General features: G+C 36.4%; 1 long non-coding RNA gene and 2 pseudogenes across 1 annotated transcript; 1 reads left to right on the forward strand and 2 right to left on the reverse strand.

The window, feature by feature from the left end:
• The first annotated feature begins 31016 nt into the window (after positions 1-31016).
• Positions 31017-31724, forward strand: LOC6045904 (annotated as a pseudogene).
• A 7693-nt stretch (positions 31725-39417) lies between these two features.
• LOC6045905 lies at positions 39418-40400 on the reverse strand (annotated as a pseudogene).
• Positions 40401-66277: 25877 nt separating this feature from the next.
• On the reverse strand, positions 66278-68036 carry LOC119766631. The gene is made up of 4 exons (XR_005277019.1): positions 67845-68036; positions 66993-67127; positions 66777-66925; positions 66278-66452 (listed from the first exon to the last, which is right to left on the reverse strand). It is a non-coding gene; the product is annotated as an uncharacterized LOC119766631 (long non-coding RNA).
• Positions 68037-72089: the final 4053 nt, after the last annotated feature.

Here is a 72089-nt window from a genome sequence, read left to right on the forward strand (position 1 = left end):
TTTCCGCCATTTAATATTCTGCCATTTGACCTATTCTGCTATTTGTCCTTTCTGCCATGTAATTTTCTGCCATTTGGCATTCTGCCATTCGGCATTCTGCCGATCGATTTTCTGCCGATTGACCCGACCCCCGTTAACTGGGCTGAACACAAAAATAACGAGGGGACCACCGATGCATAATATTTTCCAGATGAAATATAAAAATAAAAGTTATTCAAATTTATTTACAATGCTTACTTTTCATGTTTCTTTAATTGTAACTTGAAATTAAACAAAAGTTTGAAAAAAGTTTTATTATTTATTGAATATGATTATTGCATCCATTAACCCCTCGGTCATTTTGGTTTGTTTTGATTTTTTGACGTTTGTCTGCTTTTTAACTGGGCTAAAAAGCAGCCCAGTTAAATAACGCCCAGTTACCGAACAACTACTATTAAGTGTAATTTTATTTAAATATTTAATGAACCTCTTTAAATATTTTTTACATTTAAAAATATTGTTGACTTTCAGTACACAGAAAAAAAATGATTAACCATTTTTATGGTTGTAGTACCTGAACTCAAAAAATCGTATGAAAAGTGGGATATTGAACTCAGAAAATCATGATTTTGGTAAGGGTGTAAGCCCAATGCACTGTTTACAAAAAAATAGTCAGAAGAAGTTTTTTTCATGTCAAAAACTGTCATCTGAAAACATAAAAGAACTATGAAAACAAGTGATATATTGGTGTTTTTTCTGAAAATATATAAATGTACTAGAGTCTAACTTATTTACATAAAATCATACTTATTGAACTCAGAAAATCATGTTTTTTTAGTAAGGGTGTACTCAGTTCAGATAGCGCGATGCACTTTTGCTTAAAAAATAAGCCCTTTTAAGTTTTCTGTCGAAAAATACCATCTGAAAATAAAAATGTATCATGGGAAGTTGCGAATAATGGATTTGTAAGATTTCTTCACAAATCACAACTTTTCATGATACATTAATGTTTCTGGATGATATTTTTACGAACAGTTTTTTTCAGGCAAAAACCTGAACCTGTCATGATTTTTTTATGTTTCTGGATGATATTTTTTCGCACCAATTTTTTCAGGAAAAAGCAGAATTGGCCATGATTATTTCATGTTCCTGGATGATATTTGTCGGTACCATGACATGATATTTTTAAGTTCAAAATGTCAACTTAACCCGGGCAGAAAGTTACATCTTCCTGCAAACTTGTCATGTTCGCAAAAACACAAACATGTCAAGTACCTGTTAACTTCCAGTTAAGAGTTAATCAAACATAAACGCGAACAAAATTTACTCTACGCATATCAAAAAATTATCAACTTAAGTTCGTGTTGGAAACTTCAAATTATCATGCTATGGTGCGGAAAAATATCATCCATAAACATAAAATTATCCCGACCAGTTCATTTTTTTCCTGGAAAAATATGGGGCGAAAAATATCATACAAAAACATAAAAGTATCATAACAAGTTGTGATGTTTCCAGATATTTTTTTTCTGTAATAATTTTGTTGCTTTAGAAAGCGTAATACACAGTAAGAAGATATAAGTTTCATATAGACTGTTTTTCAATTGTATTTTAATAAAACAATATAATGTGATGTGATTTTCTAGTAAAATTTATTTTCATTAAATAAGCCTGAAATTAAAAAACTATAGCAAACAATCTGCTGCAAGACTAAACATAATGACAATCTTAATTTTTTTTTAAATATTTGTATACAGTCATCCCTCATATTAGGAACAGTTTACAGATCGACCAATATTCAAAAAATCATAGAAAATCGATAATTGAACATAATGATTCGCTTTTACCTTCATTTGACAGCTGTTTTTGCGATCTTTCGAATGCTGTATCGAACAACTGCAAATTTTATCGTTTTATATCAAGTTTTTGAAGAAAAACTTCGACCCTTGAAATCTACAAATTCGGAACACTTTTTTCTAACGATGTAAACAATCTTTTTTATCGCTCCAGGGGTACATATTTTTATAAAAATAATGACTTCACATTCGGAAACAAGTAAAATGTTTTATGAATGGTCTGCTAACTTTTTTTGTGAAAATATCAGTTAAATTCAGGTGTTCCACAATTGTGGGAGGCACAATAACATCCCACAATTATGGAACAGGCAATTTGGAAGCAGCGATTTGCTGCTCTGAATAAAATAGTCTCGAAATGCAGTTTTTTTGTTTTAAAAGTACTGCTTATATTAATGAAATAGCAAAAGAATGTCCAAATAAAGGTCCTAAAAATACAGAAAAGATGCATTTGGCATGCTTTTGACAAATTATCACAAAAGTGTTCCGAATATGTGGAATGACTGTATCATTTGCCGTATAATTCGAATTAATTCAAAGTTTAGTGTGAATAAGTAAGGCTGGTAAAAATTTTATTTAAAGTTTTTGTCACTCCTCCCTTCAAAGTTTGCCCGAAAAATCAGGGGGCAACAAAAAATTACATCCAAAATTGCATACTACTAACAATATTAAAACAAATCAAACTTTTTGTAAAGCCAAGTCAAAGAAAAAGCTACGAAAATCTGTACAATTGAACTAAACAAATCAATATTGCACTAATTTATTTGCATTGGCCGCTGAAAATTTTCCTGAAATTCTAGCAAACCTATTTGAAAGTGTAGAAATTTGTAAATATTGTCAAGGCGGAAGCGTTACAACTGGGCAACGTGGCTCGGTCTTATACAAACATTTAAATTTATAAAATTCCCAAACAAAAAAAAATAAACAAAAATATGGTCTTTAAAGGAAAGAATCAAAAAATATATGCAATCCTTATCAATAAATAATTTATTTTCAGAATTTTATATCAATCTGTCAAAAGTCAATAATGTGTATTCAAAATCAGCATAAATAACAAAATGAAAAACTGAACTTTGCTAAACAAACATTGAAATGTTTGAAAGAATTTCTAAACTGAAGTGATAGGTTCACTTTGAAATAATAATTCTCGTACATACCTTGTTGCAGCACAATCCATTTTTGCAGCTGATTGGTCAAAGTAAACAAAATTCTAGAAGCCGAATGTCCAGAAAATGCCCGTTAGTAGATCTGTAAGAGAAAATAAAACACAAAGCATCAATTCTCAAACAAAATTTATGGAATAATTAAAAATTGAATAGTAAACAAAGAAAAAGAAAACAAGCAATACTTATCTGAGTTTTAAAAATCGTCGAAAAATATTTGTCGGTTGACTAGTAGAACCAACATATGTAGCCACTTCAGGTGGACTCATCTTCCTCCGTGAAACTGCTTGCGAGCCACACAATTTAATCATCTCCTCCGGAATCACAAGAGGAAGGTTCAGAAACGTAAACAATCACACGCACACTCGCGAAAACACACGGACCAAATACGGTTCCTCCACAAATCGCGATTCTGATGACACGACGACAAAAACCAAAACAAATCGAAACTGCTGTTTTCCTCCACCGAGAACTGTCAAATTCGCCAAAATCATTCCGACGTTGATCCGCGTCTTGATAGCATCTGCTGGAGGAGGAGGAGGATGACCAGCGACATGCAGGCAGGAGGATTTCGATTCTGCGAACTGCGGCTTTGTCATGCACGCGCTAACGTAACTTTTTCTTCTCCAACGAGCCACCAAAACATCAACTTTCACATAAATAACAACATTTCGCTAATCTCACATAAAATGACACCAACGAACGCACATTCCCACGGCCAAAATACGCACTTACAACCCGCGGCGATTCGTGGACTGTTGTTAATCAGTGGAAAACTACTGCACCAAAAACGTAAACAAACCCTTGTCCCTTGTCCTGGCGAATCCGCCAAAATCCTTTCCACGTTAATCCACAGCAGCATCTTGGGCAAGGGAATTACTTTTCTGGTGCAGCGGCTTGAAACTTTCCTTGCACCCGTCAACACGGAGCGAAACTTTTCTTCGCCCCCAGCCACAATAACACAAACAATCACTTAAACACAACATATCACGGCTCCCGAACGCCACGGAACGGACGAACACACACTCCCTCGGCCACAGAACGTACTCACAACCCGCGGCGATTCGCGGACTACAATTTATCCGTGGAAAACTACTGCGCGAAAACGTAAACAAACCAGCCCGCCACGAACGCAAAAGCTGTCTGTCTGCCGATTGCCGATTCCTGTCACGACATGCCGCGCGCGTTGCGTGCGAGCATGAACGAAAGATGAGAGAAAAGAGAGAGTGAGCGAGCGCGTGGGCTCATTTTTGCGTTTTGCGATGAAATTTTATATGCGGTAAAATACTTTTTAATGTGATTAGTTTAACTAGTGTATTTAAAGTAAATTAAAGTGGAAAAAAAGTCAATAAAAATGTCCATTAACAAAACTGCCATTTTAGCTAAGTCCGGCTTGAAAAAAAATTAACCTTGTAAATCATCTCATAATCCCGGGTTTTCAAAAATATTCTAAGTGTAGGAAAAGTGAAATTTTGTCGAGGAGTGAAAATTTTGCTAAGTCCAGCAAAAACAAGATAAAACTAGAAAATATCATCTCATGATAAAGAGGTCGAAATTTTTTCTAAGTCCCAAAATAATTTGGCTTTCGAAATTCTGCTAAGTCCAGCAAAAACAAGATAAAACAAAATAATATCATCTCATGATAAAGATTTCGAAATTTTTTCTAAGTCCCAAAATAATTTGGCTTTCGAAATTTTGCTAAGTCCAGTGAAAACATGATAAAACAAAATTATATCATCTCATGATAAAGAGGTCAATTTTTTTTTCTAAGTCCCAAAATAATTCGGCCTTCGATTTTTTTCTAAGTCCGGTAATATCATGAGAAAATGAAAATTTATCAACTGATGATAAAAAGTCTACAAACATAGAAAGGAACATAGATTTCGGCGCGCATTTTAAGAGTTTTTGGAACAAATATCAAACATGCCATGATATCAAAAACAACTCAAGTTATTTTTTTGTTCGTCCCATGATGCGACTTTCTGCCCGGGTTCCCGATCAGAAAATTACATCTTACGGTAAACTTGTCATGTTGCCAAAAACATGAAGATGACATGTTTCCAGAACGCTTGACTTAAGAGATGTAGAAACATAAAATGTAACATGAGTTACTCTACGAAACATCAAAAAAATATCAAACCAAGTTGACATTTTGAACTTAAAAATATCATGTCATGGTACCGAAAAATATCATCCAGGAACATGAAATAATCATGGCCAATTCTGCTTTTTCCTGAAAAAATTGGTGCGAAAAAATATCATCCAGAAACATAAAAAAATTAAGACAGGTTCAGGTTTTTGCCTGAGAAAAACTGTTCGTAAAAATATCATCCAGAAACATTAATGTATCATGAAAACTTGTGATTTGTGAAGAAATCTTACCAATCCATATTTCGCAACTTCCCATGATACATTTTTATATTCAAATGGTATTTTTCGACAGAAAACTTAAAAGGACTTATTTTTTAAGTAAAAGTGCTTCGCGCTATCTGAACTGAGTAAGCCCAATGCACTGTTTACAAAAAGAAATAGTCACAAGAAGTTTTTTTAATGTCGAAAACTGTCATATGAAAACATAATAGAACTATGAAAACAAGTGGTATATCTGTTTTTTTTTTTTAAATATATAAGTGTTCAAGAGTCTAATTAATTTATATGAAATGAATTGTTTTGTTTGATTTGGGGCTAACATTAATAAGCATGGGTACCATAAACCAGATGACTTTGATTGAAGATGATTTTGCAAAACGAAAAAAGCGTTAATCATACAGCTGGTGTAATCATCTATTTGATATGCTAAATTGCATATTTTTAAATTCCTTTTTATTTTGGCCAATTCTACATTACTTTTTCAGAACCACCAATGCGCCATGGGTTTCCTATGTACAAAGGACAATTGAAAAACAATGCGAGAATTACAATTTGCGTGAAGTTTTTCTAAATGGTAGTTTTAAGGTTAATATCTCAAAAATTAACACCATGAATGTTTTCAATTAAGACCCATTATCTTTAAAAAAAAACGGGAATTGACATGTTTTGAATATCCAATTGATAAAAAGTGATATGTTCACATAACAATATTGTTTAACATACCTTGTAAATGATCTCTAAACCCATCCAATCAATTCCCTATGATGAATACTATGATATGATGATGGTTGTCCAGAAATTGCTATCCTGTGAAGGAGAAGAGAACACAAAATATCAATTCTAAAATGAAAATGTAAATCATTTTTGTAAAGATACTCCACCTTTACAATAATTATTAAATGTAACTTCTACAAAATTAAAGCAAACAATACTTATCTGAATAAAAACGAGAATTCCGTTGTCGAAATGACCGGATTTGTCCAATGCAAATGATGGCTACCGGAACGATGGAGGTCCCAAAATCTTCCGGTGGAAGATGGTGCTGGTAGGTCCCGCCCGCTGGAGACAGTTACAAAACGCAGCTGCTTATTAGATTGCACCGTTTTGCCTCCTCCTCCTCCTTCAGAGGTTGAAAAAAATTGATCCGGGCTTTTGACGGTGGGGACAAGCTGCAGCAGAACAAAAACTTTGGGGGCTAAGATAAATAAATAATACCTTGCGACTGCAAAGCTCCTCTTCCGTGAGATGCATCTGTCAACAGGCAAAACTAGCACCGTCTGCCACAGGAAGAATCTGGAGATTGTAGAGCTTCCGTAGAGCTGAATGATGGTGACCATACCGGCAACGAGGATTCTTCTTCTGACTTCTTCTGTGACATGTGCAAAAGTCGATCGCGAAAAACCTCTCCAAATTCTTTTGCAAACCACATCCACATAAACAAACTAATACACACGCAATTACCGACATAAAACACATAAACAAAAACAGCACAGCCTGCCGGGTTCACTCCGCACCGAATTGAAGCCTCAGTTTCCATCGGTGGCCCACTCTGGCGGTGGTGAATCTACTTAGTTTTCCTTCTTCTAATGCACCAAAATGGTGACGCAAAAACACACAAGATTCTCGCTACAAATCGTTCTTTTCCGCGGTAAAACGACAACCTCCACTTTCCCCTCACTCACTACACATAAACAAACACAAATACATACGACTATCGACACATAATGCACCAAAATCTTTCGTTCAGATTCAGAAGCACAGCACCGGTTTGTTTTGTTTCCTGTTTTGACATTTCGCCGTGTGTTCGAGCGTAAGCAGCAAGAGCGAAAAGAGAGCGAGCGTGCGCGCACAGTGAAAGCGTACTGTGAAAAACATTGCGTATAAATTGAATTAATTATCAAAATAGATTTTTAAATTAAATCGATTAATGTATTGAGTTTTTGCCATTAATATTCATTTTATATGCATGCCACAAAACTCAGATACAATGTGTATATTTTAAGGGATACCAGTCTTATCTATTTTTTGAAGGTTTTGTTAATAACTTTCAATCAATCTGTTATTATTGTATATCATCACAGAAGAAAAAAAAGTTGAATTTTGGAATGTTGAAAATTTGGTAGGTTGAATATTACCTTTTTTTACTAATACTTCATAAAAAATGTTTAAAAATGTGAACCTGATGAATATTCATCAAAAACTGATTAAAATTCATCATTTTCTGGGGTAAAATTAATCATTTATTTTGCCACAAAATCTGTCACCATTTCCTGATGAATATTACCATAATTTTTTTTCTGTGAACTGAAAGTCAACAATATTTTTAAATGTAAAAAATATTTAAAGAAATTCATTAAATATTTAAATAAAATTTCACTTTATTTGATATTGCAAGTTACATAAATCATCAGTTTTTCAATGTAATATTAACAACTTTTTTGTTGAAAAAAATTACATTGACTTTAACATAATCTACTTCTAAAAAAATCAATTTATAAACTTCAAAACGATTCATGCCCAAATTCTTTAAAACACTGAAATAATAAAAGCAAATCAAATATTGAAGAAAGGTGATGTTCTTTCTTCAGTTGAATTATTCGCACAAAACCCAAATCTTTCTTTGAATAAAACAGTTTCTAAAGGTACTCCTCATCTCAGTTTAGGACAACTACTATACCAATAAAATACTGCAACAACGTGAAATTAAAAAAAAAACTCTTTACGAGAACGTCTTTAAAAAATATTAAAACAATAATTCGCACAAAATATTCTAGAAAAAGATTTTCGAAGCCATCTGTGATCAATATATCTTGGTGTTTCAATTCAATTAATATAAAATTTATGACTACATTGATTTGGTTTGAAAAAAAAAAATATATATATGTGCGCAAAAGTAACAAAATGAAGTTCGAACAGTGATAGGTTCACTTTAAAATAATATTTTTCTTACATACCTGGTTAGTCCTCTTCAAATCCATTCAACCAAAGCACGGTTGCATCGCCGCTAATTTGCCTAATTAAACAAAACGCCAGATGCTGAATGTCCCAAAACATGCCCAGGTTGTGGTCCTGTTGAAGAAAACAAAACACAAAGTATCAATTCTCAAACAGAATTTCCAGGGTTATTTTTTATCAAATAATTCAACATGATATTATATAAAAAAGGAACAGGAAAACAAATAATACTTATCTGAGTCAAAAAATCGTTGAAATACTTCTTCCTGCTAAGTATATAGAACCAGCATGTACCATCGATTCAAATGGACTCAACTCTCCACCTTCACCGGGAAACTTCCCGCGAGTCGCTCAATAGGTTACCTCCTCTGAAATAACCAGAGAAAGGTTCTTCCTTCTGTCACGGACACCCCTAAAGGATAGAAGCAATGTCACATTGTCACGTCCCTGCCCCTGCCACACACTCACAATAATCAATTAAAAACGTAAACAAACCCCAAAGCACAGTCACATGAACAATCGCAGGCCGCAGCCAGCACCAACGCGGATTTGTCAGTTTTTCTCTCGCTCACCCCCTCCGGAAACACCAAGAAAGTTTCATCCAGTTGTAATCACCCGTTCACCATGAATACGTAAAACGTAAGCAAACACACACGCACACAATCGCGCATTCGCGAAAACAATGTTCCCCCACAAATCAGGATTCCAATCACGCGACACAAAAACCAAAACAAACTTAACCAGCGGTGTTTTCCTTCACCGAGAACTCCCGTGTCCTGTCAAATTCACCGAAATCGTTCCGGCTTTGATCCGTGTCAAGACAGCACCTGCAGGAGGAGAAGGAGGAAGGAGGCCAAGTGACATTAAGGGCAATAGGATTCCTTTTCTGGGTGCAGCTGCTTGGCCTGAACATTCCTTGCATCCGCCTACACTGAGCGGAACTTTTTCTTCACCCCAGCCACCAAAACAGAAGCAATCACTTAACCACAATATATCGCGGCTCCCGAACGCCACGGACCGAACGAACACACACTCCCTCGGCCACAGAACGTACTCACAACCCTCGGCGATTCGCGGACTACAATTTATCCACGGAAAACTACTGCGCGAAACGTAAACAAACCAGCCCGCCACGAACGCAAAAGCTGTCTGTCTGCCGATTGCCGATTCCTGTCACGACATGTCTTGCGCGTTGCGTGCGAGCAGTGAACGAAAGAAGAGAGAAGAGAGAGAGCGAGCGCGTGGGCTCATTTTTGCACTTTTCGATGACATTTTATGTGCGGTAAAATACTATTTAATGTGATTAGTTTAACTAGTGTATTTAAAGTAAATTAAAGTGCAAAAAAACTCAATAAAATTTTCCATTAACAAAACTGGCATTTTGTGGAGGAGTGAAAATTTTGCTAAGTCCAACGAAAACATGATGAAAAATAATTGTATCATCTCATAATTGACAGGTCGGTTTTTTTTCTAAGTCCCAAAATAATTGGGCATTCGAAATTCTGCTAAGTCCAGCGAAAACAAGATAAAACTAGAAAATATCATCTCTTGATGGAGAGGTTGAATTTTTTCTAAGTCCCAAAATAATTTGGCTTTCGAAATTTTCCTAAGTCCAGCGAAAACTTGATCAAACATCAAAATATCATCTTATGATAGACGGGTCGAAATTTTGTCAAAGTCCCAAATAAATTAATTTTCGAAATTCTGCTAAGTCCAAAAATATCAAATAGAAATGAAAATAAAACATTTGATGATCCACTGTCTAGGAACATAAAAAGTATCATGAAATTCGGCGGCAATTTTTTTAGTTTTTGGAACAAACAAAAATCATGCCATGATATCAAAAACAATTCAAGTTATTTTTCTGTTCGTCCCATGATGCGACTTTCTGCCCGGGCGACTTGAGTTTTCGAAATTTCGAATTTCGAAAGCCAAATTATTTTGGGACTTAGAAAAAAATCGACCTCTCCATCATGAGATGATATTTTCTAGTTTTATCTTGTTTTCGCTGGACTTAGCAGAATTTCGAATGCCCAATTATTTTGGGACTTAGAAAAAAAACCGACCTGTCAATTATGAGATGATACAATTATTTTTCATCATGTTTTCGTTGGACTTAGCAAAACTTTCACTCCTCCACAAAATGCCATTTTTGTTAATGGAAATTTTGATTGAGTTTTTTGCACTTTAATTTACTTTAAATACACTAGTTAAACTAATCACATTAAACTGTATTTTACCGCACATAAAATTTCATCGAAAAGTGCAAAAATGAACCCACGCGCTCGCTCTCTCTCTCTCTTCTCTCTTCTTTCGTTCACTGCTCGCACGCAACGCGCGAGACATGTCGTGACAGGAATCGGCAATCGGCAGACAGACAGCTTTTGCGTTCGTGGCGGGCTGGTTTGTTTACGTTTCGCGCAGTAGTTTTCCGCGGATAAATTGTAGTCCGCGAATCGCCGCGGGTTGTGAGTACGTTCTGTGGCCGAGGGAGTGTGTGTTCGTTCGGTCCGTGGCGTTCGGGAGCCGCGATATATTGTGGTTAAGTGATTGCTTCTGTTTTGGTGGCTGGGGTGAAGAAAAAGTTCCGCTCAGTGTAGGCGGATGCAAGGAATGTTCAGGCCAAGCAGCTGCACCCAGAAGAGGAATCCTCTTGCCCTTAATGTCACTTGGCCTCCTTCCTCCTTCTCCTCCTGCAGGTGCTGTCTTGACGGTCTTGACACGGATCAACGCCGGAACGATTTCGGTGGATTTGACAGGACACGGGAGTTCTCGGTGAAGGAAAACACCGCTGGTTAAGTTTGTTTTGGTTTTGGTGTCGCGTGATTGGAATCCTGATTTGTGGGGGAACATTGTTTTCGCGAATGCGCGATTGTGTGCGTGTGTTTGTTTACGTTTGACGTATTCATGGTAAACGGGTGATTACAACTGGATGAAACTTTCTTGGTGTTTCCGGAGGGGGTGAGCGAGAGAAAAACTGACAAATCCGCGTTGGTGCTGGTTGCGGCCTGCGTTTGTTTATGTGACTGTGCTTTGGGGTTTGTTTACGTTTTTAATTGATTATTGTGAGTGTGTGGCAGGGGCAGGGACGTGACAATGTGACATTGCTTCTATCCTTTAGGGGTGTCCGTGACAGAAGGAAGAACCTTTCTCTGGTTATTTCAGAGGAGGTAATCTATTGAGCGACTCGCGGGCAGTTTCCCGGTGAAGGTGGAGAGTTGAGTCCATTTGAATCGATGGTACATGCTGGTTCTATATACTTAGCAGGAAGAAGTATTTCAACGATTTTTTGACTCAGATAAGTATTATTTGTTTTCCTGTTCATTTTTTTTATATAATATCATGTTGAATTATTTGATAAAAAATAACCCTGGAAATTCTGTTTGAGAATTGATACTTTGTGATTTGTTTTCTTTAACAGGACCACAACCTGGGCATGTTTTGGGACATTCAGCATCTGGCGTTTTGTTTAATTAGGCAAATTAGCTGCGATGCAACCGTGCTTTGGTTGAATGGATTTGAAGAGGATTAACCAGGTATGTACGAAAAATATTATTTTAAAGTGAACCTATCACTGTTCGAACTTCATTTTGTTACTTTTGCGCATATATATATTTTTTTTTAAACCAAATCAATGTAGTCATAAATTTTATATTAATTGAATTGAAACACCAAGATATATTGATCACAGATGGCTTCGAAAATCTTTTTCTAGAATATTTTGTGCGAATTATTGTTTTAATATTTTTTAAAGACGTTCTCGTAAAGAGTTTTTTTTTTTAATTTCACGTTGTTGCAGTATTTTATTGGTATAGTAGTTGTCCTAAACTGAGATGAGGAGTACCTTTAGAAACTGTTTTATTCAAAGAAAGATTTGGGTTTTGTGCGAATAATTGAACTGAAGAAAGAACATCACCTTTCTTCAATATTTGATTTGCTTTTATTATTTCAGTGTTTTAAAGAATTTGGGCATGAATCGTTTTTAAGTTTATAAATTGATTTTTTTAGAAGTAGATTATGTTAAAGTCAATGTATTTTTTCCAACAAAAAGTTGTTAATATTACATTGAAAAACTGATGATCTATGTAACTTGCAATATCAAATAAAGTGAAATTTTATTTAAATATTTAATGAATTTCTTTAAATATTTTTACATTTAAAAATATTGTTGACTTTCAGTTCACAGAAAAAAATTATGGTAATATTCATCAGGAAATGGTGACAGATTTTGTGGCAAAATAAATGATTAATTTTACCCCAGAAAATGATGAATTTTAATCAGTTTTTGATGAATATTCATCAGGTTCACATTTTTAAACATTTTTTATGAAGTATTAGTAAAAAAAGGTAATATTCAACCTACCAAATTTTCAACATTCCAAAATTCAACTTTTTTTTTCTGTGATGATATACAATAATAACAGATTGATTGAAAGTTATTAACAAAACCTTCAAAAAATAGATAAGACTGGTATCCCTTAAAATATACACATTGTATCTGAGTTTTGTGGCATGCATATAAAATGAATATTAATGGGAAAAACTCAATACATTAATCGTTTTAATTTAAAAATCTATTTTGATAATTAATTCAATTTATACGCAATGTTTTTCACAGTACGCTTTCACTGTGCGCGCACGCTCTCTCTCTTTTCGCTCTTGCTGCTTACGCTCGAACACACGGCGAAATGTCAAAACAGGAATCAAAACAAACCGGTGCTGTGCTTTTTCGTTCAGATTTTGGTGCATTATGTGTCGATAGTCGTATGTATTTGTGTTTGATTATGTGTAGTGAGTGAGGGGAAAGTGGAGGTTGTCGTTTTACCGCGGAAAAGAACGATTTGTAGCGAGAACCTTTTGTGTTTTTGCGTCACCATTTTGGTGCATTAGAAGAAGGAAAACTAAGTAGATTCACCACCGCCAGAGTGGGCCACCGATGGAAACTGAGGCTTCAATTCGGTGCGGAGTGAACCCGGCAGGCTGTGCTGTTTTTGTTTATGTGTTTTATGTCGGTAATTGCGTGTGTATTAGTTTGTTTATGTGGAGGATGTGGTTTGCAAAAGAATTTGGAGGAGGTTTTTCGCGATCGACTTTTGCACATGTCACAGAAGAAGTCAGAAGAAGAATCCTCGTTGCCGGTATGGTCACCATCATTCAGCTCTACGGAAGCTCTACAATCTCCAGATTCTTCCTGTGGCAGACGGTGCTAGTTTTGCCTGTTGACAGATGCATCTCACGGAAGAGGAGCTTTGCAGTCGCAAGGTATTATTTATTTATCTTAGCCCCCAAAGTTTTTGTTCTGCTGCAGCTTGTCCCCACCGTCAAAAGCCAGGATCAATTTTTTTTTCAACCTCTGAAGGAGGAGGAGGAGGCAAAACGGTGCAATCTAATAAGCAGCTGCGTTTTGTAACTGTCTCCAGCGGGGCGGGTCCTACCTATTTAGCAGCACCATCTTCCATCGGAAGATTTTGGGACCTCCATCGTTCCGGTAGCCATCATTTGCATTGGACAAATCCGGTCATTTCGACAACGGAATTCTCGTTTTTATTCAGATAAGTATTGTTTGCTTTCATTTTGTAGAAGTTACATTTAATAATTATTGTAAAGGTGGAGTATCTTTACAAAAATGATTTACATTTTCATTTTAGAATTGATATTTTGTGTTCTCTTCTCCTTCACAGGACAGCAATTTCTGGACAACCATCATCATATCATAGTATTCATCATAGGGAATTGATTGGATGGGTTTAGAGATCATTTACAAGGTATGTTAAACAATATTGTTATGTGAACATATCACTTTTTATCAATTGGATATTCAAAACATGTCAATTCCCGTTTTTTTAAAAAGATAATGGGTCTTAATTGAAAACATTCATGGTGTTGATTTTTGAGATATTAACCTTAAAACTACCATTTAGAAAAACTTCACGCAAATTGTAATTCTCGCTTTTTTTTTTCAATTGTCCTTTGTACATAGGAAACCCATGGCGCATTGGTGGTTCTGAAAAAGTAATCTAGAATTGGCCAAAATAAAAAGGAATTTAAAAATATGCAATTTAGCATATCAAATAGACACCAGCTGTATGATTAACTTTTTTTTCGTTTTGCAAAATCATCTTCAATCAAAGTCATCTGGTTTATGGTACCCATGCTTATTAATGTTAGCCCCAAATCAAACAAAAGAATCCATTTCATATAAATTAATTAGACTCTTGAACACTTATATATTTTCAAAAAAAAAAACAGATATACCACTTGTTTTCATAGTTCTATTATGTTTTCATATGACAGTTTTCGACATTAAAAAAACTTCTTGTGACTATTTCTTTTTGTAAACAGTGCATTGGGCTTACTCAGTTCAGATAGCGCGAAGCACTTTTACTTAAAAAATAAGTCCTTTTAAGTTTTCTGTCGAAAAATACCATTTGAATATAAAAATGTATCATGGGAAGTTGCGAAATATGGATTGGTAAGATTTCTTCACAAATCACAAGTTTTCATGATACATTAATGTTTCTGGATGATATTTTTACGAACAGTTTTTCAGGCAAAAACCTGAACCTGTCTTAATTTTTTATGTTTCTGGATGATATTTTTTCGCACCAATTTTTTCAGGAAAAAGCAGAATTGGCCATGATTATTTCATGTTCCTGGATGATATTTTTCGGTACCATGACATGATATTTTGAAGTTCAAAATGTCAACTTGGTTTGATATTTTTTTGATGTTTCGTAGAGTAACTCATGTTACATTTTATGTTTCTACATCTCTTAAGTCAAGCGTTCTGGAAACATGTCATCTTCATGTTTTTGGCAACATGACAAGTTTACCGTAAGATGTAATTTTCTGATCGGGCCGGGAATCCCTTGCAACCTCCGCCGTACGAACAACGCTGCCGTTTGATCGACCTCGATACACTCTAGCTACGACGAGACCTAGCCCGTGCAATGACTTCTACTGATGTCCTACTCGGCCGGATTGATTACCCTGACCTGCGTAACCAGATTCAGCTCCGAGTGCCTACCCGTCAACTACGCCACACATCAGCTCTCGAAGTTCCGTTTCGTCGCACCAACTACAGCGCGAATGGTGCCATCAACGGACTAAAGAGAGCGTTTTACAAAGTGTCCAGTGTGTTTAGCTCAGATATGTCTCGTACTACGTTGGGTTTTAAGTTTGTGTCTTTGTTAAGATCTCTGTTACTTATGTAAATTTAGTTTTAAGTGCATCATTGGGGCAAAAATAAGTGCCTTTTGAGAAGAAATAAACAATAAATCAACTGTAGATAACTCAGTATGATCATGAAACATACTTCCCATGATATGCAGTTTATTTCAAAAGTCGTCACAACACGAGAAGTTAACAGCAAGATGCGAATAAACAAGCCAAGATAGTTCGAAGTTATCGCCACCAACTCACTTTCCGCCCGGGATTCTAATAACAAAAAAATCATAACGTCGGATAACGAATCTTGTTATAAATTACATAATATGTTATTGGCCGGATGATTCTGGATTCGATTCCCATCTGCTGCAACCTTCCATCGGATGAGGAAGTAAATGTCGGTCCCGGCCTTGGTTGTTAGGCCGTTAAGTCATTCCAGGTGTAGGAGTCGTCTCCATGCCATAAGTTCAAACAACACACCAAACCAAGCCTACTCCGGTGGAATCGCTGGCGGCGGTTGGACTCGCAATCCAAAGGTCGTCAGTTCAAACACTGGGGTAAAAGGTTCCTTGGAGTAGAAAGAGGTTTGGGTGCTCTCCCCATTCAAGCCTTCGGACTCCTAGGTTCGAGCAGAAACTTGCAATAGTTTCTCGTTAATGTGGATGGTTTGATTTTTTTTGTTATTGGCCTAGAATTTTCCAATATCAAAAAATGTTATTCCCAAGTTATTTCCGTCTGCTCGGGTTAAGACAAATTTTAACGGGTCCAGGAATACGAAAAGTTTGTATTGATACCGGAGAAAGGTATTGTTACGCATTTCCCTTGTTATTTACCCATGCTTGGGCATGCTTGTCAGCTTTTACTCGCAGATATAAATGCGCATTGAATGCTGAACAGTGGTTTAGTTTTAGTGCTGGATAGTTACTTGGGCATACATTTTGTCAGTATCATTAGAATTTCGGAGATGGAAATAAATTGGGTTCAAGGCACATTTCGGTGGAGTTATTCCTCATGCGAATCCTGTCAAATCCTAATAAACAAGTTTTACCAGTAAATTTTCAATTGAACTTGTTGCGGTGAATTAATATGTTATATGTTTTCTTTTTATACTTACAGACTACTATCATCATGCTTTAAACGATCTAATTGTAGAGTGCACAATAATGTCCATACCAAAAAAAATAATTCCAGATATCATGTGGTTGAGAGATGACGATCCAATCACTCTTAACAATAGAATACGTGCGACTTATGAGGGAAATGAGATGTTCCAGTTGAATATTTACAACCCAACCCCAGATGATAGCGGAATTTATACATGCATAGCAAAAAACAACGCTGGACAGCGAAGTATTTCTCATGAAGTCCATTTCATGACCAAAACTCATTACATTCATCTCCCTGGTATGCATCACGCCGATAAAAAGATACTGACTGAAGAGGAGTTAATGCAAAAAGAAATACTAGATTTGCAATTGACACAAGAAAGAGCAACATCTAAGCAAGTTTCAAGAGCCCAGCCACCTATGGAACCGTTTAAAGAAGAGTCTTATGTGATCAGAGATTCTAAAAATAAAATAAAATGGGCAGGTCAACTAAGCAACCAAACAGTACAAAAAGGGCAAACAGTGAAAATGATATGTTCTGTTATTGGAGAACAGGCTATTTTAAAATGGCAAAAAAACAGTAAAGCTATAGATTTTGATTCTCGTGTCAAATTGATGAATAGTGGAGTAATTGGACAGATCATGATTTCAGATGTTTCTGCTGAGGATGCCGGCGAATATGTGTGTCATGCCAAAAATAATTACAATGAAATCAAAACTTCATGTGTTCTCAAAGTTATTGAGCTACCTGTAGCTGGTGTCTCTCCTCCAATGTTCATAAAAGCCATCAAAGGTATGTTGCAACCAACTTATACAAAGCCCAATAGCACGCTGTTTTCGCTAAGAGCTTTCCGAACTGGTTGTTCAACTCATCAGCCATCCCGGGCACACGATAATAACAAAATTCATGCCATTTCAATAACAAATACTGTTAAAATAACATAAAGTGTTGAGAATCTTCTTGTAAAATCCATTTTTGCATACCCGACCCGGGCAGAAAGTCGCATCTTAGGATGAACTTAAAAATATCATGGACTGTTTTTGTGAACATGGCATGATTTTTGTTTGTTCCAAAAACTAAAAAATTGGTCGAAGAAATTCATGATACCGTATACCGGGGTGACTTTGATAGGATTTCAATTTGTTTTTGGAATATTTTCCAACAGGTAAGGTTTTTCTCAAGATTATTATTTTTAAAACATGTACTGGGGTAGGCCACACAAAGTCCATGCACTATTTTGGAAAAAAAAGTTTTTTCAATAGTGTTTAGAAAAATAGTTACGTTAAAAATTCTTAGTTTAAATTCCGGGGTGACTTTGATAGTCATAGTTTTTCTGGTTGAAATCATATTTAAGATGTTCAAACTTTATTTGTACGTTAAATGTAAAATCAAAAAAAAAAAACAATGTTTATATTTAGTTAACTAAGTTTATAAGCTTTTTAACAAAATACATATAAATTTTAGGTAAAATTGTTGAAAAGTCGGAATTTTGCCTGATATTTATTAAAACTAGTTTTGTTTATAAAATTATCGATTTATATTGCATTTTATACTGAATTAGAAGCAATCACAAGTTTTCACATTTTACATGAAATTTGTACAACTGAAATTGCTTATAAATATGGAGATTTTTTTAAATTGTGTTTCAAAAACACATATTATTTATTATTTACAAACTTACTTAACCTTCTCCTAGTGGAAAATTGTCCAAGGAATCCGAAAATGCATTCCGTTTTCCGATTCAAAATCATGTTCATTGAGAAAATCATGACACTTTGTTAAAGTTAAAAATGATGACTTTCATCAATATTTTCCTAACTATAGTAACCTAACTTTTTAAACTTTTCAAAATTTTTAGAACAGGTACTTTGAATACTTTCTTACCATAGTCAGTATGATTCTAAACCTTTCCGTAAGTATTTTAATTGTACTCCTCATTTTGCTGAAAAATTGCGAACCTATCAAAGTAACCCCGGCTGTCACAGTCACCCCGTTTTACGGTACTTTTTATGTTTCTAGACAGTGTATCACCAAATGTTTTATTTTCATTTCTATTTGATATTTTTGGACTTAGCAGAATTTCGAAAATTTATTAATTTGAGGATTTGAAAAAATTTCGACCCGTCTATCATGAGATGGTATTTTGATGTTTGATCAAGTTTTCGCTGGACTTAGAAAAATTTCGAAAGCCAAATTATTTTGGGACTTAGAAAAAAATCGACCTCTCCATCATGAGATGATATTTTCTAGTTTTATCTTGTTTTCGCTGGACTTAGCAAAATTTCGAATGCCCAATTATTTTGGGACTTAGAAAAAAAACCGACCTGTAAATTATGAGATGATACATTTTTTTTTCATCATGTTTACGTTGGACTTAGCAAAATTTTCACTCCTCCGCAAAATGCCAGTTTTGCTAATAGAAATTTTTATAGAGTTTTTTTCACTTTAATTTACTTTAAATACACTAGTTAAACTAATCACATTAAACAGTATTTTACCGCATATAAAATTTCATCGCAAAGCGCAAAAATGAGTCCACGCGCTCGCTCATTCTCTCTTTTCTCTCTTCTTTCGTTTACTGCTCGCACGCAACGCGCGCGACATGTCGTGACAGGAATCGGTAATCGGCAGACAGACAGCTTTTGCGTTCGTGGCGGGCTGGTTTGTTTACGTTTTCGCGCAGTAGTTTTCCGCAGATAAATTGTAGTCCGCGAATCGTCGCGGGTTGTGAGTACGTTCTGTGGCCGAGGGAGTGTGTGTTCGTTCGTTCCGTGGCGTTCGGGAGCCGCGATATATTGTGGTTAAGTGATTGCTTTTGTTTTGGTGGCTGGGGGCGAAAAAAAAGTTCCGCTCAGTGTTGGCGGATGCAAGGAATGTTCAGGCCAAGCAGCTGTTCCCAGAAGAGGAATCCTCTTGCCCTCACTTGTCCTCCTTCCTTCTCCTCTTCCTGCAGGTGATGTCTTGACACGGATCAACGCCGGAACTATTTCGGCGAATTTGACAGGACACGGGAGTTCTTTGTGAAGGAAAACACAGCTGGTTAAGTTTATTTTGGTTTCGGTTTCGCGTGATTGTAATCCCGATTTGTGGGGGAACATTGTTTTCGCGAGTGCGCGATTGTGTGCGTGTGTGTTTGTTTACGTTTGCCGTATTCTTGGTGAGCGGGTGATTACAACTGGATGAAACTTTCTTGGTGTTTCCGGAGGGGGTGAGCGAGAGAAAAACTGACAAATCCGCGTTGGTGCTGGTTGCGGCCTGCGATTGTTTATGTGACTGTGCTTTGTTTACGTTTTTAATTGATTATTGTGGGTGTGTGGCAGGGGCAGTGACGTGACAATGTGACATTGCTTCTATCCTTTAGGGGTGTCCGTGACAGAAGGAAGAACCTTTCTCTGGTTATTTCGGAGGAGGTAATCTATTGAGCGACTCGCGAGCAGTTTCCCGGTGAAGGATGAGAGTGGAGTCCATCTGAATCGATGGTACATGCTGGTTCTATATACTTAGTAGGAAGAAGTATTACAACGATTTTTTGACTCAGATAAGTATTATTTGCTTTCCTTTTCTATTTTTTTTTATATAACCATGTTGGATTATTTGATAAAAAAAAACCCTGGAAATTCCGTATGAGCATTGATACTTTGTGATTTGTTTTCATCAACAGGACCACAACCTGGGCATTTTTAGGGACATTCAGCATCTGGCGTTTTGTTTAATTTGACAAATAAGCTGCGATGCAATCGTGCTTTGGTTGGATGGATTTGAAGAGGATTAACCGGGTATGTACAAAAATATTATTTTAAAGTGAACCTATCACTGTTCGAACTTCATTTTGTTAATTTTGCGAATATTTTTTTTTTCAAACCAAATCAGTGTAGTCATAAATTTTATATTAATTGAATTGAAACACCAAGATTATTGATCACAGATGGCTTCGAAAATCTTCTTCTGGGAAGTCACTAGAATATTTATTGCGAATTATTGTTTTAATATTTTTAAAAGACGTTCTCGTAAAGAGATTATTTTTTTAAATTTCACGTTGTTGCAGTATTATATTGGTATAGTAGTTGTCCTTAGCTGAGATGAGGAGTACCTTTAGAAACTGTTAAATTCAAAGAAAGATTTTGGTTTTGAGCGAATAATTCAACTGAAGAAAGAACATACCCTTTCTTCAATATTTTATTTAGTTTTATTACAGGGGTGCTCAAAGTTTTTGAAGGCCGGGCCAAATTTGAAGCTCAAATGAGCTGGCGGGCCAAATTTACAAAAAAAAAGGTTGTTAAAAAAAATAAATTACGTTATTACGTAATCTTTTAACATTTCTGTTAAATATTTAAAAAAATGTCTTTTCAAAATAATAGAAACCACAAAAGAACGAGTTACTATCGGTATTGTTGTTTCTGGTATTTGAAAAAAAAAGTTCTTAGCTGAATGTACTTGTGTTTTCAAAAAAAATAAATTAAGTTTTGTTTTTATATTTCGAAAATTGTGGTGACATTACATGTTGAACAATTCTTCTATAAGTTAAGTGTGGCTAATGAACAATCGTTGAGATCCAGAATTTGAACATTTCAATGAAAAACAACTTTTAGAAAATGTTTTAAGCTTCCGTATAGTTAACCTGCAATCATTTTTTTCAAAAAAAAAGCGAATCAACATTTATTTATTTAATCGAAAATTCCCTAAAATTCAAATTATTTTTAATAAACCCAAACATGCTCAAATGATTTTAAATGCAAAGGAATGCATATTTAAATAATTTCAGCTAAATGCACTTAAATTTATTTTTTTTAAAGTTTTTTGAAAATATATTTATGCTCCTGGTTTTTTAATAATGGTGATCGACGAAAGCTTTGTAAAATATTTGCTGCAAACTTGATCCTCCGATTTCCACATTTTGTCTGCCTGAATCAGTTGATAGTCAATCAGATTCGTTATCTAACTGTAATAAGCTCGAATCCCTAAGGAAGTGCAATGTAAGTTTGAGGGTGACTTGCAAATTAATAAAGAAAACTTTTATTTTTGCAACTATTACAGAATTCTATCTAAGTCAAACTTGAACGTTTTTTTGATATTGATTTGATTTGATTTGATTTGATGTGATAACCAACAGGGCCACAAGGATGACCTATGTAGCGGTTGCCTAGAATTACAGTGGCTCAGACTCAAAGGGAGCATCTTCAAATTACTGCCGTATGAAGGGCCAAAAGGGGGTGGTTGGACGCGAACAAGCAAAATCACTCACGGTGTCCTCAGGGGAAGAGAATCTCCTTCCGACAGTAACCTCCAATAACTCCGAAAAAAAGTCTGACAAAGCTGAAAAACAGGGCTCGCACCCTGTTGGGGGCCTAAAAGGGCGCGGCAGACAGCTGGAGACTGACAGGGGTCAAAAGATGTAGTAATTAGACAATCATTTAGAATTGTATAATTAATAAACTATTTCCCCCTTGTGACGTAGTTCTGGTCTTCCATTATCTACATCCAATCTCCGCCATTACAGCATACCGTCCACTGCCCTGATGCTCTCTCCCCGATCCCCGGCTTTGATTCTAACTACTGATGAAAAGGAAAATCATAGATGAGAAAAGGTCTATGCGGATGGAGAGCAAATCGAGCTCAGTATCCCCTCACAAAGACTGGTAGTAAGTGTGAAAAAGACAGTGGAAAATATAAAGAAAGGCAGAAAAATAAAAAGATAGAATGTCAATGCGGATGGATCGATGATCCCCTCACAATGACAAAAAAGAGACAAATGATAGGGAGAGCAAAAGAAGAACAGAAAATCAGGAATTAGAAATATTCAATGCAGATGAATGGCAAACTATGCTCAATATTCCTCACAAGTTAAATACTTTAAATACTTTAAATACTTTAAATCCTTTAAATACTTTAAATACTTTAAATACTTTAAAAACTTGAAATACTTTAAGTGCATTAAATACTTTAAAATATTTAAATATTTTAAATACTTTAAATACTATAAATATTAAATACTTTTAATACCTAAAATACTTTAAACATTTTTAATACTTCAAATACTTTAAACACTTTAAATATTTCAAATATTTTAAATCCTTAAAGACTTTAAATACCTTAAATACTATAAATACTTTCAAAACTTCGAATACTCAAAATAATTTGTATTTTTTGAATACTGTGAATACATTGAATACTTTAAATACTTTGAATGCTTTTAATACTTTAATACTTTGAATATTTTAATTCAATACTTTAAATATTTTAGGTACTTTAAATACTTTTAAAACTTTCAATACTTAAATACTTCAAGCACTTTTAAAACATTTATTTTTTCAATACTTAAACTACTTTTAAAATTTCAAATGAAATTGTGGAGCCGATGGAGAGCAAATCGAGTTCAGTAACCTCTTAAAAAACATCAATATAGAAAAATATTCAGCACACTACTTCATTAATTTGAAATGATTGTATCTACCACCTTATCACCCACACTTCTATTTTTAAATATGTAAACAAATTGGAAATTCAAAATTGATCAAACAGACGTTAATAAATTAATGAATGTCGCAAAAATTTCAATAGCTTTATTACATTCAAATCATAAAACCAGAAAAAAACAGAATTATTTTCCAATATCCACCACAACTTAAACAGAGTACCTGTAACAAATCAATAATTTTATATTTTAAAATATATCATGTGAAATTTTTTGTAAAACACTGAAAATTTTAATTGAGCGAAACCAATCGAAACCAGTGTTGATTCGAAAAAAAAAATAATAAAAATAAGAAGGCCATTTAAATAAGAACTTTGACACAAAAAACAAAAGTGTCAAGAAAAATGGAACAAAAGTGATAAGAAAAATGGAACTTCCTCACCGGGATTCTGCTGTACATCCGCAACCTTATCCCGTTCCAGTCGATCCGTCCAACAGCTTCGACTGCGCCAGGGTTTCCCACAACATCGCCATCGGACTCTTAACAGTACCGATATCCATCTTCTTTCAAACTTCCAAAGGTCACGATCCCATGAAAGGCACTCTTCAAAAACTTCCAAGGTTCTTTGTTTTAACTGACGCTCCATAAACACTCGGAATTTTTTTTTCTTCTACACTCTTAAAAAACAGTTGAATTTTTCTTCGAAAAATTTCCTTTCTGTTTCAAACCAGCCTGATGGCAAGATTGTCAAATTGTATGTATGGGCCACGATACTCACATTGGTTGGACCGTGGACCGCGCTATTTGGTCGCTTTACCCCTCTGACGCTAAATATAGGGTAAAGAGCCGGCAAATGTGCAATTGAAAAAAGTTTTTTTTTGTGAAAAATTATTTTAAATTTTGTTTTTGGTGAATAATTTTGAATATGTTTTGTCAAAAAATAAATAATTAGAAAAAAATAAATATTATCCAGCCTTTTGAGGACAAAGTCAATCGTTCACATTTTTTAATGATAACTTATTAACATATTTTAGTGTTAAATGTCAATATTCCAAGAGATAATGTCCAGCTTGTGACGATAAACTACTTTTCCTTTACCTAGAAATCAAATCCAGAAGGGAAACGATAACCAGCTATGTTGGTCCGCACCGGGTTCTTGACTCCCATTTACGAGGCGGAAGCGTTACCGCACGGCTCGGTCTTAACTAAAAAAATAATTAGACAAAAAATAACAATTTCAAATTACAAACCTAAATATTAAATAAACTTTTTTTCTGATTTACTCATAAATGGCCTGTAAACCCTATTTTGTGCAACCAGTTTATGGAGCTTTCACCCTATATGGACTGTCAAAAGTGAGGTTCACTTTTTGACAAGCTTGCCACCAGTCTGTTTCAAACACTAATTCATTTGCAGGGGCACTCCTCCTCTTCCTAGGAGAATTAACTGTACGCGAGGGACCACGAAACGGAACCGACAACTTTGAATTACAAAATCTTTTTTAGATTTTTACTGAATAATCTTTTTTTCAGCAAAATTGACGCGAGCAAAACTTTTTTCGACCTTCCTGTTACGCGACCTCCTTCGATCCTTGAACGTTTTTTTGATATTTCTAAAAATGTTTGATGAAAGTTTTGACGATATTTACTAGTTTCACTCATATTGAAACGTGTGAAATTGTTTTAATTATTAAATATTTTGAACAAATTATTTGTATCCTAAAGTGGGGATCAAAATATTGATAAACCATAAGTTTCTTTTTATCTAATCTAATCTAATCAGACCCTATCGCAGCCAATCTTTCGAAGGGGTCCTGGAGAGTGCCTTAGGTTAGATGACTTCTAGCACTCTTCTTGTCATTTATTAACATTTACAGTGCACCATTGCATTAGAATGCATTGAAACATCACAAGCGTTAAACCGGCCAGGCCTACTGCGTAAAGCCGTATCGCAGAGATGACTCGTAATTGGGTTGAGTTTGAGCACTGAGTGTTCGAACAACAACACAATTCTGAATCGACAGGGGAGGAAGAAGCGTGGGGACACACCACCATACGCTCCGAGATTTTGGTTGTATTCGTTGGTTTATCAAGGTTTGGTACTCCGGGACCCTCTAGGATGGGACATTGTATTTCCACGAATGCCCTGGACTCTATTTGCCGTGGTTATAGCGCCACAACTCGCTCTCTGTAATAGTATTCCTAATTCCAGTCTACGCTCACCAAGTCGTCGTGGCCTAGTGGTTAGCATTTTTCCTTACCAATTCAAAGGACGGAGGATCGAACCCCGCCTCGAGCGACTTTGATTTTTCGTTCATATTCATCATTTCAAATTTATATGTTCTTAACTTTCTCGTTGGGAGCAGAGTCTCGTCGTTGCTCTTTGCGAGGCAAAGCCTGCTTCGATCGTGTTTGGCCTGCGTTGTTGTTTCGCGCGGAAGAAAAAGAAGAAAAAAGTGTATTTGAAAGAAGCTGGCCAGTCTCGCCGTTGCTCTTTGCGAGGCAAGGCCTGCTTCGATCGTGTTTGGCCTGCGTCGTTGTTTCGCGCGGAAGAAAAAGAAGAAAAAAGTGTATTTGAAAGAAGCTGGCCAGTCTCGCCGTTGCTCTTTGCGAGGCAAGGCCTGCTTCGATCGTGTTTGGCCTGCGTCGTTGTTTCGCGCGGAAGAAAAAGAAGAAAAAAGTGTATTTGAAAGAAGCTGGCCAGTCTCGCCGTTGCTCTTTGCGAGGCAAAGCCTGCTTCGATCGTGTTTGGCCTGCGTTGTTGTTTCGCGCGGAAGAAAAAGAAGAAAAAAGTGTATTTGAAAGAAGCTGGCCAGTCTCGCCGTTGCTCTTTGCGAGGCAAGGCCTGCTTCGATCGTGTTTGGCCTGCGTCGTTGTTTCGCGCGGAAGAAAAAGAAGAAAAAAGTGATTTTGAAAGAAGCTGGCCAGTCTCGTCGTTGCTCTTTGCGAGGCAAGGCCTGCTTCGATCGTGTTTGGCCTGCGTCGTTGTTTCGCGCGGAAGAAAAAGAAGAAAAAACTGATTTTGAAAGAAGCTGGCCAGTCTCGCCGTTGCTCTTTGCGAGGCAAGGCCTGCTTCGATCGTGTTTGGCCTGCGTCGTTGTTTCGCGCGGAAGAAAAAGAAGAAAAAAGTGATTTTGAAAGAAGCTGGCCAGTCTCGTCGTTGCTCTTTGCGAGGCAAGGCCTGCTTCGATCGTGTTTGGCCTGCGTCGTTGTTTCCACGGGATATTTATATTTTTCACAGCTTCTTTACATTAACTGCTAACATGTATCTATTCACTATATGATTTATTTATATTTTTCTAATCCTCTATCATACTATTTTCCCATAAAATATACATTTAAATTGCATGAACTAACGATGCTTTAAAAAACAGCAATGGATCGATCTGGAGCATTTGTTTTAAAATTATTGCTATTTTTTACAGCTTCCTGGAATTAATTTCAATTTAGCTGCTGATATGTAAATTTATTTGAATGTTCAAATTATTTTTTTTCGTATTGCTTTCCTTTATATCCTCATTTCCTCATACCATATATGATCAAATTACATAAACTAACGACACTTACTAAAACAGCAAGGGAACCATCAGGAGCATTTGTATTTTAAATGATTATTTATTTACATGTTCATATTATTCCTCATCCTATACCTTTCCTGTAACATACCATCTCCTCATACCATATATCATCAAATTGCTTAAATTAACGAATATTTCTAAAACAGCATGGGAACCATCTGGAGCATTTAGATTTTAATTTACTGCTATTTTTTACAGCTTCCTGGAATCATCTTGATTATATTTAAATTTATTTTATTTACCATATTTATAATATTTATTATTATTATTATTATTACAAAACTATATGCTTATTAGATAATACACTACAGACTAACATTTACACTTACAAACATCCAAATCATGTAATACATTACGCATTCAACCATTTTCATCGGCCCGATGAAATTCCTCTAACCCCATTCCAAACCTCCCAAAAATATTCCGTTCACTTTTAAAAGTCGCATGGGTTCCCTGCACTTTTGCCACTAGTGAACAACAAAAACATCCCCTCCCAAATCCCCACGGGACTGTATGGGCGTAGCTTTGGAGCACAGTGTGGAAATTTCCGTTCTTAGATATTTTTGGTTGTACCGGGCAGCAATCAAATTGTCTAAGAATATTGAATTGACCATTGTGGCACCCCCTACAGCGTGGTGCAGACCCGTAATGCTATGCTATGCTATGCTATGCTATGCTTAACTTTCTCGTTGGGAGCAGATGGGAATCGAACCCAGAACCATTCGCTTACAAAGCGAACACCGTAACCAGTCAGCCACGGCCGCTCCGTTAAACCATAAGTTTCTTTTTATTATCAAAAAAAATAAAAAAGATTATCATATAAAAAATTAAAATAAACCATAATTTTGAAAAAGTATAAAATCACTTTACAAGTGGTCAACGGGCCATTTTACATGATCATTAAAAATGGGTCCGCGGGCCACAAAATATCACATCGCCGGCCAAGTTTGGCCCGCGGGCCATACTTTGGGCACCCCTGATTTTATTATCTCGGTATTTTAATGAATTTGGGCATGAATCGTTATTATGTTTATAAATTGATTTTTTGGAAGTCGATTAAGTTTAAGTCAATGTAAGTTTTGCTAACAAAAAAATTTGTATATTACGTTGAAAAACTGATGATCTATAGATAGATAGATGCTAGATGCAACTTGCAATTTCAAATTCAGTGAAATATTATTTAAATATTTAATGAACCTCTTTAAATATTTTTGACATTAAAAAATATTGTTGACTTTCAGTACATCATTTAATAACAGATTTATTGAAAGTTATTAACAGAAACTTTAAAAAATAGATGAGACTGTTATCTCTTAAAAAATACACATTGTAACTGAGTTTTGTGGCATTAATATGAATATTAATGGGAAAAACTCAATACATAAATCGATTTAATTTAAAAATGAATTTTGATAATTAATTCAATTTATACGCAATGTTTTTTTACAATAGTCGTATGTATTTGTGTTTGTTTACGTGTAGTGAGTGAGGGGAAAGTAGGGGTTGTCGTTTTACCGCGTAAAAGAACGAATTGTAGCAAGAATCTTGTGTGTTTTTGCGTCACCATTTTGGTGCATTAGAAGAAGGAAAACTAAGTAGATTCACCACCACCAGAGTGGGCCACCGATGGAAACTGAGGCTTCAATTCGGTGCGGAGTGAACCCGACAGGCTGTGCTGTTTTTGTTTATGTGTTTTATGTCGGTAATTGCTTGTGTTTTAGCTTGTTTATGTGGGGGATGTGGTTTGCAAAAGAATTTGGAGGAGGTTTTTTCGCAGTCGACTTTTTCACCTGTCACAGAAGAAGTCAGAAGAGGAATCCCCGTTGCCGGTGTGGTCACCATCATTCAGCTTCAGCTTCAAGTTCTACAATCTCCAGATTCTTTCTGTGGCAGACGGTGCTAATTTTGCCTCTTGACAGATGCATCTCGCGGAAGAGGAGCTTTGCAGTCGCAAGGTATTATTTATTTATTTCAGCCCCCAAAGTTTTTGTTCTGCTGCAGCTTGTCCCCTCCGTCAAAAGCCCGGTTCAAATATTTTTTTTCAGCCTCTGAAGGAGGAGGAGGCAAAACGGTGCAATCTAATAAGCAGCTGCGTTTTGTAACTGTCTCCAGCGGGGCGGGTCCTACCTATTTAGCAGCACCATCTTCCACCGGAAGATTTTGGGGCCTCCATCGTTCCGGTAGCCATCATTTGCATTGGGCAAATCCGGTCATTTCGACAACGGAATTCTCGGTTTTATTCAGATAAGTATTGTTTACTTTCATTTTGTAGAAGTTACATTTAATAATCATTGTAAAGGTGGAGTATCTTTACAAAAATGATTTACATTTTCATTTTAGAATTGATACTTTGTGTTCTCTTCTCTTTCACAGGACAGCAATTTCTGGACAACCATCATCATATCATAATATTCATCATAGGAAATTGATTGGATGGATTTAGAGATCATTTACAAGGTATGTTAAAAAATATTGTTATGTGAACATATCACTTTTTATCAATTGGATATTCAGTACATGTCAATTACCGTTTTTTTTTTAAAGATAATGGGTCTTAATTGAAAACATTCATGGTGTTAATTTTTGAGATATTACCCTTAAAACTACTTTTGAGAAAAACTTCTTGCAAATTGTAATTCTCGCTTACTTTTTAAAAAGGTCCTATGTAAATAGGAAACCCATGGCGCATTGGTGGTTTTGAAAAAGTAATCTAGAATTATTTACTGGCAAAAATAAAAAGGAATCTAAAATATGCAATTCAGCATTTCAAAAAGACGATTACACCAGCTGTATGATTAACGCTTGTTTCATTCGTATTCAGTCTTACTTTCGTTTTGCAAAATCATCTTCAATCAAAGTCATCTGGTTTATGGTACCCATGCTTATAAATGTTAACCCCAAATCAAACAAAACACTCAATTTTATGTAAATAAGTTAGACTCTAGTACATTTATATATGTTCAGAAAAAAAACACCAATATATCACTTGTTTTCATAGTTCTTTTATGTTTTCAGATGACAGTTTTTGACTTAAAAAAAAATTTCTTCTGACTTTTTTTTTGTAAACAGTGCATTGGGCTTACACCCTTACCAAAAATCATGATTTTCTGATTTCAATATCCCACTTTTCATACGATTTTTTGAGTTCAGGTACTAAAACCATAAAAATGGTTAATCGTATGAAAAGTGGGATATTGAACTCAGAAAATCATGTTTTTTGGTAAGGGTGTACTCAGTTCAGATAGCGCGATGCACTTTTACTTAAAAAATAAGCCCTAAGTCCCAAAATAATTGGGCATTCGAAATTTTGCTAAGTCCAGCGAAAACAAGATAAAACTAGAAAATATCATCTCATGATGGAGAGGTCGATTTTTTTCTAAGTCCCAAAATAATTTGGCTTTCGAAATTTTTCTAAGTCCAGCGAAAACTTGATTAAACATCAAAATATCATCTCATGATAGACGGGTCGAAATTTTTTCAAAGTCCCAAATAAATTAATTTTCGAAATTCTTCTAAGTCCAAAAATATCAAATAGAAATGAAAATAAAACATTTGATGATACACTGTCTCACGGAAAGAAGGTTTATCGTGAATCTTACTAATTTTCGGTTAAAAACCCTAAAAAATTGGTTGTTTTTTCAACCACGATTTTTTTAAGCTGGAAATCCTAAAAAAAATTCCTGGATTTGACAGCTGGATCCAGGTTCTAAAAATGATAAATCTAGCTAAATTTTTAGTAAATTTTACTAATTTGCAAGCTGGAAAAATGCTGTCAGTCTCAAAAGCTGTATGTTTTGAGAAGGTCTGTTAGCTATTTTAGCTAGATTTTATGGTATTCTTGCGCGTTTTCTAGTTAGTCCAGCAATTTTTTTTTACTGTTTCAACCATTTTTTTTGGAATAATTTTCAAAATTTTCCATTAATGCCACCACAGCGGAAACCTTTTACCCAGCCTCCTAGCTTTTTTGCTGTTTTTGCAGGTATTTTGGTTAGTCTTACTAGTTTTTTTAGCAAGATTTAAAAAAAAATCATTTTTGCCCAAAAAGCTGCTCGTATTTACCCAGCCTTTTGGCTGGTTTAGCTTGTTTTTTCGTTGTTCTTGCTAGGTTTTTTTGTTAGTTAAGCTAATTTAGCGATTATTCACACTAGTTTTTTAAAAATAATTTTCCAAAAAAAAATGCGTTTCTGAGTTTTAAGACTAAATAAGTGCTTTGGCCTAAGTACTATTACACGGTTCAATTGCAATTTACCTCCAATTTTTGCGGTCCAAATTTTCATCCTTTTCTCACGCGCTCAGCTAAACTCTGGTGATCCGACGTACTGCGAAGAGGAGCAGGAACCAGGTTCGTTAAAGATTTGGGCGGATTTGGCGGACGCAGCTCCAGCCCGTGGTGGATTCAGAGGAGGATTTGGTTCTCGCGACGGTGCCGGTGATGGCAAGATCCGCACCCATGGAGGATATGTACCTGATGTACTCGCTCACGATCAAAGAGTTCGAGATCATCGATTTTTCCATGAGCCGCTCGCTCAAGGACGAAGTGCTGAAGATCATGCCCGTCCAGAAGTAGACCCGTGCCGGTCAGCGTACCCCCTTCAAGGCGTTCATCGCCATCGGTGACTCCAACGGCCACATCGGTCTCGGCGTCAAGTGCAGCAAGGAAGTGGCCACCGCCATCTGTGGTGCCATCATCCTGGCCAAGCTGTCGGTCATGCCGGTTCGCCGTGGTTATTGGAGTAACAAGATCGGCAAGCCCCACACCGTGCCCTGCAAGATCTTCGGCAAGTGCGGTCCGCTCCTGGTGCGCCTCATCCCGGCTCGCCGTGGTACCGGCATTGTGTTAGCTCCGGTCCCGAAGAAGCTGCTCCAGATGGCCGCGGTATCAAGGATTGCTACACGCTGACGCGCGGTTCGACGACCACGCTGGGTAACTTTGCCAAGGCTACCTACACGGCCATCGTCAAGACGTACGCTTTTCTGACGCCCAATCTGTGGAAGGACCTGCCGTTGGCCAAGACGCCGTACCAGGAGTACGTCGACATTCTGGAGAACACCAGCAAGACCGGCCAGCGCATAATTGAGCTGATTACGGCGAATAAAAACAATGCAAGCGACCTTCACGGGTAGTGTTTTGTGGCGAGAACTTCAAAACTTGGCAAATTTGCGCGCGGTTTACTTGGATCGAGCTTGCAGCTGACTGGTTTTGGTTGTTTGTTTATGTTTTGTTTTCACAAAAAAAAATCTGTGAATTGACCGTGTACACGATCAGATTTAACTATTCATTTTGTAAAAATCGAGCAGTTAGGTGTCGAATGGAGTACCGGATTCAAGTGGTACAAATATGAAAGTTCTCCCATTAGGAATAATTGAGTGGAAGTGCTCCATTGTGATGCATATTTTTTATTAATAGAGTCCTAAAGCTCCATGTCAATTTAATGGTAATTCAATTTTGATTTCTTTATTTTTTCATTGCTAAAAAAAATTACAAGAAAACATTTTACATATGGTACCCTCACAAAAAGTTTTTTGTGAAGCAATGCTGCGAAGTATTTCTTTCAAAATTTATTCAAAAATCCACATAAACCCTATTTTGGCGTACAAAAAACCATTGTACCGTAATCTGGGGTGAATCGGGACTACAGTCTGAATAGGGACAGCAGTTTTTAGAGCACTTAAAGCTTTTAAATTTGGAAATGGATGTACACATTTTGTTGGCCTGAGTCTGTTCTAACCGAAACCAACCAGAAAAATCAAAATATTGTGCTCCAACATGGTTAAAAATGCTGTCCCAATTCGCCCCATGTGTCCCGATTGACCCCAGTTTACGGTACTTAAAAAAGCTTTATCCTTGTTACAATAATATTAGCTATTAATTTATGTTGTTTTATGTTTCAGATATTTGCATCTTCAAAATAAGTAGTCTCTTTAAGCTTTTTTTTTCAATAACGATATTTAATTCAGTTTTTAATCTACAATAAAACTTTCTATAGTTTTTCTTCCTTATTCCCACCACCACCATCAGGAGGACCAGCTTTAACCTCATTGCTCTCTGAAAAAAAAATATGTTTAAGAACATTTAAACAATAAGTGATAGTTTAAATTCTTACTTAACGTAAGCCAACAATGTGTTGAGGCAGGTGTAATTGTGGTCGCTCGAAGTGTTTATATTATAACAATATTTTTGGAAAAAGGTCCATGTTGGTTTAGCATCCGGAGTATAAGCTGAATTAAGGACCATCGATAGTTTAATTACTCCGTCGATAGCTTCCAATAATCCGTTTACTGAAAAATATCTACCTTGATCTAAATAGATCAGATATTGCCTATTAGCGCTGTTTATTAAGATCACATGTGGCTGTAAAGTTAATTTGTGTTCTCTTAAAATGTTTCGATATTTAACCCACCCCGATTCCAATTCTGCAATTGTCTGAAATAGAAAAACATAATATAAGTATTCAGTTTGTAGTCTATAGTTTTTAATTTTAAGTTTTTAGTTTTTAGTTTTTAGTTTTTAGTTTTTAGTTTTTAGTTTTTAGTTTTTAGTTTTTAGTTTTTAGTTTTTAGTTTTTAGTTTTTAGTTTTTAGTTTTTAGTTTTTAGTTTTTAGTTTTTAGTTTTTAGTTTTTAGTTTTTAGTTTTTAGTTTTTAGTTTTTAGTTTTTAGTTTTTAGTTTTTAGTTTTTAGTTTTTAGTTTTTAGTTTTTAGTTTTTAGTTTTTAGTTTTTAGTTTTTAGTTTTTAGTTTTTAGTTTTAGTTTTTAGTTTTTAGTTTTTATTTTTAGTTTTTAGTTTTTAGTTTTTAGTTTTTAGTTTTTAGTTTTTAGTTTTAGTTTTTAGTTTTTAGTTTTTAGTTTTAGTTTTTAGTTTTAGTTTTTAGTTTTTAGTTTTTAGTTTTTAGTTTTTAGTTTTTAGTTTTTAGTTTTTAGTTTTTAGTTTTTAGTTTTTAGTTTTTAGTTTTTAGTTTTTAGTTTTTAGTTTTTAGTTTTTAGTTTTTAGTTTTTAGTTTTTAGTTTTTAGTTTTTAGTTTTTAGTTTTTAGTTTTTAGTTTTTAGTTTTTAGTTTTTAGTTTTTAGTTTTTAGTTTTTAGTTTTTAGTTTTTAGTTTTTAGTTTTTAGTTTTTAGTTTCAAAATCACGCTGGTAATTTGCAAACGTTGCTGCATTTACTGGTAGTTTAAGCAGAACACTCGGGAAAGGTAAACTTTTCGTGTACTCGGTTTTCTCAAATTAATATAAATATTGCTTTTATTTGACAGGGAATTATAATTCATGACACTTTTGCAGAAGATGACCTTGTACTGGGATTAAATCAGGTAAGGTAGTTTGTAAATAATCATTGTGTGATTGATGTTTGTTGGGGTAAGGAATCATTTCTCGAGTTTTTTTTTATGAAATGAGATTCTGGGAACTTGTTAAGGAAGAACCATAGTGATAATTTAAAAAAAAAAACCAGACTTACTCGTTGATTTTTTGTCGCCCGGGTGGCCGATCCTAGCTCAACATCGTAAAGTGCCCTCGGAGTAGTAAAACTCGCCATACAATGTCACCAGATTGTTAGCCCGATTCCACCTGTTTTTGCCAGTTGCCAAACAAACCCATTGTTTTTTCTGAAATTATCAAAATTATGATTAGAATTTAAAAAAAGTTTTAACCCTTTTCAACAGTACTTTCTTACAGCCTTCCATGTATTTAAATGGAGCGAAAGAGAACATTATCACGACCTAGAACTGGACACCGTAGAAATGCTGGAACTTTAAGCTCTGCCGGTCGAAAAAGATGCGACGGGTTTCGGTAAACACGTCCAACCGGTAACGCCACTCGGCGTTCCGCGGTCGTCTCTGGACTACGATCACCGTTGAGGTGTTGCTAAGGGCGCCGATAGAGGAAAGCTGGTTGGCCCGAATGGACCATGGATGTTCCGTGCGATCTTTTCGAAGCGTCGTGCGTCGATTCGTTCCCGACAGTTGCGTTAATTTATAAAACATACAACCACTCAGGATTCAAGGCAAACATGAACTGACAAGCGAATCCGTGAGCTGTCATTTCTACCTAATTTGTCCTTAAAATTTAGCTAAAATAGGAGCTCTTTTAGCAAAAATTTTACTGTCAGTGGAATGCAGGCAGTCAGTTGCTGTCAGCAGAATAGCAATCGGTGTTCCTAAATTTCAACAACAATGGGTCCTGAATTTTTACTAAATAATTAGCTGGTACAACTAAAAAAGTTGTGTTTTAGCCAAAAACGAGCCAGCTAATTGCGATTGTTAAATTCACGATGGAACTCCTTTCCGTGTAGAAACATAAAAAATATCATGGATTTCTGCGGCCAATTTTTTAGTTTTTGGAACAAACAAAAATCATGCCATGTTTACAAAAACAGTCCATGATATTTTTGTGTTCATCCTAAGATGCGACTTTCTGCCCGGGCATGGTTGCACCAGAGCACCACTAATTTTTCACCTCAAATTGAAATTTCTCGAAAACTACTAAATGAAATGAACTTATTCTTCCTGCACTGTGTTACTTAGGATGTTTAATGCATTCAATTCAAATTCCAAATGTGGGGGAGAGTGGGGAGACTTAATCCTCGGGGAAACTTGACCCCTAGCCTGTATCTCGTCAGCATGCAGGTAAACAAATTAGCTCTGTTCTAGAAAGCTGTCGAAATTTACTCAAACTCATTGTGGAAAAAAAAATGTTCGGTTTGAGTTACACATTTTTGTCTAAAAAGTGCTGCAAAAAAAATTTCAAGAGATCTTTTTTCTTTGTTTTGATATATCTAGAAACAGTTCAAATTTATACAAAAAAAAAAGTTTTATACATAAATTGTTTGATAAACTTATCAACTACAAAACCCTCACGCATTTGAGGTAAAATTTATTGTCATTCTATTTTTACAACCAATTGTTTAAAAAAGTGCAATTAGGGAGACTTGATCCCTGCATTTTAACAGTCACTGGAATTAGCCTCAAACTTAATTAATTGGTTTGGTATTTCGTACATGATTTCCTTTAGAATAGTTATCGATGACTTACTACAGTTTGAACCATTTTTCAAATATTTTGTTTACACAACCCGCATAAAAAAGTACCATATAAAAACTTTTTTTCATATGGTAATTGAACTTTAAACTATATTGTTACTACCATTTCCAAAAATGTTTGACTACTATTTTAAAAATGGTATTTATATGGTTGGCATGAATTTTTACTATCTCACAAATGGTTTAACCATCTGGCATAAGGGTGGTTAGCAATGGTAACCTTAAAAACTCAGTACTATTTTCGTCAAAAACTGTTTGTTGTATGGTAAATAAATGGTTTAAGTACTATTTGGCAAAAAGTAACCTTAAATCAAACAGTTCACAAATAGTTTAATATAGTTAAATTTTAATTTTGGGAAATTGAAAAAACGATTTCACAAATAGTTACCATTTCTCAAAGTGTCATTGTATGATCCAATATGGTAATCAAATGGTAATTTTTTATCCGGGAACCCGCATAAACGAGAACCTTAAAAAAACTTTGTGTTAAATGGTTTCCTCACCATTTCAGAGATCGTAACCACCATTTCAAAAATGGTAGGAAAACCTTTAAAATACCATATCGGAAATGGTACCCTACCATTTATCATAAAGTTCGACCATCTGAATTGAGGGTGGTTAGCAACGGTAACCTTAAAAATCTCCATACAACGTTTCGTCAGATTACCATTTGTGTAATGGTAAAAATAAAGTTAATTTTCGCGTGGAAGCGACCTTTTTCCTCCGGTTTTTACTGTTTCAGAAACGGTTTTTAAATGGTATTTTAAGGTTTTTCTTACAATTTTTTACCTTGCTGCTACTGTTTTACAAATGGTTCGTAAATTGTTTTTTAGGGTTTTTCTTGCTATTTTTACCGAGCACTACTATTTTAGAAATAGTTTTCACATGGTTATTTAAGGTCAATTCTGTAATTTTCTCCCAGTTCCACTATTTGAGAAATAGTTTTCAAATGGTTTTTAATAGTTTTTCTAGCATTTTTTACCTACCTAATTTTTACAAAATTGTTCACTTTTTGACGGATGGTTCACAACAATAATATGAAAACTTTTTTGGCTTTAATTCTAGTTGATTGCCGATTCTGTTCGGTTGATCATACTGCCAAAGTCGTCCAAACCTGAAAAAATAAGAAAAAAAAAATCACAAAGTATCGAGTAGAATGTAACATTTAAATATGTGTACTTATCTGATGATTCAAATGATTTCCTTGATTCCCAGTCACGGCGTTCTCACAGGATTCTTACAGAATTCTAGCAGAGCGAAAATATTCTTACTAGAACGCTGCCATAACCCTGCTAAAATTTCTCAAGAATTCTTTGAGAATTCTAGCTCAAATGCAATAACCGGTTCTATAGCAGGAGCCGGCGAAATAAACCGGTTCTGTAAGAATCCTGCTAGAATGCTGCTAGAACTATTCTGACAGGCCATCCTGCTAGAATTCTGTAAGAATTTTGCTAGAATGAAATGGCAAAAATTTCAACTAGAATCCTGCTAGAATTTTATTAGAATGTTCTTGCTAAAAATTTTGGTTGAAATTTATGACCTGGAATTTAGTTCAAATTATAAAACGACAAAATATTCACATTCCTGTTTAATAACAGTAAAAAGAAAACAAGATGTTTAACATTTTTATTTCGCAGAAAAACACTGGGAAATACTAAAATACTATCATTGTCTTTTTTCCTTCACTTCGGATTAATTCTGGCCTTTACTATGTAGTTTTAAACGTGTAGTGGATTAACCGGAATCTTCTTGGGATTCGGCGGGAACGGAAGCACCAGAACTCAACTGAAATTTTGGCCGTCAGGCGGCAACCGGAGTCTATGTTTCTTGGGGTGAAGTTCCGCCGTGTCTTCCGGGAGTTTCCAATCGGAATTGTGCCTGGGGAGTTAAAATTATGAAATTTTAGTTACTTCGAGGACACAATCAATTTATAACAATCTTACCAAAATGCGGATGGCCAGGAAATCATCAAAACAGCATGAATGGATATTTTTCGAATGAAATAAAAGATGCTGCTTTTGCTCACAAGTTTTTTTTTTTGTTACAAGATGGCGGTCACAATACGGTTTGGCGAAAATGACGTAATTTCGACAGATTTCGCTTTGCTAGAAAATTCTGGCAAAATTCTTACAGAATTTTGATAGGTCTGTAAGAATCATTCTAGCAAGATTATAGCGAAACCAGCTCTGCTAGAAATTTCCGTGACCGGGTTAATGCCAATCGTGCGTTCGCTCCGATTTTGTTTTGTCGGTCGGCTGCCGCCGAATCCTCCAGCACCAGCTGTTCCGTTGTTTCAAGTTCTCCACGGCGCTGAAATGATCAACAAGAAAAATTTAAACAAAGTATCTGGCAAATTAAATGATTTGTTTGAAAATTATACCTGCGCACAAAATGTAGACAACAACCAGCCGCACAAACGTTTCACTTCAGACTGTTTTTGCCTGCGCCAGCCTGCAACGAGTGCAGGTAACGAGCATAGTGAGAGAAGAGAAACGAGAGAGCGTGCAAAGCAGAGTAATAATACTCTGCCTGGCGCGCTCTTTCGTTTCTCTTCTCTCGCTACGCTCGTTACCTGCTCTCGCAAATATGCCGTAAATCCAAAATTATCAACTGTTGAAAAATGATTCGCTCATTCAATTGAAATAAAGTAACAATTATCACAAACATGTTACGCTTAAAATTGAATCGTCAACGAAACTCAAAGGAATTGTAGCGCATCAAAAGGAACCGACATTTTCTAGCCTTTTTGTTCTTGAGCTCCTCAGTTTGTTTTCTCTTTTTGTTGGTTTAGATTCTGTCAATTAAAATTGGTAAACTTCGGATTGGCTTTCTTTGGCAGCTCAAATGTGGGTAAAATCCAGGGGCAAGTAAGCCAAATGATGTCCATACAACTTAGTACTACTGGTGCAGCTGCACGACGAACACTTTACCGTAAAGTGAATGCCTTTACCATATGGTTCACAAACTCTCCGCCAAAGTTGTCATTCTTCGCTTTTATCAGCCCCACCATCGTTGAGTAGATCGTAAACTTTTCCGGCAACTTAGTCAGACAAAATCTTGTTCCGGAAGTTGCCCAAATCCGACTCCAGCACAAACCCAACCCCTTATGAAGCTATAGACAAAAAAGTTTAATTCTTTCATTTGAAAACAAAACTTAGTCAAATTTGGTAAACGCTTTTTGCAAATTCTAACTATTTTTCAATACTGAAAATTCAGTCAAAGAATATATCTGAAAATATTTTTTTTATAAAATTTACTCATAAATCAAACACGACACAAGGCTTTAAGAAACAGAGTTTTCGATGATAGATTTAATATGCTTATATCATCAGATTTAAAAAAAAAAATGTTGGTGGCGTGGCGGTAATTTTGCGTTGAATCCAAAATGTTGTTAACTACCTATTGTAAATTGATTTAGAAATGCAAATATTGCTTAAAGAATTGTAATTAATAAACAATAATTTAGGATATGAGATTCTGCAATCTGCATTCAAAAGAAGGCGAGCCCTTACGTTAGTGAACATTGCGTTTCCTTTGATGGTTGGCGTAAATTATGCGAAACCAAGAACAACGGAGGTTCTGAAACTCAATTTCGTCGGGGTAAACGCCCTATTTGTATAAAATATCACACTACACCTCCACACCACCGATTCCGTTGACGCTAGAGAACGGAACCGTAATTCCGCTGGTCAATCTAACCGATTCGATGGTAGAGAGCGTCAGAGAAAAAAATCTCAATAAACTATAGATCTGAATAAATATCTTTGAAAATAAAAATGCCAAATTTACTCGATTAATAATTCATTGCATGTTGTCATCAGCAGACGCAAAGCGACGCCGCGAGGTTACCTTCCTGGTCCACTTCTTTGGAGTTGCTGAATGTGCTCGACGAATAAGCAGGGCCTTGGCGGCGTTGCTGTCGCGCTGGTAGTACCGGAGCGTATCGCTGGCGATGCGGCCTTCCATGTTCTGAAAACTAAAGTGGGATTAGAGCGAGTTGAAAGGTTGTTGTTGCTGCGGTCTCACCCGAAACTTTTCGAAAATATCCGACGTCTTGGCCAGGAACTTCTCCATGGTGCCGTGCTCGGCCGTGGACAGCGTCGTTAGCACCGACGGTAAGCGTACGTGCGCGTCGGCCACCTCCTTGTGTTTGTTGGTATTTTTTCCGTGCGCAGTGCCGCTTCCTTGAGGTGCGCGTGGTGCTCGCCGAGGAATTGCAGCTCGTGCTCGAAGAAGTCGTTGACCTCTTTCACGAATGCGCCCAGAAAGTTTTCGTTGGTGGTTTTGCCTATGGTGCGCATCAGCCCGCCAAATACCTCAACAATTCAGCTTGGCGCACAAATCCTGGTCGAATTCGAGAAAAAACTTTCAAGTGGGAATCGTTCCGGAAAACCTGATGGGAGGTCACGTGAGAAACACCTCTTGCATGGTCACCGTCTTTTTGAACGTCACCAGATATTCCGCCTCCAGTTCCTCCTTTACCTTTTTGAACTCCTCCTTGGTCATGTTGCCTTCGCCCTCGCCCAGCCGCTGCAGTTTCTCCCGGGACGCGTCGAAATCCGGCCGCGGATTTCGGCGGAATGATGTACACGGCGTACTCTTCGTTCTCCTCTAACCGGTCGTGCAGCCACACAAACTATTCGTGCTGCGGCACCACCAAAAAGTCCGACTTGACCCGATCCTTCTCGCTTAAGGTGCAAGTAAATGTGGGGGATTTTCGAACATGGTAAGGTTTTTTCTCAAATCTTTTTACATGCAAAATTCAAGTACTCTTTGCTGAACATTTTGCACTAAAAAAGTTTTTGATTTTTTTTTGTAATGCCGGGAAACTCTCTTTGACAACTTTGACTCAAAATATCTCCTAATAGTTGTTAGAAAAGGTACCTTTTTTACGACATACGAAATTCGAGCAACTCATACTCTACATTTTATTCTTTGGGACCAAATCTCTAGGATGAATAGGTTTTGAGAAACTCTCCTAGACAAATGCAAACTTTTGAAAATTTGCATCATTTTTGGTGTTTGTTTGTTTGTGTGTGCGCGCATCTCATGGCCTGCCTCCAACGCGCGTTCACAGCCGCCCGCCGGCAGCGCACCTCGCTGGTCAGCAGGAGTGTTGTTGTTCAAGCCATGCGTGACTTTACTGATGTTGCGCGGTGGGAGAAGTTTAATGATAAATTAATAAATTTTTTTTTTTCGTTTTTGTTTCTTTTGATAGATTATGATGTAGTATATTGTATAGTATATTTTTTAAAATGTTTTGCGCATGTGGTGCGGCCAGCCAAATAAATGGTTATGATTTTTCTAAGCGCTTTGGATGAAAAAGCATGGGATAAGAAGCTTGTAATCATTTTCAAAAGGTTGGTCATCCATGAACCCCAAAACCTTTTTTGGGCCGATCTGGCCACTTTGGAACCGGTTCCCGGTACTTCGGTAAAACCCGGAATATGGCAAATCGTGTGATTATTTTGCACCCAGCAATTTGGGAGTCAAAGTTTATCATTTTCAAAATATAGGACATCCATGAACCCCAAGACCTCTTTTGGACCGATCTGACCACTTTGGAACCGGTTCCCGGTACACCGGTGAAACCCGAAATATGGCAAATTATGTGATTATTATGGACCCAGTCATTTGGGGGTCAAAGTTTATCATTTTCAAAATATAGGACATCCATGAACCCCAAAACCTTTTTTGGACCGATCTGGCCACTTTGGAACCGGTTCCCGGTATTCCGGTGAAACCCGGAATAGGGCAAATTATGTGATTATGATGGAGCCAGCCATTTGGGGGTCAAAGTTCATCATTTTCAAAAGATAGCACAACCATGAATCCCAAAACCTCTTTTGGCACAATCTGGCCACTTTAGAACCGGTTCCCGGTACTTTGGTGAAACCCGGAATATGGCAAATCATGTGATAATTATAGACCCAGCCATTTGGGAGTCATAGTTCATCATTTTCAAAAGGTTGGTCATCCATGAACCCCAATACCTCTTTTGGACCAATCTGACCACTTTGGAACCCGTTCCTGGTACTTCGGTGAAACCCGGATTATAGCAAATTATGTGATTATTATGGACCCAGCCATTTGGGGGTCAAAGTTCATCATTTTCAAAATGTCGGGCATCCAAAAACTCTAAAATTACTCTTGGATCGATCTGGTCACTTGGTGATTGGTTTTAGTAACTCCGGTGCAATCCAAAATATGAAAAATTACGGGATTATTTCAGAACAATTTGCGACAAGGCAATATGGATGTCAATGATCATCATTTTAAAGATCAAGCTTATTCATTATCCCCACAAATATTTTTTACCGATCTGGTTTCTGGGCCGATTCTGGAAACTATGGTGAAACTTGGAATATTGAATATATATGATTATTTCAGAACAATTTTTGACTAGGCATAGACAAGATGATTGTCAAAGTTCATCATTTTCAAAAATAGGCTCATTCATGATCACAATAACTTGTTTTGAACAGATCTGGCAACTATTGAATCGGTTCCGGGGCTCCTTCAGAAAAAAAGTAACTAGCCAATGTAGATGTGAAATTATATTTGATGAATTTTTACACCCAAATTGCCTGATCAAAAATTGCTTTGAAAAAGGGACCAGATTGGTAAAAAATGCTTGTGGGGATCATCAATGAGCTTGATTTTAAAAATAATGAACTTAGGCACATACATTGCCTCGTCAAAAATTAATTTAAAATAAACGCGTTATTAGTTATATTTCGAATTGCATAAAAGTTTCAAGAACCGGTCCCAAAGTGGCCAGATCGGTCAAAAATGATTTTGGGGTTCCTGGATGAGCTGGATTTTGAAAATTATGAACTTTGACACCCAAATTGCTGGGTCCACAATTTTTCTGAAATAATCCCGTTATTTGCCATATCCCGGGTTTCACCGGAGAACCAGGAACCGGTCCCAAAGTAGCCAGATCGTAAAGTGGGTTCATGGACCTACCATTTGAAAATGCATGGCCAACACTGTCTTGTAGAACAACGATCATAACTTTAAAAAATGTATTTTTTCAAAGATTGCTGTTTAAAATTTATGCGAGACCCCAAAATCGTCCAGTTGACCCACCAGAAAATTTCCGGGTTTTCCGGCTGATTTTCGAAAAATAGACATTCAAACGAGTCCAATTTAAAAAGAAGGATGCAAATTGGATGAGCTATGGCCTTTTTAATGATTTCAGTTTCACCCAGGCCTATACGGGTTAACCAACAAAAAAATAAAATAAAATAAAAAGATCCAGTTAAAAATTTCCAGAAAAATAAAATATCAAATATTCAAAATAAATTATTAATAAAAAAAATCCCCCTGGGATGGGAGTCTGATTCAATCCAGTTCAAGTTAGTAATATAAATTTGTTATTCTATAAACAAAAAGTATAAATTTATAAATCGGCATTAGGCCATGTCAAATATCTTATTATGTATCAAAATTTCTAGAAACTCAGTTTTTTCTTAAATAAATAATTAAATAAAATAAAATAAAAACTTTTTAAAGGGACGGACTCAAGGAAATTTTAATTTAACCGAAAACCGTGGTGTAGGAGTAAACGTGATTGCCTCTCACCCAGTCGGCCTGGGTTCGATCCCAGACGGTTCCGGTGGCATTTTTCGAGACGAGATTTGTCTGATCACGCCTTCCGTCGGACAGGAAGTAAATGTTGGCCCCGGACTAACCTAGAGGTTAGGTCGTTAGCTCAGTCCAGGTGTAGGAGTCGTCTCCCTGGGTCCTGTCTCGGTGGAGTCGCTGGTAGGCAGTTGGACTAACAATCCAAAGGTCGTCAGTTCGAATCCCGGGGTGGATGAAAGCTAAGGTGCAAAAAGAGGTTTGCAATTGCCTCGACAATCAAGCCTTCGGACACTTAGTTTCCAAGGCAAGGCAATGCTGTAGAGCGAATAATTTGATTTTTGATTTTTCAAGGAAATTTAGTTCTTTTGAAATAAAAAATGAAGTAATATAAAAAACCTTCTGGGATGGAAGACTAATTCAGTTCCTGCTTATAAGAATTTTCAGTTCTATAGCCCTGAAATATGCCTTTACAACTTGACATAAAGAAGAAATAAACAATTCTTTAATTATAAAAATGTATATAAAATTATCTAAATTATTATTAATTATTTATAATAAATTATATAATCATTCTGAAATCCTTCTTGGATACAAGCCAGATTCAGTTCCTGCACATGAAAGCGAAAAGATGTATAGTTGTATATCCCTGTAATATAAATTCACAATTTGGCGTAAGGCAACGTGAAATAAAAAAAATAGAGTAAAATTAAATATATGAAATAATTTATAAAAAAATTCTTAATCCTTCTGGGATACGAATCTGAGTCAGTTCCTGCACATAAAAGCCATGATTACTTTTTCAAAACAACCAATGCGCTATGGGTTTCAAATGTACATAGGACCTTTTGAAAAAGTAAGCGAAGAATATCCTAGAAACATTTACATTTACTTCCCCGTCCGACGGAAGGCGAGTCGTGGGACCTTCTGGGATCGAACCCAGGCACACTTTGTGAGAGCCAACCATGCTTACCCCTACACCACGGGTACCGTAATTTAAAAAAAAAAAACCTTCTGGGATGGGAGTCTGATTTAGTTCAAGGTTTCTGGTCCTGTTAGTGGTCAGAACTTGTTGTTTTATATTCCAAAAATATTTATTAATCGAATAAAGTCATGTTGATTTTATTAATTCTATAAATCAAGTAAAATTAATTCATTGAAATATATTATTGAAAAAATACCTTCTGGGATGAAAGTCTGAATCAGTTCCTTTTCATGTTAGTAATCAGAATTTGTTGTTCTATTACCCAAAGGAAAACATTTATAAATCCTTAGAAACTCAGTATGTTTAAAACAGGGGTGCTCAAAGTTTTGGAGGCCGGGCTAAATTTGAAGCTCAAATGCGCTTGCGGGCCAAATTTACAAAAAAAGGTTATTGAAAAAAATTAAATTACATTATTTTAAATTAAAAGATTTAATTTGTTATTTAAAAAAAAACAATTCAAAATAATAGAAACCACAAAATAACTGTTTTCTATCGGTTTCGTTGATTTTATTGTTTCAGGTATTTGAAAAAAAAAACTTTTTAGTTGAATGTACTTGTGTTTTCAAAAAAAACAAAGTTTTGTGTTTATGTTTCGAAAATGGTGACATTACATGTTGAACAATTCATCTGAAGGCGTAATTTTATCTATTAATTAAGTGTGGCTAATGAAAAGTCGTTGAAAGCCAGAATTTCAATGTTTCAATGAAAAAAAAAATTAGAAAATGTTTTAAGCTTCCGTATATATTTTAGCGAAAAAACATTATGATGAAATAAGAAAATTATCTAAAATTTATTTTTTTAATAAACCCAAACATGCTCAAATGAATCCAAATGCAAAGGATTGCATATTTAATCAATTCCTGATTGCTGATTGCACATAAAATTTATTTTTTTGAAGTTTTGAAGTTTTTGAAAATATATTTTTGCTCCTGGTTTTTGAGCCAATTTTTCAATAATGGTGGAGGGGTGGGTTGATCGACGAAAGCTTTGTAAAATATTTGCAACAAACTTGATCCTCTGATTTCCACATTTTGTCTGCCTGAATCTGTTGGTAGCCAATCAGATTCGTTATCTAACTGTAATGAGTTCAAATCCCGAAGGAAATGCAATGTATGTTTGAGGGTCAGTTCATACAAGTGTCTTTATGACTTGCAAATTAATAAAGCAAACTTACATTTTTGCAACTATTACAGAATTCTACCTAAGTCATACTTGAAAGTTTTTTTAATATTTCTAAAAATGTTTGATGAAAAATTTGACGATATTTACTAGTTTCACTCACATTGAAACGTGTGAAATTGTTTAAATTATAAAATATTGTGAGCAAATTATTTCTATCCTAAAGTGGGGATCAAAATATTGATTAATCATAAGTTTTTTTTTATCAACAAATAATAAAATAGATTAGCATATAAAGTTTAAAATAAACCTTAATTTTTAAAAAGTATAAAATGACTTTACAAGTGGTCAACGGGCCATTTTAGATGTTCATTCAAAATGGGTCCGCGGGCCACAAAATATCACCTCGCGGGCCACGTTTGTGTTTAAAGTAAATTTGTGAAAAACAAGAAACAATTTCAATATTTTCCAACAATTTCTATGACGTGTTGCAAGATAGCAAGACGATTTTTGATGAGGAATCGGTCTATGGCACAAGTGTGTCAAGTGTGATCCGAGAAACAGAAGTGAATATTAATCGGGTTATAGCATCTTGTAGAGTTTGTTAATTATAACCAAACGTTATTAATAACTAATTTTTGACCAAAATGGTATATGTCACAAGGTAGCACACATCATACAATTTTTTATTATCATATTGTCTCAGAAGTATAAATTGATAAATTGGTAAGACCGGGATGGGAGATTGATACAGTTACTGGTTATGTTAGTAATCAATATTTGTATTTCTACATCCCAAAAGTAAAAAATAACAAATCGGCATACGGCCATGTCAAATATCTGAAATCTTAGAACAGTGTTTCTCAACCGGTGAGGAATTCCCCCCTGGGGGGGAATTTGGCCGTTCTTGGGGGGGAATGACGATGTAATAGAAAACCAATGCGTTTTTGTAAAAAATATAAATCTTTGGTTGTATTTCAATAACCTGTAATGTTCAAAATATATTTAAAATATATGGGAATTTCTGTGATAAAATACAACAGCAATTTTTATTTTATTTTATCTTTGCAGATGTTTCAAAAATATAGCTAACAAAACCTAAAATTCAAAAAAGTTCACTCCTTCAAATTGTTCTGAATAAAACCATCATTTTTTTTATGTTTGCATTCTCTCAAACATGAGCAATTTTTGAAGAATGGAATTTCATAAATAATTTTATAAATAATAACATTATTTTAAACATGAGCATATTTTGTTATAAATTTCAAAAATTAGCTTTACTAATATTTTTTTAAATAAATTCAAGCTAAATTTCATTTCCTTTCAAAATAAGAATGTTTTGAAAATATTTTTATTTTATGTCAATTTTGCTTTGGTTTTGTTAAGTTTAGTTTTTTCAACTAGGAAGCTTTTTATAAAATATATTTGTGAAGTTTTGCGTTGATTCGTTTTTTCGAACATTATTCAAATTAATTCCTGGGAGTTTTTGCATCGTTTTGGGCAAAATTCCATTACTTTGAAAAATAATCGAGCATCAAATATTAGTTTTTGTAAAAATTATATGAATTCTATTTTGTCTTTTTCTTTAAATAAAATATCAGTCATGATTTCTGTCTGTGATTGATAAAAACTGAAACTGTTAGTGTTTATAATATTGCAACATACAGGAACATTTATAAAAAGATTATGATACAAAGATTTTTCGGGAGCTTTTGCATTCCATTAAATATGAACAGATAATGAAAATGCATTTTAAAAATGCTGCAAGTATGTGTAAATTGTTGCGAGTGAAGAAAAAATGAAATGTTGTGAAAAATTTAAAGTTTATGCAAACATTAATACCAAAATTATGATATTTGTGCAATTAGTTGGGGGGGAATGATGTTCCTGAAATTCAGCCAAGGGGGGGAATGGATCAATAAAGGTTGAGAACCACTGTCTTAGAAACTCTTTGATTTATAATTAATAATTGAATGATTTAAAGAAACGTCTGGCATGAGATTCAGATTCAGTTTTTGTCATGTAGGTGATCAGAATTTCTAGATTTTTGTTTGATTAGGTCCTATAAACATATAAAACACAATAGCTAACAATGACCTACAAAACATGAAAAAAAATCATGCACAGTCTCATCAAGAGGGAAGCATAAACTTTGAATTGATTTTTTCGAAAATATTCAGACAGAACTGATTAGATTTTCTCTAAAGTTTGTATGGTGAATTAGGGTGTTCGTCGGTGTTGCATAATCTAAAAATGTCATGCTTGAATTGGAATTGACAACTTTCGAAGTGGAATTTGTATAAAAGTTTTCTTAGACGGGAGGTCAATTTTTGTCTGTGTTTTTTTTTTAGTTTTTTACCATTTTTTCTGAAACTTTTGACTAATTTTGACACGGTCATAAATTTTTCATCAAAATGACAATTCAAAATTAATGTTTTATAGGAGTTGGAAAATTTTGAATTTGTTTTTTTTTTCGAGACAGACCACTCGACCTGTTCGGATCAATTTTCACATTAATGATCGTTAGAATAACAGTTCTACATTTTTTCATGGTTTATTTGGTGGAACCAGTTTTCAGATGACCAGTGAACATAACTTTGGCAAAAGATCGAAAAAAAATTAGCCTGCTCTTAGGATATCGGAGAAAGCGTTGAAAATGTGTTTTCGGGATACCAAACGTTAATAATTTTTGTAGCTTTTAATTATATTTTTTATTAAATTTATAAACAAAACATACAACATAACTTTTTTTCTAATGGTTCATACTTAGATTGACGAATCATTTTGTAGTTTTGATGAATCTTTTGGTGCAACTTTTATGCAGTTTCGTTTCAATATCTTTTTTTCAATCTTTGTTATTTCATATCCTTGGCACAGAAAGAACTTCAAACATATGCCGTTCATCAAAGTATTGAAGTTGTGAAGAATATCACTGTTCACAAAAACACCAAATGTTGTTTTTCTTGTGCAAATAACAGCGACCGAAATGTTCCGCTGGTTGCCCAGTAATAGATGATCAAATGCAAACAACATGGTCAAAACAAACCAAAATCATGTATGTAGAAGACCACACAATACCTAAATCTGATCACCGAAAGGTGTGGGAATAGCAAAAAAAAAAAACATGTTTTAGTAAGGAATATATGTGTAAAAATCTAGAATACCTCAACTAGGTATAATAATTTTTTTTGTGGAATTGTTTTATCCTTGCAATTACATGTTTTGGCTATGTTGTGGTCTTTCACGTGGAAAAATTGGAATGATTTAATAATATTACTTGAGAACCAAGGTCTCATTTAGATCGCTGTTATTTGCCCAAATAGGTATATCCAAAATTTGGTATTTCTGTGTTCTTGCTCAGGTATAACAGTATGCACATTTTGTGATGAAACATGCAAACAATTTAACATTTTGCTACGAATAGCTCATAAAAAATATTCCTACAAAAAGTTCTATAATAAATACTATTACAAAAATCAAAAAAGGTGCAACAAAAGTTTTTACACCTTTCGAAAAATTTACATAAATACAGTTATTTGTTTACAAATCACCATAAATCCATGACTGATTAAAAAAAAATCTGTGCCAACTCGGAATTACGACGTCAGAAAATCCGCCGGCATCTGAACCGGTCGAATGGTGGACCGGTCAACCTATGTGCCTACGTTTTAAAATTTTAAACAAACGATCCTGGTCAAACTAGTGATCAGAAAAAAATGTTTTATATCCCTGAAGTATAAATTAAAAACTTGCAAAATTGCCAAGTGAAATTTAAAATAGTTTAATATTCTTGGAATGTCAGTTATTTCCAATAAATTAGAAAATAATTTTAAAAAATTTCAGTGATGGCAATTTGGGTAAGTTCCCGGGTTTTATCCAGATATAACAATAAACAATGCAAATGCATAACTATGAATACAAATAGATGTGTTGTTCCTCGAGAGTTGAGAACAGAACACAGAGTATCTTTCAAGATATTATAATAATAGCAGAGGGGAGCGGCCGTGGCTGACTGGTTACGGTGTTCGCTTTGTAAGCGAATGGTTCTGGGTTCGATGCCCATCTGCTCCCAACGAGAAAGTTTAGAACACAGAAATTAGAAATGATGAATATGAACGAAAAATCAAAGTCGCTCGAGGCGGGGTTCGAACCCCCGTCCTTTGGATTGGTAAGCAAAAATGCTAACCACTAGGCCATGTCGACTTGGTAAACTTGGACTGGAATTAGGAATACTGTTACAGAGAGCGAGTTGTGGCGCTATAACCACGGCAAATAGTGTCCAGGGCATTCGTGGAAATACAATGTCCCATCCCAGAGGGTCCCGGAGTACCAAACCTTCTTAGCATGGTGCTCCCAACGAATACAACCAAAAATCTCGGAGCGTATGGTGGTGTGTCCCCACGCTTCTTCCTCCCCTGTCGATTCAGAATTGTGTTGTTGTTCGAACACTCAGTGCTCAAACTCAACCCAATTACGAGTCATCTCTGCGATACGGCTTTACGCAGTAGGCCTGGCCGCTTTAACGCTTGTGTTGTTTCAATGCATTCCGATGCAATGGCGCATTACAAATGTTAATAAATGACAAGAAGAGTGCTAGGCGTCATCTAACCTAAGGCACTCTCCAGGATCCCTTCGAAAGATTGGCTGCGCTAGGGTCTGATTAGATTAGATTAGATTAGATTAGATATTATAATAATAGCAGAGTTTAAAGGAACATCTAGTCTCTGTAACCAGTGGTTCGGTTAGCTTCAAGAGTGGTGAGACTATTGTTCCGCGACGCGTAAATTAGCATGCCGAAAGGGAACCCTGTGAAAGCTGGAGAGCGGAACATCCCCACTCGAGTAGCTGTCCAACGCCAATGGACGCTACCAACGCTGCACGCTGGAGTAGTTGCGCTAGTCACCACCAGAAAGCGCCACGAGAAGGACAATGGATTCGCTAGGGCGAAATAGGATGAGAATGGGGCGAAATGGGAAGGATGGATGAGGTTGAGGAACGCTGGAGAATCTGCGCCATTGGATCGGTCACTTGCCTGGTGATTTTAGAAGTGGACGGTCGGACCAGCTACGTTCGCCGTCAAGTGAAAGTGAAGTGGAACCGGCGCGGAAGACCGGAAGAATCGGAAGATCCGGACGAGCTGCAGGAGAACCTGCGCAGAAACTGGACAACCAGGTAGAGGACGATCCCAAAACAACAAATCCCCGAATCAGCCAACCCACCTCCTTTCCGCCATCTTCTAACGCTGCCCCATTGTGCCCTACAGACCCCTCGGAGTGTACGCTTCGCGTACCGATCGGCCAGCCCAACCCTGGGTGCCGGAAGCCCGTGTGACCCACACGACACCCGTAGTGTCCCCTACGGCGATCGTCACGCCAGACGATCGCAACTCTACACCGTTCCGGTGTGGGAACTGCCCACCGATACAACCCGTCGACGCCGGAAACCAGGCAATCCGGTGGACTTGTCCACCGAAGTCCTGGGTCCGTCAACAAACCCAGGAGCGTCGAGGCAGAAGGCGAGGAGAGGGTCCGAGTACGTGCTGAAGCAGCTGACCGTCAAGCACGAGCGAAGAGCAGAAGAAGGCGTTCCGCTCCGGTGAAGTGTGTCCCGGATGCGTGGAGGCGACAACAACGGCGAGTAGCAGAAGCCGGCGAGAACGAGCAGCGGCAGCAACGACAGTTCCGGAAAGGGGCCCCAAGGAAAAAGGAAGAAGAGGACGTGTGAGGTAGGACTAGGATAAGGAAGTGGGAAGGACAAGGAAGTGCAGCTTGAGTCTGCCAAAATAAACTGTCTGGCAAGTACCGCAATAAAGTGGGTGTTTTGTTTTAAAGGTATAAGCAGGTGTTTCCCTTTTGTGCCGAATTCGGATTAACAGGCCGACCCTGAGGTATTTTAATAAGGGAGGTCTCATCATTGCTGGAGTTAGCCAGCCATTTGTTATATCTCTTTGCATTCATAGTAATGCATTTTGCAAAAACGCTCAACCAAACCACAAAGTACTAGGTTTCTGTCAAACTTTAAATTGTTTGCATGTTTTATTACAAAATGAGCATAGTGACCAAAGGATGTAAATACTTTTTTATATACTGTATATCAAACTATATCTAAAAAAAAATAATATATGAAACAACCAATTCTGATCACTAATATGACTAGGTACTTAATCAGACACCCATCCTAGAAGGGGGTTTAAATTATTCATATTTTCTCTATTAAATAATTAAAAAAATCATAAAATTTTAAATTCGACGGACAACGAATTCTGATCAATAACATAACTAGAAACTGACTCAGACTGTTATCCCAAAAGTTTTTTTTTAAATAATAAATAATTATTTTCAAACAACTATTTGTTATTTTTTTGATTTGGCATGGTATTATACCAATTTGTTAATTTATACTACAAGGTTTAAAAAAATCTGATCGCTTACATTTTCATTAATATAAATATTAAAAAAAGATTTATAATTTATTTAAATTTACTAGTTTTATCAGATTTAAAGATTTTTAAAATTCAACATGGCCTTATGCTAAGTTGTGATTTTATACTCCAGGGACAACCAGTTTTTATCAATAACCTGATTTGAAACTGATTTGGATTCCAATCTCAGAAAGTTTTTTTTATATTAAAAAACTAAATTCAAACAACTGAGTTTCCAAGCTTTTGGCAACTTTTGTAATTCCCTTCCCAATTTTTTTTAACAAATGTCTGACGTTCCAAGATATTTGAATAATTTTAAATTTCATATCCGTAATATTATTTTACTTCAGGGATCTACAAAAATAGATTCTGATTACTAGTTTGACCAGGAAAAAATTCATACTTCCATCGCAGAGAGTTTTTAAAATTATTTAAAAATTTACTAGAAATGACTAACCTTCCAAGATTTTTTTTTTATCCATTTTTAATTTCACTAGGTAGTTGGGTAAAATTTTAATAAATATTTCAGAGATGTTAAACAATAAATTTTGATCACTATTTTGACCAGGAACTGACTCAGACTGCCATCGCAGAGAGTTTTTGAAATTATTTAATAATTTACTAGAGATGACTAACCTTCCAAGATTTTTTTTATCCATTTTTAATTTCACTAGGTAGTTTGGCAAAATTTTAATTAATATTTCAGAGATGTAAAACAATAAATTTTGATCACTATTTTGACCAGGAACTGACTCAGACTGCCATCGCAGTGAGTTTTTAAAATTATTTAAAAATTTACTAGAAATGACTAACCTTCCAAGATTTTTTTTTATCCATTTTTAATTTCACTAGGTAATTTGGCAAAATTTGAATTTATACTTTAGAGATATAAAACAAAAAAATTTGATCACAGGTTTTACCAGGAACTGACTCAGACTGCCATCGCAGTGAGTTTTTAAAATTATTTAAAAATTTACTAGAAATGACTAACCTTCCAAGATTTTTTTATCCATTTTTAATTTCACTAGGTAGTTTGGTAAAATTTTAATAAATATTTCAGAGATGTAGAACAATAAATTTTGATCACTATTTAGACCAGAAACTGACTCAGACTGCCATTGTAGAGAGTTTTTGAAATTATTTAATAATTTACTAGAAATGACTAACCTTCTAAGATTTTTTTTTATCCATTTTTAATTTCACTAGGTAGTTTGGTAAAATTTTAATAAATATTTCAGAGATGTAAAACAATAAATTTTGATCACTATTTCGACCAGGAACTGACTCAGACTGCCATCGCAGTGAGTTTTTAAAATTATTTAAAAATTTACTAGAAATGACTAACCTTCCAAGATTTTTTTTTATCCATTTTTAATTTCACTAGGTAATTTGGTAAAATTTTCATAAATATTTCAGAGATGTAGAACAATAAATTTTGATCACTATTTTGACCAGGAACTGACTCAGACTGCCATCGCAGAGAGTTTTTGAAATTATTTAATAATTTACTAGAGATGACTAACCTTCCAAGATTTTTTTTATCCATTTTTAATTTCACTAGGTAGTTTGGTAAAATTTTAATAAATATTTCAGAGATGTAGAACAATAAATTTTGATCACTATTTCGACCAGGAACTGACTCAGACTGCCATCGCAGTGAGTTTTTAAAATTATTTAAAAATTTACTAGAAATGACTAACCTTCCAAGATTTTTTTTTTATCCATTTTTAATTTCACTAGGTAATTTGGTAAAATTTTCATAAATATTTCAGAGATGTAGAACAATAAATTTTGATCACTATTTTGACCAGGAACTGACTCAGACTGCCATCGCAGAGAGTTTTTGAAATTATTTAATAATTTACTAGAGATGACTAACCTTCCAAGATTTTTTTTATCCATTTTTAATTTCACTAGGTAATTTGGCAAAATTTGAATTTATACTTTAGAGATATAAAACAAAAAATTTTGATCACAGGTTTTACCAGGAATTGACTCAGACTGCCATCGCAGTGAGTTTTTAAAATTATTTAAAAATTTACTAGAAATGACTAACCTTCCAAGATTTTTTTTATCCATTTTTAATTTCACTAGGTAGTTTGGTAAAATTTTAATAAATATTTCAGAGATGTAGAACAATAAATTTTGATCACTATTTAGACCAGGAACTGACTCAGACTGCCATCGTAGAGAGTTTTTGAAATTATTTAATAATTTACTAGAAATGACTAACCTTCTAAGATTTTTTTATCAATTTTAAATTTCACTAGGTAGTTTGGCAAAATTTGAATTTATACTTTAGAGATGTAAAACAATAAATTTTGATCACTATTTTGACCAGGAATGGACTCAGACTGCCATCGCAGATAGTTTTTTTTTAATTATTTAAAAATTTACTAGAAATATCTGACCTTTCAAGAATTTTATCAATAATAAAATATTTAATTTCACTAGGTAGTTTGACAAAATTTTAATTCAAACTTCTGAGATATAAAAAAATAAATTTTGATCACTGGTTTTACCAGAAACTGACTCAGACTGCCATCGCAGTGAGTTTTTAAAATTATTTAAAAATTTACTAGAAATGACTAACCTTCCAAGATTTTTTTTTATCCATTTTTAATTTCACTAGGTAGTTTGGTAAAATTTTAATAAATATTTCAGAGATGTAAAACAATAAATTTTGATCACTATTTTGACCAGGATTTGACTCAGACTGCCATCGCAGTGAGTTTTAAAATTATTTAAAAATTTACTAGAAATGACTAACCTTCCAAGATTTTTTTTATCCATTTTTAATTTCACTAGGTAGTTTGGCAAAATTTTAATTAATATTTCAGAGATGTAAAACAATAAATTTTGATCACTATTTTGACCAGGAATGGACTCAGACTGCCATCGCAGAGAGTTTTTGAAATTATTTTAATAATTTACTAGAAAAGACTAACCTTCTAAGATTTTTTTTTATCAATTTTAAATTTCACTAGGTAATTTAGCAAAATTTGAATTTATGCTTTAGAGATATAAAACAATAAATTTGGATCACAGGTTTTACCAGGAACTGACTCAGACTGCCATCGCAGAGAGTTTTTTTTTAATTATTTAAAAATTTACTAGAAATATCTGACCTTTCAAGATTTTTATCAATAATAAAATATTTAATTTCACTAGGTAATTTGGTAAAATTTTAATAAATATTTCAGAGATGTAAAACAATAAATTTTGATCACTTTTTTGACCAGGAACTGACTCAGACTGCCATCGCAGAGAGTTTTTGAAATTATTTAATAATTTACTAGAAATGACTAGCCTTCCAAGATTTTTTTTATCCATTTTTAATTTCACTAGGTAGTTTGGCAAAATTTTAATTAATATTTCAGAGATGTTAAACAATAAATTTTGATCACTATTTTGACCAGGAACTGACTCAGACTGCCATCGCAGAGAGTTTTTGAAATTATTTAATAATTTACTAGAGATGACTAACCTTCCAAGATTTTTTTTATCAATTTTAAATTTCACTAGGTAATTTGGCAAAATTTGAATTTATACTTTAGAGATATAAAACAATAAATTTTGATCACAGGTTTTACCAGGAACTGACTCTGACTGCCATCGCGGAGAGTTTTTAGTCTAATTTTACTTGATATTTCTAATTTATACTTCAGGGATATGAAACTATAAATTCTGATCACCAGTTTAACCAGGAACTGACACAAACTGCCATTATCGATATAACGCTTCTTACCGTTTACGTTGCGTTCGTTTAGATGAATGCAATATTTTGCTTGCAATTATTTTTGTAACCCATATTTTTGTTGAAAGAAAAAGGAAATTATTTAATTTTTTTTCATAAACCAGATTACGAATTCAATTCAATTATTTTACTATGAAAAAAGGAGGAATGAATAATAAAACCCACTTTTTCAAATTATTTGAAAGTTATCTTGACATTAGCAATTTATTTTTTTAAATTCATTTGTCTTTGTCGATCCTTTGTCGCTCCCACGATTCAGCTTCTTTTTAAAATAAATTTCTAGCAATTAGAAGAACTAACATTGATTTTGTAATACAAATTGAATAAATTGATGTTATTCATTTCATTTGCCATTTGAAAATAAAGGGGCCTTCTGTTTTTACAGAACATTTTTCTTGACTTTGAAGTTGATATTGCATCAACGGGTCTAATAAAAAAATATAGAAAATTATGTTTGCTTATTCCAAACAACAAAATTGACTTCGAAATTTATTGAATTCATCATTTTGATGATATTGAAAGCGTACAATCTATTTTCTTAGAGATAATATAAAAATGTTTATGTCAGGGATTGATGTTTTTGTATAACTTTCCTCAAATTGTTCAATTATTTGACTCGTCTTCATCACTCGGTAAGGCACTGTTCAAAATATATTTTGATGTTTATGTCCCTCAACACATACACAATTTCAAATTACTACATTTGAATGAAAAAAGTGTTTTTAAATGTATTTTACAATACGTCAGTTGATTAGCAATTAGCCTTCGAAGTATTGACATGTTTCGTGAGGCTGAGTTTTTGTGTTTTTGAGTTACTGTAAATCGAAATAACGATATTCAATCATTTTACTTACATTCGAATCATGCTTATCAATGTTTTTGTAAATCAAACCTTACTAAAATATTTGCCAAAACAATATTTGTACAACAAATAAAAATAAATAAAATATTAGCAGTTCGATATAGTTCACAAAAACTGTCAATTCAAAATGATTATTTTTTTCATATTTCGAAAAACCCGTTTACGCTTTACTAACACCAACCACACTGCTTGAAACTATTTAAAAAAAAAAATGTTTTGAAAAAATATTAATTTCTTTATTTTCTTACTGATTACAATACTTTCCACTGCACGCAGTTCGTGCGAACAGTAACTGAGCCATGCCAGCATTCAAAACGAGAGCACGTGGCGCGCGCGCATCGCAGTAACCTATGAGATTTTTCGCGCCAACTAGCCGGCCCCGCGGCTTTGCCTTTCACCTTAAGGCATCGGAAATGTCCAGTTACAAACCACCCTCGCACACACTAATGGCAGATCCATCACCGGCAGATGCAGATCCCATCCTCCAGCGGAGTCCCGGCCAGCAGCGGCGTTCCGTTGCCGTTCTCCTCAATCGTCCCGTCCTGCAACGATCCCAACAATAAATTTCCTGTCTTATCAGTGCCCTCAAATTACTCACCATAATTTCGAGTTGGTTGCAGCTGCTGCTCCTACTCCACCTTCTGCTGCTTTCGAGCGGAATCGATCCAATAAGACACTCCAAAACAATCTTCAACACTCGCAGGAATCGATATCACGCACTGCAAAAATCTGGCCACAACACAGTGGAACCAAACAGCAGCAGTAGCACGAACTGTTTTTGATTCTTTTGCCACTTCATTGTTTATAAACATCACGCTGACGTTTTGTATCAATGACCTGACAATTAAGTAGACAGGTGAGTATGAAATGTCGGAGTCCTTGTCGAAGTAAGCTGCGGACAACTTCCCGCTGCAGATTTCTGAGAATGCCAGATTTTTCATGTGTTAGACAAAATAATGATCAATCATTATATCAAATTCTACACCTAATCCGATGCACAGCCAGTAAATATTTACACCTCAAATTTGCACAATAAATATTGCACACCACGCATGCCTACTGCGGTGAGTGTCCAGGATAAAAGCTATTATCAATTTGAAGCAAAGCTTTCAGGTGTGTGTCTTGGAAAGTTTATTTTCCTGCTGTAGTTTGAGGTGTGAACTTTTGTAAAGAGCTTTCCACAACTTGCATGATTGCCGAAAAATCATTGCATTCTGCAATAAATATCTGTTCCAGATTTTAATTTTTACCAGTTTCGTCATTTTTTTTATTAAGATCTAGATTTTTTTTAAAAGGTCCAATAAATAATTTTTTTTTTTTTTTTTTGCTTTTTGGTTATTTTTGAATACCCCTGATTTACATATCATTACAAACACTCAACAACCAAAAACTAAAAATTTAATTTATTGGACATTTTCAAAAAAAAAAACTAGTTATGAACATTGATGAACGAGTTTAAAAATTATTAAATATTTATTTAAATGGTGAAATCCAGAGTATTTTTAAAGGTCCTGTAAACATATGAAACACAATAGGTTTTAGGACCTATTCAAAAATAACTCTAGAAATCTGCAGTTTTTGTTTTGAACCAAATTTCCAGTTTTTGCTTCTTGAGTATTTTTGAAACCGCCTTGAGTCAGGGGTATGAAAAAACACCCAAAAAGCAAAAACTGAAAATTTGGTTTATTGGACCTTTAAAAAAAAAAACTACAGAAATTGGGTACTAAAGCCCTTTGTAAATTTTTATGTACAACGGTAAAAAACACGATTAAAAACCATTTCTGATCACTTTTTGCCTTCCTCACCTTACTGAGGAAAGGCTATAAAATCACTCGAAAAATGAACTTTTTAGTTAGACCTCCTAGACCTACCTTCATTTGTACATATCGACTCAGAATCACCAGCTGAGCAAATGTCTTTGGTTTGGCTGTATGTAGACATGTGTACCGAATCAATGTCACTGGAATATCTGGTCACTGGCTGAACCGATTTTGACCGGATCCGCCTTATTTTGTTCGTTTTGGGGTCCCCTAAGAGCCTATTAAATTTTATTCTGTTTAGTGAAGTAATTTGAAAGTTATGCCATGAAATAGTTTTTTTGTAGATGCTAAAAAGGGTGATTTTCAACATAACCTCAAATGGCCGGGTCTGCTGTTGCAGGTCGACCCAGTCACGAAATATTCTAGCAGAGCTGGTTCTGCCAGATTCCTGCTAGAACAGTGGAACATTTCAGCTAGAATGCTGTAAGAATATCCAGCTCTGTGGGAACTCTTCTAGAATCCTGCTAGAACGTCGTGACTGGGGACGATCGAATACAGCGTTGTAATTTTTTCTATATGAGAGATCTGTATTTCCTTATGTAAAAGTCTGTAATTGGCAGGTATATTTGTTGCGGAAAAACGGAATCGACGTAACACCTTATAATGTGGCCCTCTTAAACCTTGCGGTTTCGTCAACGGATCCACAGGCGTGTATCGTTCTTTTTGCGACAAGACTCCGCCTCCCGGGTCTCCTAAGTGTGAAGGTATGGCACGGGGAGAGGGCACCGAATACCTATATTAACACTTAGAATTTTTTGCGTCTGCCTCGGGATTCGAACCTACGACCTCTGGATTGTGAGTCCAGTGCGCGGTCCGATTGATCCACACAGGCAGACTATATTTGTTGCACCTTTATAGATTTTTACTAACTTTAAATGCTAACTAATAATTTTGGAGCATTATTTATTATAGTTTGATAACAATTCAGCTGGAATAAAAAAAATACAATATATTATTGACACTTACTACTTATTTCAAAATAATAAATTTCAAAAGTCTGTACTAAACTTTTGGTTCAATATATCTGGCATCCTTGTGTGCGAGAAACGTCAAGTCGCAAGTTGTTTCGTTTCGGTTTTGTTGTGCTGCAATCCTTCCTCTTGAGGAGGCATTTCAACGATTTGAGCCAATTTGAACGGTATTTTCGCGATTCTCAAGCCAAATGCGGTGGATGACCATCAGTAGTGCTAAGCGCTGGTGAACTGTCCCCGCGTTGGAGTTCCAGAACGGGTGAAAAAGTTATGTTAAGGCGGCGGCGGCTCGCCAGGAAGAAACTTTTTTTGTGTGGACCGGGAGCTGGACAAGTAAAACGAGTGCGTTTGCGAGCAGGACCGGGCTCAGAAAAGCTGGAGATCGCTAAATGGTATGAAGTTTTTTTTTGAGATTCAGAAGAATATTTCCTAAAAGGACTTGTTTGTTACAGGCCGGCAATTATAAGATTTGTCTGTTGAACATTGCGTTGGCCAGAAAGCACAACTACAAGGCCAGGTCGGAGCCCAAGTTGGCCGATGGACGAACTTCCAGTGCTGATGGAGAAGCTTCGCAAAGCGAAGAACCTACGCCAGCTGCATCTGGACTTGAACAAGCCGGGGAAAGAGGTGATCTCAGGTGGTCCTTCGATGACTCCAGAACCAGTGCGAGTCCTGGATGGTGGTCCAGTTAACGCAGATTCAATTGGATATTGTGGAAATTGGGTCGTCGGATGTGGTGTGGACTAGGGAGGAGGTGTGCCAAATCTCGACGTCCCTGTCCGTTACGGTTAGACCAACAATAGGAGGATGCCCTCGCTCAGCCGGATCGACTTTGGCCGGTTGGCCAACACGCGGCTTAAGCACGTCAGCCTGAACGACATCCACGATTGGGTCCGGCTGTAGGACTGCTAGGGCAGATGCGGCACCTGGCAACGGTTAGACATGCACGCCTGCTAGCTGGACAGTTGGGCTGAAGTCTTTGGAGCGGTTTAGCAGGCACCGGCGTTGCTGTTTTTTGTAGCTGTGCTGCATATATATATAAATATATACAGCAATTCCCCACGAAAACAGCATGATTCGAAAAAAAAGTTCTCCGATCGGGCTCAAATTTTTTCTGGGGGATCCTTGGCCGAAATAATTAGACCCGTATTTTTTTGTTTGGCCATTAGGGTGACCTACGCCGTGTTAGGGTGGTCCGAAAAATGGCAATTTTCGTCGATTTTCGCAAAAACCACTTTTTTCAAAAAATCATATCTCCGCGCCATTTCATCCGATTTTAGCTGTCTTAGACGCAAAAGAAAGGTGATTAGTTTGGCTATTTGGGAAAAATAGTAAGAAGTTTCGAAAATCTAGCTTAACCTTTTAAAAGGTCATATGAAAACTTAAAATGCTGTTTTGAAGGTCTCGGGACCAAAGAGCCTATGTCTGAAAATATTTTTATCGGATTCCTCGGAAAATTTCACATAACATATCAAAAAATGGTGAAGTTATGTTTTCGATACTCTGAGATACGATTTTTTGAAAATAAAAACTGGGTTTTTCGTCGCGCCACGCGCAAAAATTGGAAAATGACGAAAACGGGAAAAAATCGACATTTTTCACTAAAACTGCGATAACTTTAAAATTTCAGCGATGACCTATACATGTTAGGGTACTAAACTTTTCGTAATTAAAAGACGCAACTTTTGGTACCATAACATTTATAGGTCATCGCTGAAATTTTAAAGTTATCGCAATTTTAGTGAAAAAAGTCGATTTTTTCCCGTTTTCGTCGTTTTCTGATTTTTGCGCGTGGCGCGTCGAAAAACCCAGTTTTTATTTTCAAAAAATCGTATCTCGGAGTATCGAAAACATAACTTCACCATTTTTTGATATGTTATGTGAAATTTTCCGAGGAATCCGATAAAAATATTTTCAGACATAGGCTCTTTGGTCCCGAGACCTTCAAAACAGCATTTTAAGTTTTCATATGACCTTTTTAAAGGTTAAGCTAGATTTTCGAAACTTCTTACTTTTTTTCCCAAATAGCCAAACTAATCACCTTTCTTTTGCGTCTAAGACAGCTAAAATCGGATGAAATGGCGCGGAGATATGATTTTTTGAAAAAAGTGGTTTTTGCGAAAATCGACGAAAATTGCCATTTTTCGGACCACCCTAACACGGCGTAGGTCAGCCTAATGGCCAAACAAAAAAATACGGGTCTAATTATTTCGGCCAAGGATCCCAGAAAATTTTGAGCCCGATCGGAGAACTTTTTTCGAATCATGCTGTTTTCGTGGGAATTGCTATATATATATATATATATATATATATATATATATATATATATATATATATATATATATATATATATATATATATATATATATATATATATATATATATATATATATATATATATATATATATATGGTCCAAATCCGGACTTTTTTGGGGCTACCCCCTGAAATCAAAGATTGACCCATCACTAGGCTAAATTCCAAATTTGAGCTCATTCTGACCACGGGAACCCCTCCCTCCAATCGATTAAAGTTTGTATGGGAAAAATCGTCAAAATGTATGGAGAAAAGCAACTGTTTAACTTTTTTACCTGTGTAAGGCGCCACATGCGAGGAATGCAGCGCGCAAACGAAAACGAAAACGACGACGACGACAAAGTCCAAGCTGAGAAACAGCGCGCGCGCCTGTAGGTAAACAGGCAGGCAGGCGAGCAAGCTCGTGAGAGAGTTTGAACCTGAGAGAGAGCACGTGCGTGTACGAATTGGAATTAAACATCGTTGTTAGGTAGCCCCTTACAGCTGGCCGCGCAAAAATGGTCAGTTTTGGGCGCTAATAACTTCGCGGGAAAAAATCCTAAAAATATGGTGTCTTCGGGAAAGTTGTTCTAAATTTAATGAAGGTTCTACATTTGAGAAATGGTAAGAATCGGATAACTATGGCGCATTCCACAGGTAAAAAAGTTAAACAGTTGCTTCTCTCCATACATTTTGACGATTTTTCCCATACAAACTTTAAGCGATTGGAGGGAGGGGTTCCCGTGGTCAGAATGAGCTCAAATTTGGAATTTAGCCTAGTGATGGGTCAATATTTGATTTCAGGGGGTAGCCCCAAAAAAGTCCGGATTTGGACCACCCTAATATCCTATCCGAAATAGGGTGGTCCAAAAAATGGCATTTTTCGTCGATTTTCGCCAAAACCACAATTTTCAAAAATTCATATCTCCGGAACGGCTGAGCCAATTTTAGAGCGCGACAATTCAAAAGAATGGTTATTAGTTAGGCTTTTAAGTAAAAGTATCTTGAGGTCCAAAAAAACTAGCTGAATATTTCAAAAGGTCCTATGAAAATTTCATTTGCCGATTTCAAGGTCACGGGACCAAAGAGCCCATGTCTGAAAATATTTTTCCCTGATTCCTTGTAATATTTTACATAACATATCAAAAATTTGCGGATATCCATTAACACGTTTCGGAGATATGATTTTTTTTAACATAAAAAGTGGGTTTTTCGACGCGCCGCGCGCAAAAAAGGGAAAATGACGATAACGGGTAAAAATCCAGTTTTTTCACTAAAACTGCGATAACATAAAAATTTCAGCGAAGACCTATACATGTCTGGGTACCAAAAGTTGCGTCTTTCAATTACGAAAATATTGGTACCCAGACATGTATAGGTCATCGCTGAAATTTTAAAGTCATCGCAGTTTTAGCGAAAAAAGTTGATTTTTTGCCGATTTCGTCATTTTCCGGTTTTTGCGCGCGGCGCGTCGAAAAATCCAGTTTTTATGTTTAAAAAAATCATATCTCTGAAACGTGTTAATGGATATCCGCAAATTTTTGATATGTTATGTAAAATATTACAAGGAATCAGGGAAAAATATTTTCAGACATGGGCTCTTTGGTCCCGTGACCTTGAAATCGGCAAATGAAATTTTCATAGGACTTTGAAATATTCAGCTAGTTTGGACCTCAAGATATTTTTGCTTAAAAGCTCAACTAATAACCATTCTTTGAATTGTGGCGCTCTAAAATTGGTTCAGCCGTTCCGAGATATGAATTTTTGAAAATTGTGGTTTTTGCGAAAATCGACGAAAATGCCATTTTGGACCACCCTATTTCGGATAGGACCACCTAATCGCCAAACAAAAAATACGGGTCTAATTATTTGGGCCAAGGAACCCCCACTCCAAATTTGAGCCAAATCGGAGCACTTTTGATTTGGAGACTTCCTGTTTGACGTGGAATGGCTGTATATATATATATATATATATATATATATATATATATATATATATATATATATATATATATATATATATATATATATATATATATATATATATATATATATATATATATATATATATATATATATATATATATATATATATATATATATATATATATATATATATATATATATATATATATATATATATATATATATATATATATATATATATATATATATATATATATATATATATATATATATATATATATATATATATATATATATATATTTTTTTTTTTATGTAGGTAATCTCGAAAACACTAAACTTTAAAATTCGATATCTCTGGAACGAAACATATTCATTTCTGTCGATAAGTGATTCTTATGTAAAATTGGCCGGAGAAAACGATGGTGAGGTCAAATCAAAAAAATAAGTTGGGGTGTTTTGAGATACGGCCGTTTAAAGTTTTCAATTGCGCAATACAGGTAGAAAAAATAAATTAATCAACATTTTGATCACGGAAATGGATTCAAAATTGAGTCTAAGACCGACCTTCTAAGATTTGTGGTTCCTGAGCTATCGCCGTTTGAAACTTGGAGGTTTGGTCAAAAATCGCAAAAAAATTGATTTTTTGGGGAGGTACAAAAATGGAGGGGGTGGTCCGATTTGGATGAAATTCGGGATTCTTGCATGTTTTGATAGTATCAACAGCTCTGCCAAATTTGAGCAGGATCGGAGAGGGTAATTTTCAAATTTGCACTTTTTCGTGCACAGTTGAGATGGAATGACCCATACTTAACTTGTTATATTTTAAACAAAAACGTTCAGGCTTTATGTGAAATTTACTGATAGAAAATCAAAAGTTTAGATTTCTTATTCATCCATTTTGCTTAAGATTTGTAATTGTTTGGTTACAATTCTTCAACGAACCTTCACTTTTCTACTTGATTCCGTACATACAACATCACACAATACATGACAGTAGAAGGGTTTTCGTGCCGCTGTAACGAGATAGTCCTTGACAGCGATAGGGCCAGGACTACTCGAATTGAGTGGAAAAGAAAATGGAGCTTTTCCCCTCCCGTTTGGAATTCGAGCGGGAAAATGTCTTGTTGGCCCGCCGATGTTAAGCATCGGCCTCTTTTTTCCGTGTGTTTAGTCGTGTCCGTTTGTACCAGTACCGTCCTTTGAGCTGTGTACGTCTTCGCCTTCCGGAAGTGGAAGTGCCCACACGGAAGTCTAGTTCCGTCGGCGCGACGGCACACGGGTATCCGGTGAACCTAGCCTTGTGAGTGCGCAGGAGCCGTTGGCTACGTTTTTCGTCAAACACCGACCCCAAATCTCTGGCGCGCGGCGCCATAATCGTCCAGGAGATTATCCCCTCTCGGCACGCCCAAATCAGTGGACTCTGGGGCTGCCGAATCCGCCACTGAGGGAAGACGCCTGCCGCAAGTAGGACCAGCAACGCCCGCTGGCCTACCTCTGCGTTCCAGCCCAACCCAGCAGCAGCTTAAGCCATCCGGAAGTCGACGACCAACCCCCTATGGGATCGCGGCGGCACAGTCGAGGGCGCTCCTGTGACCTCCTGAGTCCAGCTGCTGAACGGTACGTTGCCCCTGAAGTGCATTACACTCCCCAAACACACCCACACCATACACTTATCCAGAAAATACACGTTTTGATTAGAAAATTGTGGTTTTTGATTTTTATTTCATCCGTGTCTCACTTGAATCGCTGAGTAGAAATGCCGACCCTGAGTGATGAGTAGTCAGTAGCTTAGGTCTACGACTAGGTACCTGTAAGTAGATGGTCTCTGCCCTGAAAAAGGAATGAGCTAGTCCACCTTGATACTGAAAAGTCATAAGTTTCAATTGGCTTCCTATCGGAAAGCACGAAAAGCGATCAAGTTTGACCGGGTGGTGTAAAAATCTAAGGATTTTTCCTTCGGGAGGTGGCAGGGATCCGTGCTAGCACAGCTTTCTTCACCTGCACACTTTCCCCGCCCCGACCAAAAATCTGTGTTAGTGCCTTAAACGGTCTTAAATCAATTGAGCGTTTTTGCGCTTACTCAACGCTTTGTTTAGCCGTTTTCGGTTTTGGAAATTCGTGGTTTTGGGCAATTTGTGTTGTTCGGAAACCGATTGAACTCACATGAAACATATTACATAGATTATGAACCCACACATGCATCCCTGTAATCAATAACCCCAAACAACAACACACATGAACCCACCACCTAGACAAAATTAAAATTTTACGACTTGCACTGCAGTCGACACATCTCGCTCCATACACAATGACACGAAGGAAAAGAATAAAACTGAAGAAAGTGGAATGGAGGAGAGTGGAATGGCAGGGTGAGGAGTACGACGCAGACTGCTCGGACGTTGAAGGTCTAGTCGAGATGCCCAGCCCAGCGACCTGTGAGTTTAGGGAACCAGAACCGGAACCAAAAACTGAAAGACCACCTCAGTCGGCAGCGGGATCGGCCAAAAGCATAGGCAAGCTGTCCCCCGGCAAGGTCGGTGGCAATAAATTGAAGAAGAAGCAGTCGCGATCTTCGCCGGATTCGGGTAACGGAAGTACCCCGAAGAGTCGGCCGCGGTCTGTGAAATTTAAGAAAAACCAAGGACTAGAATCGAGTAGGTCGTCGGACTCAGCCATGGGCAGTTCGGCAAGGAACCTACCAAAGCCGACGAAATCGTCGCAGGTCAAGCATAAGGCCAAACATAAATTTAAGGAATTTGAACATGAAATTAGAAAAATACAAACATCTGTGATAACTTTGCTAAACGGAAATGGAAATGAATTGGAAACGGAAATAGAACCTGATTTGGAAGAGATTGTCAGATTGATTTCGGAGATGCGGAAGAAAGATCCGGATTTGCCAATCGAGGAGAGGTTGTGCGAATATTCTAACTTTAGTTTACATTCCACACTTCGGATGAACGTAAGAAATTCGACCGAGGGTTGGCAGTCCACGGGAGCTGGTGAAGGGTTCATATACCTTCGGAGCTCACGATCGAATCAACCCGAAGACCCGGATGATTACGGCGAGAACGAAGTGATGGAATGGCGAACCTGCAATTAAAAGAGAAAAATAAAATATTATTAGATAACCGTACTATTGAATGTTTAATGTTGTGTCAAAAATGTGTGAGCGTTTTGTAAAATTTTGTATTTGTGAAAAACTTTTTGAACTCAAAGACTAGTGGATTTTGAACACCCCTAGTCGTGAAAGTGAGTAAAATTATGTTTGAGGTTGAGACTGCATAGTTACACTGGTGGATCAAGTAACGGTGAAGGAGTGATAAGCTTTTATCCTTCACCCGAATAATGTCCGTGGAGCTGTCGCGAGTGGAGTTCTCAACGGCCAATTTGGTCAAAAATAATGAAAAGGTATACCTGTTATGTTTATACTGGCGGTTCATAGCTGCACTGGCATCCGATAAGACGACCAAGGAGTAATCCGTTGTGCCCTTGTGTCCGAGCGCCGGATGTGGAGTGACAGTGAGGGGACTGTGCCACAAAAATCACGGCCAGTAGTGCCAAACCTGAAAAGTCACGGTCAAGGCGACCATAATTAGTGATTTTAATTGCAATTTTAATGTGTACACTAACCTGAAGTACATCTTGCTTAGTCAAGATGGCTCTCACGGTTCATCCCGGGAATTTAGTGGGTTTCTGCAGGCTCATCTTCCTCGCGAAGATGACGCACTGGCAGCAAAACGCCACCAAAGTTTGTCCTTCAATGGGCTACAAAGAAAGCAAAATTTTGACGAAGCCATTCTTCGTTGCTTTTCTTTAATGAATTTGTAAGTACAGTCATCCCACATATTCGGAACACCCACAAATTCGGAACACTTTTGTGGTAATTTGTCAATAACATGCCAAATGAATCATTTCTGGCGACCCTTCTATTTTTAGGACCTTTATTTGGACATTCTCTTGCTATTTCATTAGCAAAAGGAGTTCTTTTTGAATAAAAAACTGCACTTCGAGACTGTTTTGTTCAGAGCTGCAAAACACTGCCTCCAAATTGCCTGTTCCATAATTGTGGGATGTTATTGTGCCTCCCACAATTGTGGAACACCTGAATTTAACAGATATTTTCACAAAAAAAGTTATCAGATCATTTATAAAACATTATTAAGCTTGAGTTTCATTGGTTCCAGTGTGTGAAGTCATTATTTTGTAGAAGATATGTACTCCTGGAGAGAATCAAAGTTTGTTTACATCCGTAAGAAAAAAGTGTTCCGAATTTGTGGATTTCAAGGGTCAAAGTTTTTCTTCAAAAACTTGATATAAAAGTTAAAATTTGCAGTTGTTTGATACAGCATTCGAAAGATCGCAAGAAAAGCTTTCAAATGAAGGTAAAAGCGAATCATTAAGTTAAATTATCGATTTTCCATGATTTTTTGAACATTGGCCGATCTGTAAACTGTTCCGAATATGAGGGATGACTGTACTTACCCAAACATACCGTCATTACATGACGAAATCTGGCCAGAAAAACGACCAAAACTGTCCACGAAAACTGCACCGTCGACCGAACTGATGAATGAAAAGTAAACATTGCGTTATGCTTTGACAGTTCGGCGACGTGTCAGTCGTGACGTTTTTGCATCTGTCATCTGCAGAGAAAGTTTGCTGCAGGGGCTCAATTTGATTTTGTATCACCCCTCAAGGATCGAAAGTGATCTAATTTGTAATTATTATTTTTGTTGCGCAACATAGATATAGAGTTGTCTACCCCAATTACGGGATGATTTTAATATAACTTTTAATTTGTTTCTGCATGTTTTCTGTTAATTTATTCATTGAATTCTTGTAACGTCATGATTCGAAATCCGGACACTTAGTTGCATATCATTTTTGTTATAGCTAGAAAAAAATCATGTAATAAGTTGGAAATGTAGAAATATCATCAGGATGTAGTATAAACAGTCAGTTTCAAGAAAATGCATGCAAAATATGTCTTTTCAAACAATTTTTCATCAGAATTTCAAAATTAAGATGACTTGTTGTGCTTCGAATCCCGGACACTGATAAAAGCTGATTCGAAATCCGGACACTTTTGCTTCGAATTCCGGACACTCGATTTTACTTATGAATCGCACAAATTTGGACTGAAATGTTACTGAATTGCATTCTTTAGGTCTCAAATAAGCTGTTAACATCAAAACAATCGATAGTTTATATTAAAAATTGCTAGAATTTAAGGAAATCGTAACCATAAATTTCTGCTTTGCCTTCCTGGTGCATCGAACGCCTATGAAATATTTCAAGTGAAATGTTTCGCATTTTTGGTAAATTTATAATTTCATTGTATTTAATTGTTTTGGCATTAACTACAGCGTTCAAACAAACTTTAAATGAAAGTTGATGCTGGAGTTCATCAAATAACACAGTTTTGACATTCATAATGCGAACTTATATCCAAATAATTGATAAAACAAGATGAAGTGTCCGGGTTTCGAAGCGTCCGGGAATTCGAATCATGACGTTAGTTTGTGCATGTTTTGTTTATTTTATTTATTATTTGAGTTGTTTTGTGGAGGTTCATAATTGCGCGTTGTAGAGTAGTTGTACCTGAGAATTGTAGGTTACTTTGTCCACACCCACGAATCCAAAAAAGGCCGACGATGGTTGAATAAAGCGTTGTTGTAAAAAAAAAAATGCAAAACCTCGTTGAGCTTTCACATTTTTTTCACTGGGGTGGTGGATAGTGTAACCGTTGGTTACAATTCTTCAACGAACCTTCACTTTTCTACTTGATTCCGTACATACAACATCACACAATACATGGCAGTAGAAGGGTTTTCGTGCCGCTGTAACGAGATAGTCCTTGACAGCGATAGGGGCAGGACTACTCGAATTGGGTGGAAAAGAAAATGGAGCTTTTCCCCTCCCGTTTGGAATTCGAGCGGGAAAATGTCTTCTTGGCCCGCCGATGTTCCGATGCCGATGTCGAGGGCGCTCCTGTGACCGGCCTTGGAGCAGGTGAACGCCGAAGGCGTTCGAGGTTTCGAGTGGAGTCAGCGAAGCCTCGCGGCGAGTCCAGCTGCTGAACGGTACGTTGCCCTTGAAGTGCCTTACACTCCCCAAACACACCCACACCCTACACTTATCCAGAAAATACACGTTTTGATTAGAAAATTGTGGTTCTTAATTTTTATTTCATCCGTGTCTCACTTGAATCGCTGAGTAGAAATGCCGACCCTGAGTGATGAGTAGTCAGTAGCTTAGGTGTACGACTACCTGTAAGTAGATGGTCTCTGCCCTGAAAAAGGAATGAGCTAGTTCACCTTGATACTGAAAAGTCATAAGTTTCAGATTTCTTCAACATTTGTAAAGGGGGATCAAGTTACCCCTAACATTTTGAAAAAGCCGGTTAAAAATATATATTTTTTTATTCAACGCTTGGCATGACTCGAAGAGATCATCTGATTAAATACCTTTATCAGCCAAAATTAGTTGAATGTTTAAGCTTTTAATTCAAGCAAAAAGTTAATAGTTTTGTGAGAAATTAAGAAAATTACGTGCGATACAAATAAAGGGGATCAATATCTCCCCACTCTCCCCTTTGTTGTAACTATGGCACACGAGGCGATCGCGAATGGCCACCCAGGGGAAACGTCGCACGCACTGTGGACACTTGAAGCTCATCTACTCGATCGGATACACCGCCTTGGTGTTCTTCCGGATCATCAACAGGCGACGGAACGTTTCGGAACAAGAGCAGCACTGATATAAGCAGTTGTTCAGTCGGATGTAGTTGTGCTCCTCTTCGGAAGAGTCCTGCTCGTTGTTCCAGCAAAGTATCGTAACGTCGTACTCATCGGGCTTCCCTTCGACGCCATCGATCCCGGACGTTCGGCCTTCATCTTCATGGCAGCAGCGAATGCAGCCAGGTTGGAAGGATCCATCAACCTGCAAAAAAAATCTTTAATTTCAATTTACACCTCAATCCCCACCAACTAAACCTACCTGTACATCTTCCTAGATAATCATCCGCGCCATTCTCCCTCTGGGCCAGTAGCAGGCTTGATTTTTCTATTATATAGACAGCTGAGAGAAGCTCCTTCCGGAATCTAACCATACTCGTCCTTCCGCCCGGTCCCTGAACATGTCTTATAGTTGGCTAGAGATTAGCCGCAAATCGCGGCTGACACCTTAGGTCATGAATGAAGGTCTGGCAGTGAGCAGCGTCCTGAAAATCGTTCAAATGTAACTACATATTTACAAAAATAAATCAAGGAGAGAGAGAGAGAGAAACTCTTCCAACTCACAGCGACTCGTCGTCGCCGTTGCTCGGTACTTCCGGCACAACGCCGCTGTCATCTTCCAGGCTAGTTCCACCGCCGTGCTACCCAAACGCAGCTCCTTCTCGACTTCGTCCTCCTGCAGCAGCTCGGTCAGCACTTCGACGATATTGCGCGATTCCTGCAGCATCTGTTTAGACGTGCTGAGCTCCTCCTTGAGCGACGAAAGCTGCTCGTACAGGTCCATGTTCTCCGAGAGGGATTCCTCGAGGACGGCGCGTCGCTTCTCGGCCAGCACCTCCCAGTAATACTGGTTGAGACCTTCGGCCGAGGTCAGGTCCTCCTCGGTGATGGTAGGTTTCGAGCCGAACGCCTTCTCCAGCGATGTCCGGCTCGACTGGGACTGGACCATCTTTTTACGCTTCAGATCGATGGCGGCCTCCGCCGGATCGGTAAATAGTGCCTTTTTGGCTAGCTCCTTGTGGGCCATGAAGGCCGGCAGTTTCGAGCCCAACACCGACTTGATTTAATTTTGCTTGTTCATGGCGGAACTGTTCTTCACCTCCTTAAGCACCTGTCGCGAGTTTCGTTGGTGCTCCCGAAAGGAAGAGCGCGACAAAGACGAAAGGGACAGTGTTGTCTCGTTGTCCGCCTTCATCACGACGGCCCTTCCGTGCGTCGCAGATAAGATGACGAGAAATTGCGTTGGTAGGTGGTTGATTGGGGAAGTTTGACGGATACCACCGCCTTCAAGGCCAACAGCCACCGCCCCCACCTCGGAAGTCAATTTTCACGAACCTTCCTCATCACCAGGAAACAAACAAACCGGCACTGTGTGCACCGTGCATCGATTTCGAAGCGAACCTTTCCGGAAAGGATTTAACTGTCATTTAATATGACGTTCCGACGACGATTCCGCGATTAAACAAAAAAACATGATTTGACATTTCGAGCTGGCAGTTCTCGCTGTCAAAACCGAGGCGAGAAAGAGAAAAACGATCATGGCGGCCGCTGTCACGCTGGTAGTAAGCGATTTAAAAAATATATGGGGGAAATCAATTTAAATTCAATATTTCCCAAATTAAAGACCGGTTAGGGATGAAATTTGACCTGGTGGAAGCTGATTTTTTTTTTGAACCAGCAGGTCAAATTTTGTCATCCTGCGATTCGTTGTTGCTGGGATATTCACAAAAAAGAAAAATTCTCAGAACAAATTTGAATTTCTTACCACCAAACGAACAGCGCCATCTATGAGAAATTTTGGCCCGTCGGGTAATCCATTTGGACAACTCGATTTGCGGCGTGCGGCGGCAACACGCACACTTATCACTGAGCAAAACTTACACAGCTCAACGAAGTGTTCTACACATGATCTGGCCCTGCTGTACAGAGCACTCAAATATCAATCGCAAAACACTTGAAATTTCGTTGATTGGCCATGAAATAATGTCAA

This window comes from Culex quinquefasciatus, chromosome 2, assembly GCF_015732765.1.
Source record: "Culex quinquefasciatus strain JHB chromosome 2, VPISU_Cqui_1.0_pri_paternal, whole genome shotgun sequence".
Lineage (NCBI taxonomy): Eukaryota > Metazoa > Arthropoda > Insecta > Diptera > Culicidae > Culex > Culex quinquefasciatus.